Source organism: Bos javanicus, chromosome 5 (genome assembly GCF_032452875.1).
Source record: "Bos javanicus breed banteng chromosome 5, ARS-OSU_banteng_1.0, whole genome shotgun sequence".
Taxonomy (NCBI): domain Eukaryota; kingdom Metazoa; phylum Chordata; class Mammalia; order Artiodactyla; family Bovidae; genus Bos; species Bos javanicus.
Window position 1 is genome coordinate 88,606,963 of NC_083872.1, and position 72,089 is coordinate 88,679,051.

Consider the following 72,089-nt stretch of genomic DNA (forward strand, 5'->3'; position numbering starts at 1 on the left):
GCATTTTTCATGATGTACTCTGCATATAAGTTAAATAAACAGGGTGACAATATACAGCCTTTACGAACTCCTTTTCCTATTTGGAACCAGTCTGTTGTTCCATGTCCAATTCTAACTGTTGCTTCCTGACCTGCATACAAATTTCTCAAGAGGCAGATCAGGTGGTCTGGTATTCCCATCTCTTTCAGAATTTTCCACAGTTTATTGTGATCCACACAGTCAAAGGCTCTACTGTGTGCTAATATTAACCAGAAGAAGTTCAATTTTTCCAGACATTACCACAATGATATAATCCATTATAGCCACTAAAAATCTCTCCTTACTTAGGCCCAAGGATTTGATGAACCTTAGTCCCTTAATGTAATGATTACACTCTGGTGGCTTGGTAGCTGTGTATGTAAACTGTCTGAGTCAAGTTGGAGGGAATATTTTGTAACACGTGTTATCAGTAACATTCAGATAATAGCATTTTCACAGTAGACTTTGGCTCAGTTATCATTTAAAAATTACTCTTGTCAAGAATTGCAAAAGGTATATATATGATCCTCTAATTAGGATGTCAGCTCAGTGATTACATTGCCAGCGAGCTGGGATTAAAATCAAGGACCACACTTGCTCCGTGCCTTGTGTAAAGCTAGTGTTTAGTAAATACTTTTCAGTTGATTTGACGAAAGATGTCATCCAAGAGCCAGTCAAGTGTTCTTCATAAGTTCAAGGGAGTCATCTTTTCTACCATGTCTTCAGAAGAACTTCTAAATTCCCTGGATTCTTTTGAGGCAAGAGAGGATGATGTGTTCCTGGTTTCCTATCCAAAATCTGGTAAAGTTTATTTCAATGTATCTTTAAAATGTAGATATACGAGAATGATAATGCATGTAATAAGTTTTTTTAAACATTTACTTTTCAGAATTTTTCCGCTGGAAATTAAAGTATCTTAAATGCTCATTTTCATGAAAAAATTTGATATTAGAAAGTCAAAAAATGTGCTTTGAGAAAATTCGACTGGAGAAATTACAGCTTTAGTACACTTTTGTTTTGACTTTATTCACAAAGACATACAGATATTAATATATATTAAGCATAATATCTGTAACATTATAAATTTCTCTTCATACTTTAAGCCAGGCATAGTGATAAATAAATAGTTTTTGTTCAATTTGTACTTAATGATTGATCTGTAAAGAAATTATTGTTTTCTTATGGGCTGATAAGAACAAGTGGCTAATTTATACCATATACAAACAACTATATATAAGGCTTCCACTAGACATATTTTTTAAATATGTATTTGGCTGCACTGGATCTTAGTTGCTGCATGGGGGATATTTTTAGTTGTAGCATGAGGGATCTAGTTCCCAGATGCTAGATCTCCAGATGGAATTTGGGCCCCTTACATTGGGGGCCTGGAATCTTAACCACTGGACCACGAGGGAAGTCCCTGGACTTATTGTTGCCTATAAATTTTCCATTAGCTGCCAGGAGGTCCCCTTCAGCAGCACAAAACTGTGTATTCTCTCTGCTTATCAGAATAAATCAGTATATTTAATTAAAATAATGCAAATATCATTACTATACAGTTACATTTATATGACGGTTATACATATTTAAGACTATTAACATCATAATCTAAAGTAGTCTTAAATTTAAAACATAATGTTAGAGCACTGTTTAAATATTTATTCAACTATAAGTTTGTTCATCTTGTATCTAACTGGAATTATAAGATAAATGGAAACTAAGCCTCATTTAAACCAATTTGGAACATTGCTTTCAAATTAGCAAAACATCCTCCCCACCCAAACTTTTACTTCTCTGCTCCAGTTCTCTATAGTCTACACCACTGGAGCATATCCTCATTTGCTTTCAGTAAGATAAAGTGGTATCTCTTCCAGACTTCATGGTAGTAAATTTGCATCTCCTTGATGTTTGGATATAGCATTTGTTCATTGTTCAAATGCTTTGTTTGCACAACTGCTCTGTACTTGCATGCAGACAAAAACAAAATTCCATGTCTGTATTCAGCAGGGAGCTGGGGAAATAGACATGAATACAACTTCATTTTGATGTGTGCTGCTTCCGAGAGACAGAGAGGGTGAGCAATTAGAAGAAGGAACTGGGGACTCAGAAGGCAGTTTTTAGAAGAGCAAGACGCATGAACTTGCAGCACCAGCAGGAATCATGAATGAAAAGATATGTGTGTTTGTGAATTGGAGAAGATGCTAGAAGTGAATGGTAACATAGAAGAGTATTTCAGGCCGAGGAAACAGCATACACAGTTTTCATCACTCTTCACAATCTTTAAAATGTGATTCTTCCTGTAAAGGGAACTAACATCTCGAATGCTCCAACAGGTTTATCTGTGTGTCGAGGTGATAACTATTTATAATAAAACTAATGTAGTCATTGCTTTTATAACCTCATGTTCATTTTCTGTATTCATTTTGAGTATCATTTGATTAAAAATGCATTTCATTTTATTTTCTTATGAAGGCACTCACTGGATTGCAAAAGTCATTGAGAACATTCCCAATGCTAGAATTACCCTAACACCTCCTATTGAATTGGGAGACATTTCTAAATTCGAAGAACTAAAAACGTACTGTGAGAGGAGAGTTATTCCAACACATCTGAGCTACAGCATGCTACCAATAAATGTTAAACAGAAACAATGCAAGGTAAGTTCAATGGTTAAGGACAGAGGCTCAGGGGTACACAAAACTGAACTTGGATTCTTGCTGTGTTACTTTCAAGCTGTGTGACCTTTGAAAACTGCTGATGTTCTCTGAGTTTGGGTGTCCTCACTTAATGCAAGGATAATAGTATGCATCTCACGTAGTGTGATGAACATTAAACAAGAAAATGAGTGTATAGGTATTACCACAGTATCTGGCTCATAAAAATCTCAGTATGACATTAGTATGTCAACTGTAATTATGCTAGATGATGTCTTATTCTATTCTGAATCTCGTTTGAGTCATTTTCTTTAAATATTGATGTCCAGAGAGAGAAAAACTGCCTTAATAATATTATTTTAATTATTTTATCTCTCATTTTTGCAAAAGATTATATGGGAAAGAATAAAAAGTAAAATGTAATGTAAAACACTGAAGAATAGTTATTTCAAGCCATTTTTAAAGTCCTCACATTATGATTTTAAAAGTTACTTCTAATTTTAAAAGTTTTCTTTCTATTTTTATGTACTTCTTATTAAAATTTGTTTTCATGGAGAATGCAGGATAAGGAAAAAAGAGGATAAAATTGGTAAAGCGAAGGCAAGACACATGTGTCCAGTGTAAACAATATCCCAGTAATGATGCCTTTTAAACCATGTCAGTCATGTTCTTAAAAATAAATAAACCTGCCAAGTGTGCATACATCAAAGCAGGTCTTCCAAAGATTATAACTCTATGACTACAGTGTCTCCATGTATACCATCTACTCTTCAGTTCAAGTAAAAGTAACACAAGGAGAGGTAAATGCCATGGAGTTTGTGCTTATCCCAAGCAAATCTATCAGAAAATGTGAAAGTATACTAAGCTGATTACAATTTGACTCAACTGAACATTTTCATTTCAAATAGACTACCTAAGAGAGAGAGATTTGGACAGAAAAGGAGTCTGGTACACTTAACAACCCTTCAGTTCAATTCAGTTCAATCGCTCAGTCGTGTCGGACTCTTTGCGACCCCATGAATCACAGCACACCAGGCCTCCCTGTCCATCACCAACTCCCGGAGTTCACTCAAACTCATGTCCATCGAGTCGGTGATGCCATCCAGCCATCTCATCCTCTGTCGTCCCCTTCTCCTCCTGCCCCCAATCCCTCCCAGCATCAGGGTCTTTTCCAATGAGTCAACTCTTCACATGAGGTGGCCAAACTATTGGAGTTTCAGCTTCAGCATCAGTCCTTCCAATGAACACCCAGGACTGATCTCCTTTAGGATGGACTGGTTGGATCTCCTTGCAGTCCAAGGAACTCTCAAGAGTCTTCTCCAACATCACAGTTCAAAAGCATCAATTCTTTGGTGCTCACCTTTCTTCACGGTCCAACTCTCACATCCATACATGACCACTGGAAAAACCATAGCCTTGACCAGATGGACCTTTGTTGGCAAAGTAATATCTCTGCTTTTGAATATGCTATCCAGGTTGGTCATAACTTTCCTTCCAAGGAGTAAGCATCTTTTAATTTCATGGCTGCAGTCACCATCTGCAGTGATTTTAGAGCCCAAAAAAATAAAGTCTGACACTGTTTCCACTGTTTCCCCATCTATTTCCCATGAAGTGATGGGACCACATGCCATGATCTTCGTTTTCTGAATGTTGAGCTTTAAGCCAACTTTTTCACTCTCCTCTTTCACTTTCATCAAGAGGCTTTTTAGTTCCTCTTCTCTTTCTGCCATAAGGGTGGTGTTATCTGCATTTCTGAGGTTATTGATATTTCTCCCGGCAATCTTGATTCCAGCTTGTGCTTCTTTCAGCCCAGTGTTTCTCATGATGTACTCTGCATAGAAGTTAAATGAGCAGGGTGACAATATACAGCCTTGAAGTACTCCTTTTTCTATTTGGAACCAGGCTGTTCTTCCATGTCAAGTTCTAACTGTTGCTTCCTGACCCGAATATAGATTTTTTAAGAGGCAGGTCAGGTGGTCTGGTATTCCCATCTCTTGAAGAATCTGCCACAGTTTATTATGATCCACACAGTCAAAGGCTTTGGCATAGTCCATAAAGCAGAAATAGATGTTTTTCTGGAACTCTTTTGCTTTTTCCAGGATCCAGCAGATGTTGGCAATTTGATCTCTGGTTCCTCTGCCTTTTCTAAAACCAGCTTGAACATCTGGAAGTTCATGGTTCACATACTGCTGAAGCCTGGCTTGGAGAATTTTGAGCATTACTTTACTAGCGTGTGAGATGAGTGCAATTGTGTGGTAGTTTGAGCATTCTTTGGCATTGCCTTTCTTTGGGATTGGAATGAAAGCTGGCCTTTGCCAGGCCTGTGGCCACTGCTGAATTTTCCAAATTTGCTGGTATATTGAGTGCAGCACTTTCACAGCATCATCTTTCAGGATTTGAAATAGTTCAACTGGAATTCCATCACCTCCACTAGCTTTGTTTGTAGTGATGCTTCCTAAGGCCCATTTGACTTCACATTCCAGGATGTCTGGCTCTAGGTCAGTGATCACACCATCGTGATTATCTGAGTCGTGAAGATCTTCTTTTTGTGCAGTTCTTCTCTGTATTCTTGCCACCTCTTCTTAATATCTTCTGCTTCTGTTAGGTCCCTACCATTTCTGTCCTTTATTGAGCCCATCTTTGCATGAAATGTTCCCTTGGTATCTCTAATTTTCTTGAAGAGATCTCTAGTCTTTCCCATTCTGTTGTTTTCCTCTATTTCTTTGCATTGATCTCTGAGGAAGGCTTTCTTATCTCTCCTTGCTATTCTTTGGAACTCTGCATTCAGATGGGTGTATCTTTCCTTTTCTCCTTTGCTTTTTGCTTCTCTTCTTTTCACAGCTATTTGTAAGGCCTCCTCAGACAGCCATTTTGCTTTTTTGCATTTCTTTTCCATGCAATAGCATTGATAACAAATGTCACCAGAGATTAAGTTGTGCTTTATAAATGTTACAACAGTGACAAGAGTAGCTATTTTTCCTTTGTAAGCAAAGAAGCCAAAACTCAGAAAAGGGGTGTGTGTGTGTGTGTGTGTGCATGCTCAGTCGCTTAAGACGTGTCTGACTGTTTGCACCCCATGGACAGTGGCCTGCCAAGCTCCTCTGTCCATGGGATTCTCCAGGCAAGAATATTGGAGTGGGTTGCCATGCCCTTCTCCAGGATTATAGCTGAGTGTATTTAAAACCACCACAGTAACACTACAGCCTGAAGGTATGATCCTTTCTTTGCCACCCTTTAATGGGGACTGAGACTGTCCGGTTGTCCCTGGAATACCAAGCAATGACCTGTCTTCTGTTGCTGTTGACTGAGCCCCAAGAGCTTGGAGGATGGGCAAGCCTTAACTACCCCTGTAGTGCTGGACAGATAGTAAGTTCCTCCTCCCATTGTTCTCTATCAGCTCTCAACCCTACTTGGCCTCCTATATTTTCTTCCTAACATTTGACTCTCCTTTTGAATGTTTCCAAACTTTCTTACATGAAATTTGTATTTTCAGCCCATTTCATGCTGTGTATGTGCTCAGTTGTATCTGACTCTTTGCAACCCCATGGATTGTAGCCCACCAGGGCTCATCTGTCCATGGAATTCTCCAGGCAAGAATACCGGAGTGGGTTGCCATTTCCTTCTCCACAGATCTTGTCGGACCAAGGATTGAACCTGCATCTCTTGTGTCTCCTGCATTGGCAGGCAAGTTTTTTACCACTGTGTCACATGAAATTTAGTTAATATTTAATTTTTTAAATAAATTTTTAATTTTTAAGGAAATTTAATTTTAAAAATATTCAGTTAATATTTAATTTTTTCTCCAGAGTACTATTCTACCTTCAGTTCATATTTCTTCACCTCCCCCTAATAATTTTTATAATTTCTTAGGAGACATTCATAATGTGTGTGTGTGTTTATTGAGTGTAATTGACATATAACAGTATGTTAGTTTCAAATGTATGACATAGTGATTTCGTATTTGTATATGCACCACACTATCTATTTAACATTCTTCATTGTACATGAACACCTTCTTTTAACCTTTTTTGGTAAAATATGTGTTAATGGGTTGCACTGTCCCTCCCACTACATCATACTGACTTGTAACTTTAAGGAAGAGTTCTTCAAAGTCCCTAAAAAATTATTCTGTTTATCAAAACATAAAGTCTCCAACTGGATGTCTAAGGCTTAAAATTCTGCCATTTATTCCTTCTTGCTAAAGTGGTGGATTTTTAAACTGTGGTGTCTGGGCCTTGAGGTTCTATGAATCTGCCCAGGAAGCCTGTGCAGTTAGAGGAAGCCCGAGTTGTTGTGTTCTTCCATGATTATCTCTTGGGACAAAGAGAAGATAACTGTGGGGGTAAAGGTGGCTCTTCATTCCTGCGTGTCGTGGTCTTTGTGTATCTTTCAAGTAAAGAGGAGCAGGTGCTGTTAATGAGGGTCACAATATCTGGACTATGAACACAGTAGGGAAAGATAGTTATGTATAAAAAATGACTCAGTAAACACTTCCTTATCTAAGTCAAATATGTCCTTCCTGATATTCAATTAAAAAGCAAGTTAGAATATCTGGTACTCATGCAATGGTGACCTTGACTGGGACAGTCCTGTTACCGCCAGGCTTCTCACATTGGCTTCCAGAGGTTTTTATATGCTCCTATCGTTCTCTGTATTTCACTATTGTAAACCTCATAACACTGCACTGTCAAAAGTGGATTTAATTATCTGTTTCCCTCACTTGACTGGGTCAGGAAGATCCCCTAGAGGAGGAAATGGCAACCCACTCCCAGTATTCTTGCTTGGAAAATTCTGTGGACAGAAGAGCCTGGCGGGCTACAGTCCATGGGGTCACAAAGAGTCAGACATGACCTAGTGTGTGCACCACACACACATACACACACACACATCACTTGACTGCAAGTTTTGAGAGGGTGGGAATCATTTCTGTCTTGCTCATTATTCTATTCCTTGGCTCTGGAACGTTTTTGCACACTAGTTGACATACAATAGTGAAAGTTGCTCAGTCATGTCCAACTCTTTGTGACCCTATGGACTATACAGTCCATGGAATTCTCCAGGCCAGAATACTGGAGTGGGTAGCCGTTCCCTTCTCCAGGGGATCTTCCCAACCCAGGAATCAAACCCAAGTCTCCCGCATTGTAGGCGGATCCTTCACCAGCTGAGCCCAGACATACAATAGGTATTAAATAAATATTTATTGAATCAAATTAAATTGCAGTTGCAGTATTTGTATAAATTGGCAAGGTATCTCAGACTCCTTACTCTTTAGCTGATTAAATTGTAGAAAAAGAAATTCCAGAACATTATTCTTTCTATAAATATGGATAATTTGTAAGAAATCTTCTTGTACGTAAATCATATTTTGTCATACATCGACATTACAATATTAATCTTGTCCTTCATCTGAGGAGGACTTTCTCAAGTCTACCCCTGAAAAGATAGGACCAAATTTTAGCACATAAATTCAAAAAGTCTGGTCAGTGGGCAAGCAGCATCAACATCTCCTGGGAGCTTGCTACAAATGCACAATGCAGGCCTCATCCTGGAACTTCTGAGTGAGAATCTGCATTTTAACAAGATCCCCTGATGATTTTTATGCACCTTCAGTTTTGAGACACTCAGGTATCTAAGTCTGTATTTAATAATCAGCTGAAGCTACCAAAAAGTTGTGACTTGCACAGGTAAGTGTGGCTGCTACTTTCTCTTAGGAAATGTTTTGTCTTGGGGCTACTTCCATACAAAAATAAATTGATTTTTTTTAACAGATTATCTACATCATTAGGAATCCAAAAGATATAGCTGTTTCATTCTACCACTACTACAGGGATAACCCTAATCTCCCTAGCATTGAAACCTGGCATGAATTTTTTGAGCTGTTCCTAAAAGGAGATGGTAAGTATAACAGTGATTTTTATTCATAATACACAGGGAATATCTTCACTCAAGTTGAAAACATTTTCCAAAAGTTCAAGTGAACCCTAGCAGCCTACTTTCAGAAATATTTTTTAATAGATTATTCTTTTGCTTCTTCTATGCAAATTCTTTCTCACTTTGTTTCTTCATAGTTTTTCTTATCACCAAGGGGTGGAACATATTAGCGATAACTTATTAGCTGGTTTTCATGTCTTCAGAAACAGAAATTAATTCTGATCAAGCATTATTTTCATATACCCTCAGTCTGTTCCCTGAAGTAATTATTCACTGATTGAAGTACAGTGATTTACAGCTGAAACCTAGACAGGTAGCTTGAAACACGCCTTATATATACCTGCATGGAAAATAAATCATGTCACACAGTACCCACACATACTCCCAACCCCCCAGATATAACACATGTGAAAGAATTTGACGTCTTGACACTTGGAAGAAAGTAATTTATTCTGAAAACACCTCAGTGATACATTACTTGTTGAGCTGCACAGCACATGCTGGGCCTGCCACCATGCCTGACCCTTGGATTTATTCTTTTTTCCCTGACTCAGTGGTGTCTGGAGCACTTAAAAAAAAACTCTTTTAAATTCCCAAGGCTTTGATTAAACAAAAATAATATAGTAAGAAGATGAAGAATCCAGAAGAGACACAATTTAGAAATGGTATATTCCCTGAGGATCTTATCTCTCACTTGGCTTAATTACTGATTTCACTATTTTACTTGCAAATTGTCAAGCTTTTGCTTGTTAGTTTAAGAGAGGCCACAGCAAGAGTAACCTTAACATGAGGACATAGAAAACTCACCAGCAACAAGGTTTAATATTTTGTTTTGTGATAATTGCTATGGAAGAACATCTATGCTCACACTGTTTCAACTCCTCTTTATATTTTGTTCCCTATCTATTGGCACAAATTTCAGAAATGACAGGTATAGTAAAGGTCACCTGGTTTAAACACCCACCTGATGTTTGAAGCACCTTTACAACACCCCCATTTACAACACCCCCCAAAACTGTAGAGGCTAAGTTTGAATTTCTTAACCTTGACAAGTTCATACCCCTTACTAGTACTCCAAAGCAACACCTTCAATATTGGTATTGCTAAGATGTTTTTAAAAATCTTCCCATGTGATATAGATTGTGCACATACCGTGTGACACAGACACTTGGTTAGGTACTCTGCAAACACAATCTCATTTCGTCCTCACTAGAAAACATGAAAAGTGAGTGTTACCCTCACTTTACAGGTAAGGAGAATGAAGACTTTGGTAGGCCAAATACCTTTCCCATACATCCATAAATAATAAGGAGGAGAGCTGATACTTAAGTCAAGCGTCAAATCCAAAACTCTTTGCTCTGACCACTGTGTCGTAACTCATCTGGAAAAAAGAAAGAAAAAAACAAAAACTATCCCTCTGATCATTAATTCATCTTCCACCTGATAGCCCTCTAAATATTTGAAGATGGTTAGCATGCCTCATTCTGCCTCAATTCCATTTTTGGAATAAGCAGAGTTTAAATACGCAAATTATTTTTGAAAAACAGATCTTGAGTCTGCATTTCTTTAAGAAAAGAAAGCTATGTTCATCTCCAACTTTATAGACTGCGGTTCACCACGTCTGTCACCATTACATGAGTGCTCATTTGGCGACATCACTATCATTCTGCAGTGGTTATATGTATGTGACTGTGTTTCAGGGATGTTCTTCAGTCACTTTTTGAGGAGAGGGTTATTTCTCTTGCAAATGACATGATGTAGTAGAAAAAACAAGCTATGGAGACAGTAGAACTGGGATCAATCCTGACTGTATTTTATTCCATATGTAACTTTGCACAACTAGCTTAGCTGTTCTGAGGTTCAGACTCCTAACATAGAATAGGATTTTTAAAATTATCTACTTTGTAGAATTATTTAGAAGCTAAAATTTGTTGTAGACATCTATTCACTTATTCTATTAGACGTAGACATTTAAACACACGAAGATTCACATAGTTTCACATTAGGGTGGAAACGTTACAAGTAGATATTTACCTAGAAAGATTAATTTATAGCTGAGGCATCAAAATACCCTGGACCCAACTCCAAACCATAAATATAAATACACATGATATGAGCAGATAGGATAGTGGAGATATACATAACTACACATTTGTCTAATCATTAAATTTTCTCTTTCAGTTTATAAATACACTTTAGGTTTTCAAATTACATAATAACTATACATTGTGTTCTGGCAATATCCCGACAGATTAATATCTCAATGCAATATTAGTACTTTACTTTTTTCCCCTACAGTTTCCCCTTCTCCAGTTTTATATTAGAACTTTATATTTCCTATGCTACTTCATCTAGGCAAGTTTCATTTTCCACAGTTATCTGTCATCAGAGTGCTTTCTAGAAACTAGTAACCAAGAGCCTCATTATAACAAGATATAAGAGTGGGGTACAAGGTTTGCAGGAAATGTGGGAGGTTTGAAATAGCTGAGGTGAAGAATAAGAGAATGTGTTAATGCAGAACAAATAGTTTTGCTGGGCAAACTTGGGGCCTTTAAGGCTGGAAAAATGAATTTGCAATGCTATAAACAGAGTTGTGTAAATTTTCCAGCAGAACTCAACAGCAAAGAGACAAGAAAAGAAGAGGAATTGCTTCATTTAAACACTGGGTGTTTTTTGATGATTGAAATAAACAGTAAGGGGGCAAAAAAGTTGGAGGTATTGGCAAATCGATTGCTGAGGGGATAAATAAAAGCAAGAAAATGAAGGGGAAAAAAAAAAAGGTCAGAGTATGGGATTGTAAAAGCTACCCATTAAGGTTTTGCTCTAAAATCAGAATCTTCAGTAACTGTAGGAGAGAGACTGGAAGGTTGATTTCTGACTGAGACAAGGATGGAAAGAGTAGTATATTAAAAACCATGAGTTCCAAAGGAGCTTGGATTCTTTAGGAGAGAGAAGTTCTAGAAGTTGGTAGGAAGCAGTGAGGTTTATGGCTCACTCTCCAGACCCGAAGACACTTGGATTGGTTGAGAAAGAGCAACTTCTATTCGGGAGCATTTTAGAAGAGTAATTTTGGGTAGCAGAAGGGCCATCCTGGCATATATTAAGGCCAGGAAAAGATAGAATAATTCTATATTACTTGAAGAATGTGCAGAAAAACATTTCCCATTAAGGAAGATTTCAAATGTGTTTTGGAAACTGTATTTTCTTTAAAGCCAGAGGTCTACTAATGACCTAGACAATGAAGATTCTGATTAAAATATAAACTAAAACTGTAATTTCCTATACTAGTAACAATGCCACAGGCAGCCAATTTCTTTAGATTCTTTTGGCTGGCTTACATCCTTTTGGAACAAGGTAGAGAATGAATTAATTAGTCAATAGTAGAATAGCTGGCTCTCAAATTATGATCAGGCCATTATGCAAAGTTGATTCTTAAATCTATTTGGGGCATGTTGGAATATGCTTCCTACAGAAAAACCATAATGGACAAGGTCAATTACACCTAATCACTGGGTTATGATGCTGGGTCTGTGTCCCTTCTCAGCTTCTTGGTAATAGAAGTATAGGCTCTCCTGACGGTATTGGGAGCTTTCATAGCCTCAACAACTCTGTTGTTGTTTAGTCACTAAGTTGTGTCTGACTTTTGCGACCCCCTGGACTGAAGCCTGCCAGGCTCCTCTGTCCATGGCGTTCCCCAGGCAAGAATACTGGAGTGGGTTGCCATTTCCTTCTCCATGGGATCTTACTGACCCAGGGATTGAATCCATGTCTCCTGCATTGGCAGGCAGATTGTTTACCTGTGAACCACCTGGGAAGCCCTAGCAACTCTAGGAGGTGACATTAATCACCAGGGCTGCGCTGTAGCTGCTGGAGAGAGGGGGTGAGGCAGATTGAATCTGTAAGCATAATTTAAGATTCCAGGGACTTCCTAAGTTTGAGAGAAAAATCGATCTTCCTCCTACATGTGTTTTGTGCCTAGGAAAAGGTTGGCCATTCTTAGAAGATAAACTATTATCACTGATATGGTAATTTGGGTAATTCTAAGATAAAGTATTATGTAAGATAAAGTATTATGTAAGTCACTGAAATAGCAATGAGATTGCTAATAACTGAAGATTTTATCAGGGAAGCTCTTCTTAGCACCATTATTATTACACAGTCTTCAGGGTCCATGGAGTAGAAAATTGGGCTGATACTCTAATGATACCACTGTAGTCTTGGAAATTCTTGTTTTAAAAATAGATTATAGTGTATTTTTTTCCCCTTTGCTTCCTCATGAGCTGAAGCTATGAAAAATTGCAGTTAGCTTAGAGTTTGTTGTACTTCAATTTAATCAGAGATTTAATGTTCTAAATGTATATCACAATGTCTGGCAGACACTAGTAGCTTAATAAATGTTGATTAAATGAATTGCTGCTAAGTCACTTCAGTCGTGTCTGACTCTGTGTGACCCGGTAGATGGCAGCCACCAGGCTCCCCCATCCCTGGGATTCTCCAGGCAAGAACACTGGAGTGGGTTGCCATTTCCTTCTCCAATGCATGAAAGTGAAAAGTGAAAGTGAAGTCACTCAGTCATGTCTGACTCTTAGTGACCCCATGGACTGCAGCCTACCAGGCTCCTCCATCCATGGGATTTTCCAGGCAAGAGTACTGGAGTGGGGTGCCATTGCCTTCTCCGATTAAATGAATTAGCAGTCAGCAAATCTTCAGGAAATTGTTAGTAATATAGCTCTTTTAGGATTGAGGCATTGTGCGTGCTTAGTCATTCAGTCATGTCTGACTCTCTGTGACCCCATGGACTATATAGCCCACTAGGATCCTCTGTCCATGGGATTTTTCAGGGAAGAATACTGAAACGGATTGCCATTTCCTCCTCCAGGGAATCTTCCCAACCCAGGGATCAAACCCACATCTCCTGTGTATCCTGCATTGCAGGTAGATTCTTTACCTACTGAGCCATTGGGGAAGCCAAGACTGAGCTAGTATTAAATCTTTGGATGATAAGGAGATGTTGACAAAATTAATCAATACTCTACCTATGAAAAAATGAAAAATTTTACTTAAGTCAACCCAAGGATTAAAACCGAGGAGACAGACTTTCAGAAAGCTCTGAGGACTTCCTCGTTCCACTTGCTCGAGGTCAAAGCACAGTTATATACTGAGACAAGGGATCATATGTCAAATGATGTGTAATAGAAAGTTTACATGGTCCAGATGTACATGTACAAAGTGAGTCTTGAATCATTATGATTTCGTACAAGATTAAGAAGAAACATTGTCTCCTAAGGATGTCTGGTTAATACAGAGGCACAATATCCTCTAAATGGGAGAGAGAAAGCCCAAACAGGCAAACTTTGATGTTTAAAGTTTTCTTGTCTTACCATAAAACATGAGCTTTATTTCACCAATGTCCTGCTTTTGATCATTATTTTTTCATGGCTATTCTCTGAACATGTACCTTTTTCTTTTCTTTGAACTTTTAAACTTTGTATTGCTAAATTTTGTAATATAGCCAATCAATGTTATGATAGTTTGAAGTGAACCGCGAGAGGATTCAGCCATACATATACATGTATCCATTCTGCCCCAAATCCCCTCCTATCCGGGCTGCCACATAACATAGACCAGAGTTCCATGTATTATATGGTAGGTCCTTGCTGGTTATCCATTTTAAACATAGCAGTGTATACAGGACCATCTCAAGTTCCCTAACTATCCCTTCCCCTTGATAACCATAAGTTCATTCTCTGAGTCTGTGAGTCTTGACCATTAATTTTTTGATAGAAAGCATTAGGTGATCAAATATTTGGTCCCTTGATGCCAGGGTAGTTGCTTACCTAGCCTGAGTCCACTGTGTCCCTTGATATCAAATCTTAATAGCCTGATTCTGTTTTTCCTTTTAGGAGGTTGTACTTGTAAGATAAATGGCAAAGGGTAATAGTCAATTCCCAGTTGTCCATAGTACTGAATGCCAATTTTTGCCTTGCGTGTGCATCCATGTGTATGTTCATTACTTTTTAAAAAGCTGTAGATATGAAAAACAGTTACAAGTTGTTTAGATATTATTAACTTCATAGGAGTTGATGATAACTTTATAAGTTACACAAACAGTAGTCAAAATTGCCAATAGGAGTAACAATGTCATTAGTAAAGACTGAAGCCAAAACCCTCCTAGACCATACCATTTTCCTAGTATTTTCCTTAGATCAGGAAAAGGATCTTTTATACGGGAAAAGTGATTCTTCAGGTGTCATAAGACAAGTTACATTAGAAGACTCATCAGGTTATAAAAACCCAATATTCAGTATTATAGCACATTTCTCTCTGAGAAGGAGTTAGAATATCCAGGACCATTCAATCCTGTAGGGCCACTTTTCTCATCATGGAAACTTCCAAACTGAGCAAGCTAATGGCTTGATTACTATCATTCAGAGCTTGCTGAGTAAATTTCATTAAAGCCTCTATGTGATTAATGATATCTTCCCTTCCAAGTGAAAGAAAGAGTATCACAGCCAAATGGTCATACCATTGGAAAGCTGATCAATGCTTTAATGCCAGCATGCTTGCAGGTGTCAGAAATAGGATCTGCAGTTCTTTCAGGAGAGGAGGGCTGATTGGGTCCCTTCCATTATGACTATCAATGTTCCTTTACCTGACTTTTCCAGTATGCATAATGTCCCAGTTACAGGTCATGGGGCATCTGTTCTTCATCCTAAAATGGATTACTGTGATAGTAAGTTTCAGAAACAATCTTTATGGTAATATAGCAAGAAGGAGCCATCTGAGAAGTAAATCTTAGGTAGTAAATACAAAAAACCTAATGACAACAACAGTAGAAATTAATGGCCCATTAAACATGATATTTTTTCTCTCTACTAAAGTAATTACCCTCATTTCTACCAAACATAGCCAAATTAAGACTAAATTATTTGCAAAATAAGTCTATTTTAATAAACTTGGCCTGATTATTTACATAAGTGTAATTGCTCATACAAGTCCTTTTAAGGTGACTCTGCTAGAACTCTTTATAAAGAATCTCAAATTGAAGCTATTTTGGAATTGTGAATCCTTTGGGGACTTCTGCATACCAATTAAAATAGGTGCGATATTTTAGGATGGGAGCTCTCTGTGCTAAGCTGCTTCAGTCATATCTGACTTTTTGCAAGCCCATGTACTGCCAGGCTCCTCTGTCCAGGGGATTATCCTAGACTATGGGATTATCCAGGCAAGAATACAGGAGTGGATTGTCATGCTGTCCTCTAGGGGATCTTCCAAACTTTAAAGTAAGTCTTTACAATTCAAAGGACATGATAGGAGCTCTCTAAGTCTTTAAAATTCAGAGGATCCAAGAAATTAGCCCTAACTCTACATTTCCCCCTGCTAACTTAATTTTTAGAAAAGAGAAAGTAAACCTTGCAGGCAGGGATCCAGAAGACTGACTGACATGGTAAAAACTGATGTTCTACAGGCTTTTCCTAGTCGTGCCCACAAAACTCAGTTTTGGAATGACAAAAAGAGCCCCATCTTGATCATTTCAGGGCAGGTTTTCTTTTAATTCACAATTAAATGAACACTTGCAAGCATACATATATTCAGCTGGTATCCCCACAGGTGGGTGTCCATTTGGGACCTATTTGGCCTTTGAGGCACAATTTCCTGCTATCAGCTTGACACCCTAATTTATTTATGATATATGATCTGATCAATTTTCTGAGGACAGTGTGATGGATTGGATGCATGCTGCTTCTGAGTCTAGCTCTCCAAAGTGGGTCAGTTCAACTTTCATATGTGTCTCAGTTTTCTCCTCAATAGTCTAAAATCACCATCTACAAGATGACCCATCTTTTTGTCATGTGTCCCTGGAAGAGTAATATTTACTTAATGGTTGTAGTGGGGTTCCCTTGCTCTTTGGAGCTGAATAATTCTGTCTCTCATTTTACTAGCAAATGGTTTGTTTAAAACATACATCACCACCTTGTTTGTTTTTATTTTTTTCAATTTAAGTCAAATGTAACAAAAACCCAGCCACCTACATTTTCCTTTGAGCTCCCTGCTCAAAGCCCTCTGTGGTCCCTTCCCCCAAAATGCACTGGTATGCCTTAAGATTCCAAGTCTCAGTGAAGTAAAAAACAACTCCAATAACATTTTTAGGATTATCACTTAAAAGCAATGAGATCTGGATAGCAGGAGAATGCACCAGAACATCTGAGTTGTACCAAGAAGCCAGAGGGGCTCAGTGTGTCCACACTGGTATCAAGTACAGGTTCAGGTAGATTCCAGGTACTTTCTGGTGTCCTGCCAGTTACACCATGCATATTGATGAAATGTTGATCAACAGTCAATCTAAGAAGTGGAAATTTTCATTCAAGCCAGCCTGAAGATTATCACTCATGAGACAGTTATTTCAGAAAGCTCTGATGACTATTTTGCCCCTTAGAGGTCAAAGCACAGTTTTGAAACCAAGGATTATGTGTCAAATTAGGTGTTATTGACAGTTGACACGATCCAGATCTACAGGTACAAAGTGAGTGGTGGGTTATGAGCCATCATAACCCCTTACAAGATTAAGGGGGAAAATTGTTTCCTAAGGAGTTGTGACCCTTTATATGTTTAAGAAGGAATGTTACCACCTTAAGGAGGCCAGCTGAATGGAGATGCACAATATATTCTAAAGGGAAGGGAGGAGAGCCGAATGGACAGAGAAAGCAGTGTATGTTAAAATTTTTGTCTTGTCATAAAAACTGAATTTTATCTCATCAGAGGCATGGAAATATGTATATGTAGTATTTTGTCTACTTATTTATTTTAAAATATTCATTTGGTGGCGCTAGTAGTAAAGAATCTTCTTGCCAATGCAGGAGACGCAAGAGATGTGGGTTCTATCCCTGGGTCAGGAAGATCCCCTAGAGTAAGAAGTGGCAATCCACTCCAGTATTCTTGCCTGAAATAGTCCATGGACAGCAGGAGCCTGGTGGGCTACAGTCCATGGGGTTACAAAGATTCAAACATGACTGAGCACATAGTCACTTATTTTTAATATTTATTAATTTATTTGGCTGCATCAGGTTTAGCTGAGGCACATGGAATCTTTGTTGTGTCATCGTGCAGGATCTTACATTGCCCCACCCAAACTCTCTACTTGTGGAGTGTGGGTTCAGTAGGAGTGGTGTGCAGGCTTCATTGCTCCAAGGCATGTGGAATCTTCGTTCCCCAACCAGTGATCAAACGCCTGCTCCCTGCATTGCAAGGCATATTCCTAACTACTGAACCACCAGGGAAGTCCCATATGTAGTATTTTAAATGACTATATTTTATGCTTTAGATTGTCAAGCTAGTCAACTTTTCTGTGGTGAGAAGTTGCTCACTGTTTGTTTTCAGTCATCATCACTTAGAGGTTATTTTGCGTGATAATATTTTACTTTCAAGCCTTAGAGATTTTTAAGGCTGTCAATTTAACAAAACAATAAAGAGGGATATCAATTACAGACAAATCCCTAAGACTGTATTTTTCAGCCTTGAACTGTGAATAGAATTTTCGGAGGAAGTTTGTAAAGTTTTTGCATTAAGAATTTATCGTTATGAAACACATGTCACTTTACAGGAAGAAAATGATAAATTCTCATTTTTTCCCCTATTTCTCCCAAGATCCAAAGTATCAGAACACAATTCTTGGGAAAAAATGTATCTTTCTAGTTCTGCTGTCACTTCTGATGATACCTGTGGCAAATTCATTTTGATATTTGGCAAAACTAATACAATTATGTAAAGTTTAAAAATAAAATAAAATTTTAAAAAAAGAATATTTACTAGAAATAAGAAAAAAAACCACAGCCTAATTAAAAGAGGTGACCACCCAGCTTCATTTCACAATAGTGTATTTATTAATAGTTGAAATGGTGAAACTGAGCTCTCTGAAGGAAACTCTTTCACTCCAGAGTCTAGTATGTGTGTACCTTATATTGACTACTTCACCGAGGTGGGAAGAACCCAGGGATGCAAAGTTATAATGTGTAATGAAAGCTTTTTATTAAATGTGTTATTTAATATTAACACAACAACTTACTTTTCTTCTAGTTGTATATGGATCCTGGTTTGATCATGTTTCAAGCTGGGAAGAACACAAAAATGTTAAGAACATTTTAATTATATCCTATGAAGAGATGAAGAAAGTAAGCCTTTTCTGCCATTTCAACAATGAAAATTTAAGTAAAATTAAAACAGGAAATCAATCAATGAACCCCATTTTCAGATTTCAAAGAATGAATTTGATATTTTGATGAGTTATGCTTTGTGTATATTTATTTATTTGCTGTTTGCTCAGGATCCTTCTAAAAACATAAAGAAAATAGCTACTTTCCTCGGTTTAAACATGACTGACAGTGAGATTAATCAGATTGTTTGGAAAACATCATTCACTGAAATGAAAAATAACACAGCCAAAGAAAACTGTGATCCAAATCACACCATCTGCGCCCTCACTTCTAACAGGAACCTGGTATTTAGGAAAGGTAAGTCAGAGATGAGATGCTTTGCCTGGATTTATATTTGGAAGTAGTTACATTTTAATGTCTCATTTCACCTTTGTTCACCCCATACCTTGCACAGCAGATTGTGCCTTGCTATCCCTCAGTAAAGGTTTATCAAGTAAAATTCTTGAGTTACATTCTTTCCAGATGTTGAGATTCCCAGGCCCAGTTAGGAACCAACTGAGAGATAGATGGAGGTGTCAAACAGATGGAAGTGATAAAGTAACTTGAAGAATGTGCTTCAGGTCTGCCTAGTGTGACTGCTCATAATGGATCCTGAATTTTACAAACACGCTCACTTAGTCATAGCCACTCCAATGTAGTCCTGACCCCTGCTGGCACAGGACACTCAGAGTGTGGTACAGAGCAGTACCTGACACATGATTTCTCTAGGAGAGTAAAAAGAGCTGATGGATGTGACCAGGGCATTTTTCCAACCTCACCAATCAATCAACTTGCCCTGCAGAAGTAAGGAAGAGGTGGAGAGAAAAGCTGGGATCGTTATCTGGGGATATTCCTCTGCCTGGAAGCACAGAGGGCACATGTGCTCAGTCGTGTCTGATTCTTGTTGACCCCATGGACTGGAGCCCACTACGCTCCTTTGTCCATGGAATTTTGCATCAAGAATTCTGGAGTGGGTTGCCATTTTCTGCTCCAGGGGATCTTCTTGACCCAGGGGTCGAACCCTCATCTCTTATGTATCCTGCATTGGTAGGTAGATTCTTTACCACTGAGCCACCTGGGAAGCCAGAAACACAGAGAGAAGGAAATAAACCTCCACAAATTCCTAACATTTTACTTAGAAACAGTTTGGGTACACCTGGATATAGAATTATTTTGAAATCCTTGTGTATTTTAATCCAGATCTGGGAGGAAAATGTTTTAACATTTTTCATATTTTTCATAACTTACAAAAACAAAATTCTTTGCATCTATGTACTCAGATTTCTTACTAAAACACACACATTTATTTGTTCTTTGCCTCAACTGCGTATGTTGCTTAGTCACTAAAGTCGTATCTGACTCTTTGCAACCCCATGAACTGTAGCCCACCAGGCTCCTCTGTCCATGGGATTTCCCTGGCACGACTACTGAGTGGGTTGCCATTTCCTTCTCCAGGGGATTATCCTGACCCAGAGATTGAAACTGGGTCTCCTGAACTGCAGGCAAATTCTTTTACCACCAAGCCTATCAGTTCAGTTCAGTTTAGTTCAGTTCAATCCCTCAGCCGTGTCCGACTCTTTGTGACCCCATGAACTGCAGCACGCCAGGGCTCCCTGTCCATCACCAACTCCCGGAGTTCACCCAAACTCTTGTCCATCGAGTCGGTGATGCCATCCAACCATCTCATCCTCTGTCGTCCCCTTCTCCTCCTACCCTCAATCCCTCGACCATCAGAGTCTTTTCCAATGAGTCAACTCTTCTCATGAGGTGGCCAAACTATTGGAGTTTCAGTTTTAGCATCAGTCCTTCCAATGAACACCCAGGACTGATCTCCTTTAGAATGGACAGGTTGGATCTCCTTGCAGTCCAAGGGACTCTCAAGAGTCTTCTCCAACACCACAGTTCAAAAGCATCAATTCTACATTGCTCAGGCTTCTTTATAGTCCAACTCTCACATCCATACATGACCACTGGAAAAACCATATCCTTGACTAGACAGACCTTTGTTGGCAAAGTAATGTCTCTGCTTTTTAATATGCTGTCTAGGTTGGTCATAACTTTCCTTCCAAGGAGTAAGCATCTTTTAATTTCATGGTTGCAGTCACCATCTGGAGTGATTTGGGAGCCAAAAAAATAAAGTCTGACACTGTTTCCAATGTTTCCCCATCCATTTCCCATGAAGTGATGGGACCACATGCCATGATCTTAGTTTTCTGAATGTTGAGCTTTAAGCCAACTTTCTCACTCTCCTCTTTAACTGTCATCAAGAGGCTTTTTAGTTCCTCCTCACCTTCTGCCATAAGGGTGGTGTCATCTGCATATCTGAGGTTATTGATATTTCTCCCGGAAATCTTGATTCCAGCTTGTGCTTCTTCCAGCCCAGCATTTCTCATGATGTACTGTGCATATAAGTTAAATAAGCAGGGTGACAATATATAGCCTTGGTGTGTGTACTCCTTTTCCTATTTGGAACCAGTCTGTTGTTCCATGTCCAGTTCTGACTGTTGCTTCCTGACCTACATACAGGTTTCTTAAGAGGCAGGTCAGGTGGTCTGGTATTCCCATCTCTTGAAGAATTTTCCACAGTTTATTGTGATCCACACAGTCAAAGGCTTTACGTGTACCCCAATGTTCATCGCAGCACTGTTTATAATAGCCAGGACATGGAAGCAACCTAGATGTCCATCAGCAGATGAATGGATAAGAAAGCTGTGGTACATATACACAATGGAGTATTACTCAGCCATTAAAAAGAATACATTTGAATCAGTTCTAATGAGGTGGATGAAACTGGAGCCTATTATACAGAGTGAAGTAAGCCAGAAGGAAAAACACCAATATAGTATACTAACGCATATATATGGAATTTAGAAAGATGGTAACGATAACCCTGTATACGAGACAGCAAAAGAGACACTGATGTTTTATATTATAAAGAAAAATAAATTAAAAAAAAATTAATGAATAAAAATAATAGCCCAAAGCTAACATCAGTCACTGTATTGAAAAGAAGAAATGGTAAATACTATTAATATTTTAAATTACTTGTAAGAGGAGCAATATTTCAAGCAATTCCAGCTTTGTCCACTGAAATTATATAAAATCTATACTGATGGAAAAACCATATTTTTTTTGGATGAAATTTTCAGGAAAAGATTTCCTGTGGTAGATTGCACTGCTGCTATTACAAAGGCCACAATTGTGTGAAATATGGGAAGGTTGGCATTTGTTTTTATGTTTCTCAAAAAAATACTTCAACAATGACCCATCTAATTATTTAATTTTATGATGAATAAAGTCAGTCCTAATGTCTAAAAAAAAAAAAAAAAACAGAAATAGATGTTCTTCTGGAACTCTCTTGCTTTTTTCCGTGATCCAGTGGACGTTGGCAATTTGATCTCTGGTTCCTCTGCCTTTTCTAAAACCAGCTTGAACATCTGGAAGTTCACAGTTCACGTATTGCTGAAGCCTGGCTTGGAGAATTTTGAGCATTACTTTATTAGTGTGTGAGATGAATGCAATTGTGTGGTACTTTGAGCATTCTTTGGCATTGCCTTTCTTTGGGATTGGAATGAAAACTGACCTTTTCCAGTCCTGTGGCCACTGCTGAGTTTTCCAAATTTGCTGGCATATGGAGTGCAGCACTTTCACAGCATCATCTTTTAGGATTTGAAATAGTTCAACTGGAATTCTATCACCTCCACTAGCTTTGTTTGTAGTGATGCTTTCTAAGGCCCACTTGACTTCACATTCCAGGATGTTGGCCAACTCATGTGTTGATAGACCAGATATTGTTTTAACTTTACAGGTTACTTTTGTCCTCTTGGGTCATTCATTTAAAAATTTCCTTAGAGTTTCAAGAATGAGGGCTAGGAGAAAGGAATATTTATTTACCAATATTTGCTAATAAACTATTTTTGAATGTTTACCAAATATTTATTAATAAACTATTTTCTAAAATTTTTACCTAATATTTATTAATAAACTATCAGGTTTATTAATTGAATAGGTTTCAAAAATTGAATAAAATACAGACCTGTCATTCAGTAGATCATAATCTAGATAGTAATATAAGGTAATGACAACTATACTAGTAAAATATGAGCAAATGTGAATCTATATGGATAAAGGAGAGCGTGTTTGCCTAGCACGCTAGGTGAAGAGATCAGATCTGAAACTGATAGCATATGCAAGATTTTACTAGGAAAATGCCAGGAGGAAATACATTCCATCAAGAGCCAACAGCAAGAAGAAAACCTCAGAACCACGATGGAATTGGATGGTATCTCCTAGAAGGATCAGGTAGTGCCATGTGCTAAAGTGGTGGTGGTTGTTCAGTTGCTCAGTGGTGTCCCACTCTTTGTGATCCTGTGCACCCAGACTCCCTTGTCCATCTGCTCCCAGAGTTTGCTCAACTTATGTCCATTGAGTCAGTGATGCCATCCAACCATCTCTTCCTCTGTCATCCCCTCTCCTCCTGCCTCAATCTTTCCCAGCAACAGGGTCTTTTCCAATGAGTTGGCTCTTTGCATCAGGTGGCAAAAGTATTGGAGCTTCAGCTTCAGCATCAGTCCTTCCAATGAAAGTTCAGGGTAGATTTCCTTTAAGATTGACTGGTTTGACCTCCTTGCTGTCCAAAGGACTCTAAAGTGATATATGATACATAAAGCAGAATGAGAGAGAGAAATATTATGGCCAGAGAGTAAAATCTCTGATGGACACCGTGAGGTCTGTTTGCTGTTTTAAGAATGGACCTGACGTAGTCAGACCTGTTTGCTAGAAAATTAATAGAACCAGAGTTGAAATTGATTAGAATAGAGTGAAAGCAGAAGCAGAAAGTGCAATTAAGAGGTTGTTGTAATAGTGCAGGTAAGAAACATCGAGGGTCACAATTTGGATAGTGGCAGTGAGCCACTGATGGGTGCTGCTCAGCTGAGAAGTCAGTTTAGGAGCCATCACCAGACTGTGGAATTAGGTAAAATTGTTCAGGGTGAGTGGGAGGAACTAGTGAAGAAAGGGTAGATGTGGGAAATCCTAAGAACCCTGACATCAACAGCCCAAGACAAGCCAAGAAAAGAGATCTGCCAGAATTAGTAGAAAGAAAAACCAGGGTCAAACATGACCGTTTGTTTAGCATTTGTGAATTCTGAGAATGCAGTTTCTATAGCAGTGGAGATGAAAACGACATTGAGGTGGAGGTTAAAGAGATAAGAGATTAAACAAGAGGAGCAGAAGCGAAAGACCACTCTTAAGAAGCAGAAGAATGGAGGACAGTATTGGAAAGATATCAAAGCAGGGTGGGGAGAAGCGTTAGAAGGAGAGGAAGAGATGATAAAGGGAAGACAGAACATAGAAAGGGATGCATGAAGAAAAGAGTAGAGAGAAACAGGAAGGCACTCGGAGGGTCCATGGTAGAGAATGCTGAAAAATGAGGAAGTTCTGATCCTTAGTCCAGTACTTCTGTTGACGTCTTTTATCTTTGCCCTTTGAGATCTGATTAGCAATACTCAGTATAAATATTGCTAATCATAAGACATGGCTTATCCTGCAACCTTGAGAAATTTTACTCCAATGAGTTAATCTCTGACTTGCCAACTAGTGACCCTAGCAAATATCAGCAGGTGAAACCATATCAACATACCTCTAACTAGCAACAGTAATTCTAACACCTTTAAATTCTCCCTAAAAGTCGTTTCCTTATTTTATATATATATATATATATATATATATAAATAGGTAACAGTGGACACAGCCTCTCTGAGACTAGTCCTCCTCAGGGCCAATTAGTAAATTAGGATTATATGAGGAATTATACACAAGGATGGGTCAATAGAGACCACTCACTTCATTTCTTGAATGGCTGGATGGAGCGGGAGTGAGTAGGGAATCCATCCTTTAAAAATAATCATTTCAACCAAATGACTGAAGTTATTGATTCAGACTCCATGGTGAACAGAGCCATTCCTTACTTTTCAGAGGGGAATTTGTGTCTGCAGTTGTCTTTGAAGTCAGAAATGGAGCTGATATTCTAGAAAATTACTATGGTGGCCACAGCGATAAGGTGATAAGGAAGGGTACAGCATAGTTCATATAAGTGTCAGAAGTCCAAAGGCCCATACAAACTAAAACTTAGGGGGAATATCACAGGAGGATAGAAATATATATGGACAGGATGCATGTTGCAATATTGCTTATAACAATGAAAACCTTGGATGCACTTAAATGGCACTTAATATATAATTTAAATCTATTAAGTTACATTCATGTTTATGATGGAGTCACCAAAACTAGAAATGCTAGATGAAGAATAGCCACTGTTTACTGAGCACTTATTCTATGCCAGGAACGTTATTTGATTTATCTAAAACTTGGCAACAGATTTTAGGATGCTGTTCATGTGATTTTATTGAGACACCAGGCATCTGAATAACTTATCCAATATCACACCACTAGTAGTTGGCAGAGTCAAGATTGGAACCCAGATGGTATTATTCTACTCAGGATAACTTTCATTGTAGGTGTACAAATAGTAATACTGGAAGATGGTCAAAGTAGAATGAGAAAAGTAGGTTATAATTGTATGATTTTAAATGCAGTTTATACGCTTATATATGTTTGCAAAGAAAAGCATCTAGAAGAATGCATGCTAACCAATTTATCAGCCATGTGAGTTGGGTGTATTTTCTTGATTTTTATCTTCTTTTGCTTATAGGTATGTATTTTCTGAAACCTATATATTATTCTTTAAATATTTTTTATTTAAAAAAGTAGAAGAAAGAGTAAAAGAATAAATCAGAAACCAAGCACACAGAAGTCAGGTCAAATGTAAAAAGAAAGACAATAATGGTTCAGGTGAATTAATATAAGAAGCCAGAAAGGAGAGCCAAGAAGGATGAAAGAATATTACGTAAATTGATAGCATTAACACTGCTCTCCTAAGGGCCAGGCACCTTGATCTTATGAAGTTGACTTTGTGCCCCAACTGATGATGTATTTCAGAAGCAATACCATTTCCTGACTCTGGGATCTCCTATCTCTGATATGACTCTCTTTCCTTTTTCTTCTCCCTCAAACAGAAGAGTTCCACTTTACTTTTTTTTTTTTTTGCATTATTTTATTTTTCTTTTCCTTTTTTTTAAAATTTTATTTTATTTTTAAACTTTACAATATTGTATTGGTTTTGCCAAATAAACTCAATCTTCTGAACCAGGAATCAACAACACCCAAAATTTCTTAGGTTGTTACCTGTTTCTTTGCTGTAGGTGACATTGTCTGACATTCAGTCAAGCCATGGGTTTTGAACACCCACCATGTGGTCAGCACCTGACTCAGTACTAACAATGCATTACTGTCCCTAACTTGACAGAGTGTATAAACTAGTTGGAGAGAAAAGATTATAGAGAATAATATAAGACAGTCAATGTATATAAGACAGTCAATGTACATGCATGCTAAGTCGCTTCAGTTGTGTTTGACTCTGTGCGGCCTTATGGACTGTAGCCTGCCAGGCTCCTCCATCCATGGGATTCTCCAGGCAAGAATACTGGAGTAGGTTGCCATGCCCTCCTCCAGGGGATCTTCCCAACCCAGGGATCAAACCCATGTCTCTTATCTCACTGCATTGGCAGGCAGGTTCTTTACCAATAGCACCACCTGGGAAGCCCAAGACAGTCTGTAATGAAGGGATACAATGATGTATTTTGAGCTCCAGGGCACCTAGACTAGACCCCAGGGATGAAGCCTGGGGCCAAAGTGACAAAGGACCGTGATCCACCAGGTCAAGGATTGAGGTTTGGTGTAGTGTGTGTGATGGAGGTGAGAAGGGCAGTCTTATGGGGTTGATGCAGTGGCCAAGGCTTTAAGGGTGACTCCAACAATCAGGAGAGGCCGAAAGACCATGTGACCTGTATGTCTTATTTCGATTTCAGGACACCTTATATTGAAAGTAAGGGTGTCATACAAGTAACTTGGTATTTGTGTTTTTAACTCTCTGTAACCAATTTTGTAAAAGAAAATTTCCTAAAATGAGACCAGTGAACCACCCCTATAGTATGTTATCAGCCCTGTTAGGACTGCAGAGGAGGTAGAAAAATAAATGAAGCAACATTGTATCTACTTTGCTTTCTGTTTGTATTAAATTTAGGTGAAATCCTTCTTTGCCTGCTACAGTAAAACCTAGGGTATTTATATATTTTTATTTTCCTTTCCAAGAAATAACTTTTCAAGCTATACAAATTAATATGCAATTACTGAAGAAATTAGAAACAACAGATAAGCAAGTGAACAATAGTTCCCCACCATCTTAGCAGCAAGAGATAAAATTATTCACATTTTCTTATAAATCTGACAGCTTCCTTTTGTACATACTATACATTTAAATTGGTTCTTGTCTGATTTCTTTCTGATTTTTTTCAGGGGCAGTGGGTGATTGGATAAACTACTTCACTTCAAAGCAGAAGCGAGTATTTGATGAACTATTCACAGAGAAAATGAAGCATAGTGAACTAGCAAAACACTTTGGAGATTACTCTTAATATAAATGGGAAATGAAACCAATTTCCATTTTATGCAAGGCAGTGCTTGGGGAATACATAAATATTTTTCACCAGTGTGGAAAGCAGATATTTCTTGCAGTGAAAAACAGTCACCTTATGAAAAAGTGTCATGTGTGAGAGACAATTATTAGCCTATTTGGGGATAGATAATTACTAATAAAAGGAAGTATACAATTTTTGCATGGCTGAATTATATGTCTGCTTTCAGGATATTCATAAGACAAGGAAATTACTTTTATTTATAGATAGAATATTACTGTGGGTGTTCTATAAGCTGCATTAATGTACAGCAAAAGAGGTGTGGGGTTAACCAAAATAACAAATGTCTGAGAGGAAATTATTTTCTGCCTATTTAGACCATCGTGACCTCTAGACAAACATTTTTTATTTCAACATTCCCCAGTGTCTATGTAAAAATATTCTCCAGTGTCATACAATGACAGACATCATTTTATTAAGGAGAGAACTCTTAATAGATTATATTAAATGATAGTCTGGTATATTAGTGAGGATGAAGAATGAAAAAATATTCTTTAGCTTTAAATTCACACTGGCTTGACATACCAGTATTTTCTTTATCTTTAATAAAGTCAAATTACAAAATGTCTTACTTTTCAGTTTTGAATAGTATGTTTCCTTGAATTATTTATGATTTTTTACAATATTTTGAATATGTAGGCTTTCTCCCAGAAGCATTTCTAGCATTAGCACAATCTCCATAATTTTCTTCTGTAATGAATATTATTCTGTAGCTTTAGCCTAGAGGACATTGTAATGAAATTTCAGTGAACTTATTTTAGGATTATTACCTAAATGACAAAAGACAAGTTTTGAATATCTATGGTACATCGTTTACACCTTGGCCGTATTATCTAATTCAAGGCTAGATGGAAAATCAAAACTGTGTACTGTATATGACTCTCAGCTATAAATGGAAAGCCATGGATTGAGTTAGTTAATTCAGCCAAACACTTTGATTCTGTATCTCAATGTATTGTTAATCATTTTTAGTAACTTTTGGAGTCTTTTGTGGCAAGCTTATCACAATTCAGTAACCATTAGATTTTGATCAGTCTTCTCTGTAGACATACTTGTTATGAATAAAATGTTTTCTTTTGGACTTTATGCAAAAAGCATTTTTGCATAATTTTTTTTTTCAAAATTAAACACTCACAGAAATCTACTTCAACACTCCCCTTTCCTGAATAAATAAGGTTAGTGAATGAGGAAGGCCATCAGGTATGATTTTGGCCAAGTCCTTATCTTCATGTTGGAACTAAATTCATACTTCACTTTCCCTAATGTGAATATACAGAGAATGACTAAGTCATCAGAGTAAGGCAAAGAAAATCGAATGAGACTGGCAGGAGGAGAAGACAGTGGCTGTGGTCTTCAAGGCACCAAATTCCATGAGGCTGTATCATCTTCTCATGGTGAGATGATCACTGCGGGGCTTCCCTGGAGGTCCAATGAGTAAGACTTCTCCTTCCAGCGCAGAAGGTGCAGGGTCGATCCCTAGTCAGGAAGCTAAGATCCCATATGCCTTGTAGCCAAAAAAACGAAAACGTAAAACAGAAGCAGCTTTGCAACAAATTCAATAAAGACTTTAAAAAATGGTCCTTGCCAAAAAAGACCATCATTGAGATGGAAAGAACTGAAATAGGACTTTATTTGATATGTTTGGGATCATTGTAATCCACTTTTGGTAGGAAATTGTTTAAGATCAATTAGTTAAAGTTATAACCAAGAGCCTTGATTCATTCATCACTATCAGTCAGGTAAAAAATGTTTTGGGAGCATATTCTATGTTCCAGGCCTTATTGTAGACTCTAGGGACACATGGTGAACTTGAAAAAGCTCTCAAGATGCCTACATTCTAAATATATAATTAAAAAAAAAAACATTTGAGATATGCCATGTACCGATATGTTCTCTAAAGGAGATAAAATAAGGCAAGGTAGCAAAGAGTGACTGCAGAGAGGCCTTAGCTGCGTGTTGAGTTGAGACCCTGAGGAGGCAATGTAGGAGATTCAATGTGAGTGATGAGTGGGGCTCCCTGGGCTTGGAGGCATGGCAGGGAATTTGTATTTTGTGCTAGATGGGGGATTTCCCATAGAGGAGTGAAACATCCTGATGGATCCTTTCACAAGATCAATCTGATGACTAGATGGAGGATGGACCTCGGGTCAAGGTAAGAGACAGGTACAAATGCCTAGTACAGGAGTGTAGGTCAGGGAAGAGGGACTCATGGATAATGTAGCAGTGGGAATGGTGAGAAATAGTCAATTTTAAGATATAACATGGATATTGAAATAGCTCACCTGTTATAGAAATGAAAGACAGAAAAGAATAGAAGATGAAGCCTAGATTTTTAGCTAACCAGCTGAGTATCTGAGAAACTTTTTATTTAGATGAAGGTTTGGTAGCAGCATGATTTTGGTGGTGGCAATTGGGGGAGCTAAGGATCAAGACCTCTGCTTGGACCATGCTGTTGGAAATGTCTATTAGATACCAGGTAACTGGTAGGATAAGGTATGAAATTAAAAGATGCTTGCTCCTTGGAAGAAAAGCTATGACAAACCTAGACAGTTTATTAAAAAGCAGAGACATTACTTTGTTGACAAAGGTCTGTCTAGTCAAAGCGATGGTCTTTCCAGTAGTTATGTATGGATGTGAGTGTTGGACCATCAAGAAAGCTGAGCACCAAAGAATTGATGCTTTTGAACTGTGGTGTTGGAGAAGACTCCTGAGAGTCCCTTGGACTGCAAGGAGATCAAACCAGTCCATCCTAAAGGAAATTAGTCCTGAATATTCATTGGAGGGACTGATGCTGAAGCTGAAATTCCAGTCCTTTGGACACCTGATGTGAAGAACTGACTCATTAGAAAAGACCCTGATGCTGAGAAAGATTGAAGGCAGGGGGAGAAGGGGAAAACAGAAGATGAGATGGTTGGATGGCATCACCAACTTGATGGACATGAGTTTGAGCAAGCTCCGGGAGATTGTGAAGGACAGGGAAACCTGGCATGTTGCAATCCATGGGGTCTCAATGAGTTGGACATGATTGAGCAGCAACAATAAAGAAAATCTCTCTAATGATTGTGGTACTGTTCCCAGGGTCCAATAGGGTGATTTAAGAAGGTGGGGAAAAATCCCACCGTCCAGATTTGTGTGGGAGATACAAAGGAAAATGCCTATCCTGTGACCGCACTTTCAATTTCAAATATATCATTTAAGTGAATGTGAAAACAAAAAACCAAACCCAAACCCTGGTCCTGCTGAACGTGTGCTAGTGGAGCAGACAAGTGAGCTGAGCTTTTTTCCCCCTATGTCCCTCCTCCTCTTCTGCTGCTCCCTCAAAATACTTTGTGAAAGGCTATATTTGACAAAACTGTAAAATAAAAGCATTGCCCCAAAAAAAGAAGGTGCGGAGGCATGAAAGGTTGGGCCCATTTAGAAGATTTACCGAGCCTCTCGTAAATGAGCGTCTGCATGGTGATGGCTATTGCTGGAGACAGACTGTAGGCTAATGGCCACTGGTGGTTTCACCACTTCAGAGATAAGTTCTGGATCTCCCCCTGACCTCTGACCCACACCACATTGCTTCTTCACTTCCTTGAACCCGACAAAACAACTTCTATCCATTTCCTCATCCAAATTGCTCCCCACTACTCCTTTATGGATTCCCTTGTCTTTTTTTTTTTTTTTAATTTTTTGCTCTTTTTCCTCTATTTCTCTGCTCTGCCCTTTCCTCTCTGTAGTTAATACATCGCTGCCAGATCCTAATGATCTTTCTCAGGTTTCATTGGGAAAGACCCTGGGAAAGATGCTGGGATAGACTGAGAGGGCAGGAGGAGAAGGGGGAGACAGAGGATAAGATGGTTGGATGTCATCACCAACTCAAGGGACATGAGTTTGAGCAAGCTCCAGGAGATGGTGAAGGACAGGAGGCCTGGCCTGCTGCAGTCCATGGGGTCGCAAAGGGTCGGACACGACTTAGCGACTGAACAACAACAGGTTCGTTAGGAGGCACTGTCTCATTTCCATGTATTTGTGTCTTAAAGGCCTTTCACCCCATTATTGGTTTAACACCAGCTCTGAGAAACTCTTCTCTGAAATTCCCCTTTCTCTGCCCCATTGTTTTTCCTTTCTTCCTCATTGGCTCTTCAGTGACCCTTTACTTATGTATTGCTTCCCACACTTAATAATTCAGGCTTTGTATTACTAGGTAAATTATATTATAGTTTATAAGGTTCCTGCCAGTTAGAGTCCATGGCCTGTCCATTTTTGTATCCTCTACCACACCTAACCCGTGACATCACTCATCATAAAGGTGTAACTAATGGTTGTCAATTGGATTTATGGACCAGTTTAATTTTACATCTTCTGGGAAACTCAGTTACAGTACCATTATCCACTTTGGTCCTATTTTTGTATTCTCCTATTACTCCGTGCTAGCATTAGTCATGGAGAAGGCAATGGCACCCCACTCCAGTACTCTTGCCTGGAAAATCCCATGGATGGAGGAGCCTGGAAGGCTGCAGTCCATAGGGTCGCTGAGGGTCAGACATGACTGAGCGACTTCACTTTCACTTTTCACTTTCGTGCATTGGAGAAGGAAATGGCAACCCACTCCAGTGTTCTTGCCTGGAGAATCCCAGGGACGGGGGGAGCCTGGTGGGCTGCCGTCTATGGGGTCACACAGAGTTGGACACGACTGAAGTGACTTAGCAGCAGCAGCAGCATTAGTCAATTTTGTTTATACTTATTTCCTTCAATTATTACTTAAGTATTTCACATTAGGCAAGTCTTTCCTTTTCAATTTTATAGTAGACTTACAAAGAGCTTGTCAAAAGCTTCTTCAGTAACCGATGCAGTGTTGATCTCAGAAATTATTCAGTAAGGGTGGTTTGAATGAATTAATGAATGAATGCTTTAAGGAATGAAAACACATTCCTGTCTATCTACCTGCTCAGCAGTAGGCATGAATGCCTAGAGTCATATTTAATTCTTTGCTTTTCCACCACCTTCCACCTCAAACCAGTCAAAAAATACTATTGATTCTTGCTTTTCAGTCTCTCTTAATCTATTCTGCATGCAATGAAAGACTTTGTCAATCTTCCCTCAACCGTTAAATAAGTAAAGATAAGTTATAAATGATAAGAACAGCTTACCACCTATAGGGTAACTAAATCTCCTGGAGAAGTCTGTGGGGATCCATACAATGTGTGTGTGCTTTTAGCCTTTCCTTGTTTTTTTTTGTTTTTTGGGTTTGTTTTTTTTTTTGCAGTTTTTCCTTGTCATGTATAAGACCATAAAACAGAAATACTTTTGTCTTTAGCAGCTCTTTCACACATTAATAAAATATCAATTAAAGTCAAGTAATTGAAAATCAATGGCAAAGAGGAATCCTGTAACCTTTAACTATAATATTCACATTGATTTATTAAAAGAATTCTTGATCCTTTATCTAAATGCACAAAAACAGATCTCGATAGAATTTTCTAAGGGGTTAGCAGAGGAAGAAGTAGGAAATGGCTCAATGGTTACTTTGGATGAAAACCTACATAAAACATCAATAGCTAAGGAGTCTTCAGTCCACCTAATCACCCCTCCCACCACCAGTGGCCAATCTGGAAACTAATTAGAGCCTGCAGGGTTACTTGGCGGTCGTGTCCCACTTGGATAAGGACAGTTCTCTTTATTACCCATCTGAAGTGTGAAGTAATCTCACACTATAACCACTATAACAGGGTTGGGTAAATAAACTTGGGCATTTTTTTTCCAGTTTATTTACAATACAATCATTTAGTAGTTTAAAATCTTCATGACTATTGGTATATAACTGTGAGGGTTTATTAATCTTTAACTGTTGACTGGCTGTATGATCATTATCCCTGGGAAGAAAAGGAGGATCTCAAACTAATTAATAACAGGAGTAGAAATATGAGCCAGTTTATGTCTACAGTATATCATAGTGGGGTTTCCCAGGTGGCACAGAGGTAAAGAACCCACCTGCCAAAGCAGGAGATGCAGGAGACGTGGGTTTGATTCCTTGGTTGGGAAGATCCCCTAGAGAAGGAAATGGCAACTCACTCCAGTATTCTTGTCTGAGAAATTCCATAGACAGAGTAGCCTGGTGGGCTACAGTCCATGGGGTCGCAAAGAGCTGGACATGACTGAGCAACTGAGCACATACATCATAGACTTGGATATATATGTTTCTAAAAGTATGATTCTGCTCAATTCAAATTTTCTATTTATTTCAATGGCTTATATTAATTTACATTATCAAATTTAATAGAAATGAGAAAATATAGGTCTTTGAATGTTCTCAATTATTTAGACTGCACCTTCATTTTGTGGAAGTTTCATAGTCCACCAGGATCTCTGCTAAGGACCCTGATGAGAGGTTCAGGCAGGCACGCAGGGAGAGATCAGAGTGGTCATAACCAGCCTTTTTAAGAAAAGAGGGCATAATTCTAAGTAATTGGCTCAAAGGAAATTTCAGTTAAAAGAAATGTGAACAACTAAATCTAGCCAGGTAGTAGACAGCTGAGTTAAAAAAAAAAATGACACAGAGAAGTTTATTCACTCCTGACAAATATTTTAAAGCCATCTGGTAAACACACGAATTAATACTGTTGATGTTACATTTGATCCAAAAGTCAGTTCAAGCCAGTCTGATCAATGTCTTGTTTCATTCTTCTTTTTCTTAAATGGTAAAGGTCAACTGTATCCTGTTTTGTGAGATTTCAGCTTCTGTTTCATAACTAAGGTTATAAGGCTTCTGCAGACAATAATAGGTAAAGTACCATTTCCGCCCTGATGGTCACAAAGCTGATGTAGGAAATCCCTGAGCCTTCTATAGAGGGCAAATAAAATCAAGGACCAAGGGGGATGAGCTGCAGTGACAGGACTTGTCACAGTGCTCTTTCTATGACGCCAATCAAACCAAAGGGCCCAGGGTCACAGGAAGGACAGCTGACAAGCTCACTGGCCAGGCCTTGTTTGATACCTAGACTATTAAGCTCCTGGCTTCAGTCAGAAGTGCTGGCTCTCTCTTTCTCTCTCTCTCTCTCTGTCTCCCTCTCTTAAATTCCAGAATAATTGCTTTACAATATTGTGTTGATTTCTGTTGTGCACATTTAGTTGCTCAGTCTTGTCTGACTCTTTGTGACCCCACAGACTGTAGCTTGTCTGGCTCCTCTCTCCAAGGGATTCTCCAGGCAAGAATACTTGAGTGGTTTGCCAGGACCTCCTCCAGGGGATTTTCCTGATCCAGGGATCAAACCCACATCTCCTGTGTCTCCTGCATTGCAGGTGAATTCTTTACCCGCTAAGCCACCTGGGAAGCCCACCTGGGAAGTTGGTTTCTGCTGTACAACAACACAATCAGCCATAAGAATATATATATATATATATATATATATATATATATATATATATACACACACACATATACATACTGCTGCTAAGTCACTTCAGTCGTGTCCGACTCTGTGCGACCCCATAGATGGCATCCCACCAGGCTCCCCCGTCCCTGGGATTCTCCAGGCAAGAACACTGGAGTGGGTTGCCATTTCCTTCTCCAATGCCTGAAAGTGAAAAGTGAAAGTGAAGTCACTCAGTCATGTCTGACTCTTAGTGACCCCATGGACTGCAGCCTTCCAGGCTCCTCCATCCATGGGATTTTCCAGGCAAGAGTACTGGAGTGGGGTGCCATTGCCTTCTCCATATATATATATATATATATCCCCTCCCTATTGAGCCTCCCTCCCACCCCTCTATCCCACCCCTCTAGGTTGTCGCAGAGAGCTGGGTGGGGCTCCCTGTGTTATACAGCAGCTTCCCACTAGTTATCTTCTTTACAGATGATAGTGTATATATGTCAGTGCTACTCTCTCAATTCATCTCACCCTCTCCTTCCCACATTGTGTCCACCAGTCCGTTGGGTAGGAATAGAGATGCAGATGTAGAGGTGTTGGCTCTTAAAGTTTGGCCCAGGCCTGGGTCCCTGCTCTGAAATGAGAAATCTGAAATTCAAAGAAAGACAACTTGGGCAATGGTATATATTTCTATAAAATGAGGAGACAAAAAGGCCCCTCAAGTCCCATGTAACTCAGCATCTTTCTCACGCCCTAAACCATCCTCCTCAGGGTCTCTCTCTTCCCACCTACTCCCCTAAGCAGTGGCAAGGATGAGGCATGTGGGTGCCAGGTGTGGATAGAGGATGGAAAAAGCAGGACAGAACTGTGTTGTCATTTCCCCAGCCACATCCGGTCATGTCTTTACTCCTACTGCAGTCTGTGTTGCTTTCTTCCTGCCACTACTTCTGGCTCTCTTATTTTTACAGGTGATGGAAGAAGGATCGAGAATCCCTTAGAATGGATTCCAGGTGCTGTTCTAGAAAGTACTGGTGAATAAGCCAGAAGATATTGCTTCTTCAGTGCTTATGGCCAGAAATGGAGGGTGGTGATTAAAAAGCCCAGTGGCAGAGCTCTGCAGGCCTGAATCTCTGTGTGTGAGATCAGGAATGGGGTCCTTAAAGGGGCCCGGTAGACTGTCTGGGCTTCCTAGGTGGTGCAGGGGTAAAGAACCTACCTGCCAATGTAGGAGACGCAAGAGACACAGGTTCTATCCCTGGGTTCGGAAGATCCCGTAGAGAAGGGAACAGCTACCCACTCCAGTATTCTTGCCTGGAGAATTCCACGGACAGAGGAACCTGGCAGGCTACAGTCCATGCCACAGTCCATATGGTTGCAAAGAGTGGGACATGACTGAGCGATTTTCACTAAAAAAAAAAAAAAAAAGATTATAAACAACTTTGATGAAGGTGTTAAGGTACCATGACATTTTGAAAACACTGTCTAGGCCTTCATCAAAGATTTAATATGCTACCCTCGGGGATGCTCTCTGTCTTGAATTCTGGTTCCGCCAGCTCCTGTATGATCTTGGGTACTTTAACCTCTCAGTGTCTCAGCTTCTCCGTCTGTAAAATGGAGGAAATAAAAGTACTTACTTTATGGAAGTTGTGAGAATTAGACAGAGAGAGGTCATTTTTATCTTGGGAATCTCTGTAGTTGGTTCTAGGCCTTTAAAAAGGCAATAATTCAACTGTTTTTGTGTTCCCTTCAGCCTTAGCCTTCCCATTCCATTTGCCAAGTCTTCCCAAGTGGCATTAGTGATAAAGAACCCACCTGCTAATGTGGGAGACATAAGATATGTGGGTTCAATCCCCAAGTTAGGAAGATCCCCTGGTGAAGGAAATGGCAACCCCCTCTAGTATTTCTTGCCTGGAGAATCCCATGAACAGCAGAACCTCGTGGCTTAAGGTCTGTAGGGTCACAAAGAGTCAGACATGACTGAAGTGACTTAGCACAAGGTTTTCCAGTCATGATTAGAAGAAACTTCCTCTCCATATGATCTGCTATGAAGAAAAACTAAATGTCCTAAAACTGTATTTTACAAAGAATTTCCTCTAGTGGATATTAATGCTCAACATATGACATTTGAACAATGAAAATACATGATTAAATCTCTAATAAAATTAATAATCATGAGATTTAATAATCTCATTAGATTTAACATTAATTAATTTCTTATTAAGAAAGTTCCAGAAAAACATATACTTCTGCTTTATTGACTATGCCAAAGCCTTTGACCGTGTGGGCCACAACAAACTCTGGAAAATCCTGAAAAATTCTGAAAGAGATGGGAATACCAGACCACCTGACCTGCCTCTTGAGAAATCTGTTTGCAGGTCAGGAAGCAACAGTTAGAACTGGACATGGAACAACAGACTGCTTCCAAATTGGGAAAGGAGTACGTCAAGGCTGTATATTGTCACCCTGCTTATTTAACTTATATGCAGGTACATCATGAGAAACGCTGGGCTGGATGAAGCACAAGCTAGAATCAAGATTGCCAGGAGAAATATCAATAACCTCAGATACACAGATGACATCATCCTTATGGCAGAAAGCGAAGGAAAACTAAAGAGCCTCTTGATAAAAGTGAAAGAGGAGAGTGAAAAAGTTGGCTTAAAGTTCAACATTCAGAAAACTAAGATCATGGTATCTGGTCCCATCACTTCATGGCAAATAGATGGGGAACTAGTGGAAACAGTGAGAGACTTTATTTCGGGGGGCTCCAAAGTCACTGCAGCTGATGACTGCAGCCATGAAATTAAAAGACATTTGCTCCTTGGAAGAAAAGTTATGACCAACCTAGACAGCATATTAAAAAGCAGAGACATTACTTTGCCAATAAAGGTCTGTCTAGTCAAAACTATGGTTTTTCCAGTAGTCATGAATGGATGTGAGAGTTGGACTATGAAGAAAGCTGAGCACCTAAGAATTGATGCTTTTGAACTGTGGTGTTGGAGAAGACTCTTGAGAGTCCCTTGAACTGCAAGGAGATCTAAGCAGTCCATTGTAAAGGAAATCAGTCCTGAATATTCATTGGAAGGACTGATGCTGAAGCTGAAACTCCAATACTTTGGCCACCTGATGTGAAGAACTGACTCATTGGAAAAGACCCTGATGCTGGGAAAGATTGAAGGCAGGAGGAGAAGGGGACAACAGAGGATGAGATGGTTGGTTGGCATCACTGACTCAATGGACGTGAGTTTGAGCAGGCTCTGGGAGTTGGTGATGGACCAGAGAAGCCTGGTGTGCTGCAGTCCATGGGGTCTCAAAGAGTCAGACATGACTGAGCGACTGAACTGAACTGAACAAATAATTTATTAGTTACTTCCAGCCAGTTGGTTAATTCTGTCTTTTTAAAATGTAAAACTGTAATGACACCGACTTTATCTTTGAAAAGATAAACAAAATTGATAACCCTTAGCCAGACTGATCAAGAAAAAAGGAGAGAGTGCTCAAGTCAAAAAAATTAGAAATGAAAAAGGAGAAGTTACAATGGACACTACAGAAATAAAAAGGATCATAAGAGACAGTAAGTGCATGCTCAGTTGCTAAGTTATGTCTGACTCTTTGCAACCCCATGGACTGTAGTCTGCCAAGCTCCTCTGTTCATGGGATTCTCCAGGCAGGAATACTGGAGTGTGTTGCCATTTCCTCCTCCAGGAGATCTTCCTGACCCAGGATTGAACCCACATCTCCTGAATTGGCAGGCAGATTATCACTGAGGCCCCTGGGAAGCTCTCATAAGAGAATTACTACAAGCAAATATATACCAATAAAATGGACAATCTGGAAGAAATGGACAAATTCCTAGAAAAGTAAAAGAGTAGACCAGGAAAAAATAGAAAATATGAACAGCTGAAATTGAAACTTTGATTTAAAAATCCCATGCAACAAAAGTCCAGAAAGAGTTGGTTTCACAGGTGAATTCTATCAAACATTTAGAGAAGAGTTAACACCTATTCTTCTGAACCTATTCCAAAAAATTTCAGAGGAAGGAATACTCATTCTATGAAGCTACCATCACCCTGATACAAAAACCAGTCAAAGATACCACAAAAAGAAGACAATTACAGTCTAGTATAAGTGATGAACATTAGCACCCTGAATCCCAAAATACATTAGAAAGATCATACACAATGATCAAGTAGGATCTATCCCAAGGATGTAAGGATTTTTTAATATCCACAAATCAATCAGTATGATAACCACATCAACAAACTGAAGGATTAAAAACCATATGATCACTTCAATAAATGCAGAAGAAAGCTTTTGACAAAATTCAACATTCATTTAGGATTAAAAAAGAAACTCTCCAGAAAGTGAACATAAAAGAAAACTACCTTAATCTTAATAAAGGCCACATATGACAAACCTACAGCTAACATGACACTCAACAGTGAAAAGCTGAAAGCATCTCCTTTAAGATCAGGAACAAGGCAAAGATGTCACTCTCATGATTTTTATTCAACATAGTTTTGGAAGTCCTAGCCACAACAATCAGAGAAGAAAAAGAAATAAAAGGAATCCAAGTTGGGAAAAAAAGAACTATCACTATTTGCAGATGACATGATACTATACATAGAAAATCGTAAAGATGCTACCAGAAACCTACTAGAGCTTATTAATGAATCTGATAAAGTTGAAGAATATGAAATTAGCACAGAAAAATTTCTTGCATTTCTATACACTAAAAATGAACCATCATAAGCTAGAACTGTGATGACACCTAGTGGCCAAATGTTGACTAGTGAGTGAAAGTCGCTCGGTCGTGTCCAACTCTGTGACTCCGTGGACTATACAGTCCATGGAATTCTCCAGGCCAGCATACTGGAGTAGGCAGCTTTTCCCTTCTCCAGGGGATCTTCCCAACCCAGGAAGTGAACTGAGGTCTCCTGCATAACAGGCAGATTCTTTTTTTTTTAAATATAAATTTATTTACTTTAATTGGAGGCTAATTACAATATTGCCTTGGTTTTGCCATACATCAACGCAAATCTGCCACAGGTGTACACGTGTTCTGCATCCTGAACCCCCCTCCCACCTCCTTCCCCATACAATCCCTCTGGGTCATCCCAGTGCACCAGCCCCGAGCATACTGGATCATGCATCGAACCTGGACTGGCGATTCATTTCACATATTATAATATACATGTTTCAATGCCATTCTCCCAAATCATCCCACCCTCGCCCTCTCCCACAGAGTCCAAAAGACTGTGCTATACATCTGTGTCTCTTTGCTGTCTCGCATATAGGGTTATCATTACCATCTTTCTAAATTCCATAAATATGCATTTGTATACTGTATTGGTGTTTTTCTTTCTGGCTTATTTCACTCTGTAAAATAGGCTCCAGTTTCATCCATCTCATTAGAACTGATTCAAATGTATTCTTTTTAATGCTGAGTAATACTCCATTGTGTATATGTACCACAGCTTTCTTATCCATTCGTCTGCTGATGGACATCTAGGTTGCTTCCATGTCCTGGCTATTATAAACAGTGCTGTGATGAACATTGGGGTACACGTGTTTCTTTCAATTCTGATTTCCTTGGTGTGTATGCCCAGCAGTGAGATTGCTGGGTTGTATGGCAGTTCTATTTCTAGTTTTTTAAGGACTCTCCACACTGTTCTCCATAGTGGCTGAACTAGTTTGCATTCCCACCAACAGTGTAAGAGGGTTCCCATTTCTCCACACCCTCTCCAGCATTTATTGCTTGTAGACTTTTGGATAGCAGCCATTCTGACTGACATGAAATGGTACCTCATTGTGGTTTTGATTTGCATTTCTCTGATAATGAGTGATGTTGAGCATTTTTTCATGTGTTTGTTAGCCATCTGTATGTCTTCTTTGGAGAAATGTCTGTTTAGTTCTTTGGCCCATTTTTTTATTGGGTTGTTTATTTTTCTGGAATTGAGCTGCAGGAGTTGCTTGTATATTTTTGAGATTAATTCTTTGTCAGTTGCTTCATTTGCTATTATTTTCTCCCATTCTGAAGGCTGTCTTTTCACCTTGCGTATAGTTTCCTTTGTTGTGCAGAAGCTTTTAAGTTTAATTAGGTCCCATCTGTTTATTTTTGCTTTTATTTCCAATATTCTGGGAGGTGGGCCATAGATGATCCTGCTGTGATTTATGTCGGAGAGTGTTTTGCCTATGTTCTCCTCTAGGAGTTTTATAGTTTCTGGTCTTACATTTAGATCTTTAATCCCTTTTGAGTTTATTTTTGTGTATGGTGTTAGAAAGTGTTCTAGTTTCATTCGTTTACAAGTGGTTGACCAGTTTTCCCAGCACCACTTGTTAAAGAGATTGTCTTTAATCCATGGTATATTCTTGCCTCCTTTGTCAAAGATAAGGTGTCCATATGTGCATGGATTTATCTCTGGGCTTTCTATTTTGTTCCATTGATCTATATTTCTGTCTTTGTGCCAGTACCATACTGTTTTGGTGACTATGGCTTTGTCGTAGAGCCTGAAGTCAGGCAGGTTGATTCCTCCAGTTCCATTCTTCTTTCTCAAGATGGCTTTGGCTATTCGAGGTGTTTTGTATTTCCATACAAATATTTCTAGCTCTAGCTCTGTGAAAAATACTGTTGGTAGCTTGATAGGGATTGCGTTGAACCTATAGATTGCTTTGGGTAGTATACTCATTTTCACTATATTGATTCTTCTGATCCATGAACATAGTATATTTTTCCATCTGTTAGTGTCCTCTTTGATTTCTTTCACCAGTGTTTTATAGTTTTCTATATATAGGTCTTTTGTTTCTTTAGGTAGATATATTCCTAAGTATTTAATTCCTTTCGTTGCAATGGTGAATGGAATTGTTTCCTTAATTTCTCTTTCTATTTTCTCATTATTAGTGTATAGGAATGCAAGGGATTTCTGTGTGTTGATTTTATATTCTGCAACTTTACTATATTCATTGATTAGCTCTAGTAATTTTCTGGTGGAGTCTTTAGGGTTTTCTATGTAGAGGATCATGTCATCTGCAAACAGTGAGAGTTTTACTTCTTATTTTCCAATTTGGATTCCTTTTATTTCTTTTTCTGCTCTGATTGCTGTGGCCAAAACTTCCAAAACTATGTTGAATAGTAGTGGTAAGAGTGGGCACCCTTGTCTTGTTCCTGACTTTAGGGGAAATGCTTTCAATTTTTCACCATTGAGGATAATGTTTGCTGTGGGTTTGTCATATATAGCTTTTATTATGTTGAGTATGTTCCTTCTATTCCTGCTTTCTGGAGAGTTTTTATCATAAATGGATGTTGAATTTTGTCAAAGGCTTTCTCTGCATCTATTGAGATAATCATATGGCTTTTATTTTTCAATTTGTTAATGTGGTGTATTACACTGATTGATTTGCGGATATTGAAGAATCCTTGCATCCCCGGGATAAAGCCCACTTGGTCAAAATGTATGATCTTTTTAATGTGTTGTTGGATTCTGATTGCTAGAATTTTGTTAAGGATTTTTGCATCTATGTTCATCAGTGATATTAGCCTGTAGTTTTCTTTTCTTTTCTTTTTTTTTTTTTTGTGGCATCTTTGTCAGGTTTTGGGATTAGGGTGATGGTGGCCTCATAGAATGAGTTTGGAAGTTTACCTTCCTCTGAAATTTTCTGGAAGACTTTGAGTAGAATAGGTGTTAGCTCTTCTCTAAATTTTTGGTAGAATTCAGCTGTGAAGCCGTCTGGACCTGAACTTTGGTTTGCTGGAAGATTTCTGATTACAGTTTCAATTTCCGTGCTTGTGATGGGTCTGTTAAGATTTTCTACTTCTTCCTGGTTCAGTTTTGGAAAGTTGTACTTTTCTAAGAATTTGTCCATTTCTTCCAAGTTGTCCATTTTATTGGCATATAATTGCTGATAGTAATGATCCTTTGTATTTCTGTGTTGTCTGTTGTGATCTCTCCATTTTCATTTATAATTTTATTGATTTGATTTTTCTCCCTTTGTTTCTTGATCAGCCTGGCTAATGGTTTGTCAATTTTATTTATCCTTTCAAAGAACTAGCTTTTGGCTTTGTTGATTTTTGCTATGGTCTCTTTTGTTTCTTTTGCATTTATTTCTGCCCTAATTTTTAAGATTTCTTTCTTTCTACTAACCCTGGGGTTCTTCATTTCTTCCTTTTCTAGTTGCTTTAGATGTAGAGTTAGGTTATTTATTTGACTTTTTTCTTGTTTCTTGAGGTATGCCTGTATCACTGTGAACCTTCCCCTTACCACTGCTTTTACAGTGTCCCACAGGTTTGAGGTTGTTGTGTTTTCATTTTCTTTCATTTCTATGCATATTTTGATTTCTTTTTTGATTTCTTCTGTGATTTGTTGGTTATTCAGCAGTGTGTTGTTCAGCCTCCATATGTTGGAATTTTTAATAGATTTTCTCCTGTAATTGAGATCTAATCTTAATGCATTGTGGTCAGAAAAGATTCTTGGAATGATTTCAATTTTTTTGAATTTACCAAGGCTAGATTTACGGCCCAGGATGTGACCTATCCTGGAGAAGGTTCCGTGTGCGCTTGAGAAAAAAGTGAAATTCATTGTTTTGCGGTGAAGTGTCCTATAGATATCAATTAGGTCTAACTGATTTATTGTATTATTTAAAGTTTGTGTTTCCTTGTTAATTTCCTGTTTAGTTGATCTATCCATAGGTGTGAGTGGGGTATTAAAGTCTCCCACTATTATTGTGTTATTGTTAATTTCCCCTTTCATACTTGCTAGCATTTGTCTTACATATTGCGGTGCTCCCGTGTTGGGTGCATATATATTTATAATTGTTATATCTTCTTCTTGGATTGATCCTTTGATCATTATGTAGTGTCCTTCTTTGTCTCTTTTCACAGCCTTTGTTTTAAAGTTTATTTTATCTGATATGAGTATTGCTACTCCTGCTTTCTTTTGGTCTCTATTTGCGTGAAATATCTTTTTCCAGCCCTTCACTTTCAGTCTGTATGTGTCCCTTGTTTCGAGGTGGGTCTCTTGTAGACAACATATATAGGGGTCTTGTTTTTGTATCCATTCAGTCAGTCTTTATCTTTTGGTTGGGGCATTCAACCCATTTACATTTAAGGTAATTATTGATAAGTATGATCCTGTTGTCATTTACTTTATTGTTCTGGTTTTGAGTTTATACACCATTTCTGTGTTTCCTGTCTAGAGAAGATCCTTTAGCATTTGTTGGAGAGCTGGTTTGGTGGTGCTGAATTGTCTCAGCTTTTGCTTGTCTGTAAAGCTTTTGATTTCGCTTTCATATTTGAATGAGATCCTTGCTGGGTACAGTAATCTGGGCTGTAGGTTATTTTCTTTCATCACTTTAAGTATGTCCTGCCATTCCCTCCTGGCCTATCGAAAAAAGATCAGCTGTTATCCTTATGGGAATCCCCTTGTGTGCTGTTTGTTGTTTTTCCCTTGCTGCTTTTAATATTTGTTCTTTGTGTTTGATCTTTGTTAATTTGATTAATATGTGTCTTGGGGTGTTTTGCCTTGGGTTTATCCTGTTTGGGATTCTCTGGGTTTCTTGGACTTGGGTGATTATTTCCTTCCCCATTTTAGGGAAGTTTTCAACTATTATCTCCTCAAGTATTTTCTCATGGTCTTTCTTTTTGTCTTCTTCTGGGACTCCTATGATTCGAATGTTGGGGCATTTAACATTGTCCCAGAGGTCTCTGAGATTGTCCTCATTTCTTTTAATTCATTATTCTTTTTTCCTCTCTGTTTCATTTATTTCTACCATTCTATCTTCTACCTCACTTATCCTATCTTCTGCCTCCGTTATTCTACTGTTGGTTCCCTCCAGCGTGTTTTTGATCTCATTTATTGCATTATTCACTATATATTGACTCTTTTTTATTTCTTCTAGGTCCTTGTTAAACCTTTCTTGCATCTTCTCAATCCTTGTCTCCAGGCTATTTATCTGTAACTCCATTTTGTTTTCAAGATTTTGGATCATTTTCACTATCATTATTCGGTATTCTTTATCAGGTAGATTCCCTATCTCTTCCTCTTTTGTTTGGTTTGGTGGACATTTATCCTGTTCCTTTACCTTCTGGGTATTCCTCTGCCTCTTCATCTTGTTTATATTGCTGTGTTTGGGGTGGCCTTTCTGTATTCTGGCAGTTTGAGGAGTTCTCTTTATTGTGGAGTTTCCTTGCTGTGGGTGAGGTTGGATGGGTGGCTTGTCAAGGTTTCCTGATTAGGGAAGCTTGTGTCGGTGTTCTGGTGTGTGGAGCTGGATTTCTTCTCTCTGGAGTGCAATGAAGGGTCCAGTAATGAGTTATGAGATGTCAATGAGTTTGGAGTGACTTTGGGCAGCCTGTATATTGAAGCTCAGGGCTATGTTCCTGTGTTGTTGGAGAATTTGCGTGGTATGTCTTGCTCTGGAACTTGTTGGTTATTGGGTGGTGCTTGATTTCAGTGTAGGTATGGAGGCGTTTGATGAACTCCTATCGATTAATGTCCCCTGGAGTCAGGAGTTCTCTGGTGTTCTCAGGATTTGGACTTAAGCCTCCTGCCTCTGGTTTTGAGTCTTATATTTACAATAGCCTCAAGACTTCTCCATCTATACAGCACCGTTGATAAAACATCTAGGTTAAAGATGAAAAGTTTCTCCACAGTGAGGGACACCCAGAGAGGTTCACAGAGTTACATGGAGAAGAGAAGAGACAGGAGGGAGATAGAGGTGACCAGGATGAGACCAAGGGGAATCAAAAGAGGAGAGAGCAAGCTAGCCAGTAATCACTTCCTATGTGCTCTCCACAGTCTGGACCACTCAGAGATGTCCATGGAGTTATACAGAGAAGAGAAGAGGGTGGAAGGAGACAGAGGTGGACAGGAGGATAAAGGGGGGAATCAAAAGGAGAGCACAGATCCAGCCAGTACTCAGTTCCCTAAGTGTTCTCCACAGTCCAGAACACACAAAGAGATTCACAGAGTTGGGTAGAGAAGAGAAGGGGAGGGAGGAGATAGAGGCGACCTGGTGGAGAAAAAGGAGAGTCCAAAGGGGGAGAGAGTAGTCAAGCCAATAATCTCACTCCCAAGTAAAAATGGGTACTGAAGATGGGGTTCTTAAAGGTACAAAATTGATAACAAATACCACAAAGCAAAGATTAAAAATCTAGAGTAGAGGTTGGATTTTCAAAAATACAATTTTAAAGAAAAAAAAAACAAAGTCACAAAAATTAGAAAATATATATATATGAAGTTTGCTTTAAAAAATAGGGTCTTATTTTTGGCAAAGTAATAGTAGGTTTTAACAATGAAAATTAAAGGAGTAATAGAGAACTTAAATTTTTAAAAAATTTAATTTAAAAAGTGGTAATAGTAAAAATATATCTAGGACTTTCTCTGGTGTTGTTGTGGACAGTGTGGGGTCAGTTCATTTTCAGATAGTTCCTTGATCGGCTTATACTTCTCAAGATCTATAGGCCCCTTCCTATGTGGTCGGTGCTAACTACAGGGTTTTAATCTATTGCACCTGTCACTTCCAAGGCGGTTCCCTCTGTTTTAGCTTCTTCTGTTTGCTGATCTCTTCAGTGTCTAATTTCTGCCCTGACACAAGGGGGCGGTGGTGGACACTTTTTAAGGCTCATTTGTTCAGTCCTGCTGTGGGGAGGGAGGAACGCTGCAAACAAATATCACTGGCGTGTGTGGGGAGTGCTCGCAATGTTTCAGCTGCACTGGGTTTGCCCCTGCTCACGGCGTGTGTGCCCTCCCTATCTACACTGCTTAGGCTCTAGGTTGCTCTGCTGGGAACTGTCTGAGGTCGGTCCTGGGTTCTGTGCACTTCCCAGGTCTAAGCCGCTCAGGTTCAGGTACTCGGGTAGTCCTCAGAGGTGCAGGCTCGGTTGGACCTGTGTTTTGTGCCCTTCCCAGGTCCGAGCAGCTCAGGTGATCAGGTATTTGGCAAGCATGGTCACTGTGACTTATCGCCTCCCCCATCCCTGCTGCTCAGTTTTCTGGGTGTGTAACCGGCGAACCTTCTCAGGCGGATGTTGACCGTCCAGAATCCCAAGAAGTCTTGGTTAGCAACGAAGCCTGCTTGCAGTTTAGTAGATAATGCCTCTCTGGGGCTGCGATTGCCCCTTCCAGCTGGGGCTGCCCTCGCCTGCCTGTCTCCTGTGGGGGATGGGCCGGTCTGCAGCAGGCTAGCTCTGCTCAGTCCTTTGTTCTGTGAGCCGCCGGCGGTGTCTTAGATTAGGGCTTTTCGCAGGGTAGCTATCCCACAGTCTGGTTTCCTATCTCAAGTTAATTCCCTCAGATTGCCCTCAGGGTATTCAGGCCTGGTCCTTATTCTAAGCAATGCAGCCCGCACCTCCCTGCCCAGCCCCCGCTTGCTAGTGGAGGATGCAGGCGTCTGTGCTGCTTCTCCGCTGGGAGTTACTGTTGGGCACGTAATGTGTGGGTTTTAATTATTTATTTATTTTCCCTCCTGGTTATGTTGCCCTCTGTGGTTCCAAGGTTCACCACAGACTCACCAATGAGAGTGTTTCCTGGTGTTTGGAAACTTCTCTCTTTTTAAGACTCCCTTCCCAGGACAGATCTCTGTCTCTACCTCTTTTGTTTCTTTTTTCATCTTTTATATTTGTTCCTACCTCTTTTCGAAGAAAATGGGCTGCTTTTCTGGGTGCCTGATGTCCTCTGCCGGCATTCAGAAGTTGTTTTGTGGAATTTACTCAGCGTTCAAATGTTCTTTTGATGAATTTGTGGGGGAGAAAGTGGTTGCCTTGTTCTATTCCTCCGCCATCTTAGGACCGCCTACAGGCAGATTCTTTACCAACTGAGCTATCACTGAGATTTTAAAAATATGTACATTTTCCTCAGCATCAGTTCAGTTCAGTCGCTCAGTCGTGTCCGACTCTTTGAGACCCCACGCACTGCAGCACACCAGGCTTCCCTGCCCATCACCAACTCCTGGAGCTTGCTCAAACTCATGTCCATTGAATCGGTGATGCCATCCAACCATCTCATCCTCTGTTGTTCCCTTCTCCTCCCACCTTCAATCATTCCCAGCATCAGGGTCTTTTCCAATGAATCAGTTCTTCACATCAGGTGGCCAAAGTATTGGAGTTTCAGTTTCAGTACCAGTCCTTCCAATGAATATTCAGGACTGATTTCCTTTAGGATGGACTGGTTGGATCTCCTTGCAGTCCAAGGGACTCTCAAGAGTCTTCTCCAACACCACAGTTCAAAAGCATCAATTCTTAGGTGCTCAGCTTTCTTTATGGTCCAACTCTCACATCCATACATGGCCACTGGAAAAACCATAGCCTTGACTAGATGGACCTTTGTTGTCAAAGTAATGTCTCTGCTTTTTAATATGCTGTCTAGGTTGGTCACAACTTTCCTTCCAAGGAGCAAGCATCGTTTAAATTCATGGCTGCAGTCACCATCTGCAGTGTTTTGGAGCCCAAGAAAATAAAGTCTGTCACTGTTTCCATTGTTTTTCCATCTATTTGCCATGAAGTGATAGGACTGGGTTCCACGATCTTAGTTTTTTGAATGTTGAGTTTCCTCAGCATACAAATACTTAATATTGAATCTACTTAGTGTTTATATTTTGGGAGCAATTTAGTAATACAGCATGAAATAATCCTGAATTAAGTATATCATCAATAATATCACTTGTATGTGGAATCTAAAAAAAAAAATGGTACAAATAAACTTATTTATGAAACAGAAATAGAGTCACAGATACAGAAAGCAATCTTATACTTACCAGGGACAAGGGGTATGGGGAAGTATAAATTGGAAGATTGGAATTGACATATACACAGTACTATATATAAAAGAGATCACTAATAAGGACCTACTGTATAGCACAAGGAACTCTATTCAATACTCTGTAATGACCTATATGGGAAAAGAATTTTAAAAAGAGTGGATATATGTTTATGTGTGTCTTTCCCAGTGGCTCCAAAGTAAAGAATCCGTCTGCAATGCAGTAGGTGCGGATTCGATCCCTGGGTCTGTAATATCCCCTGGAGGAGGAAATGGCAACCCCCTCCAGTGTTCTTGCCTGGAAAATCCCATGGACAGAGGAGCCTGGTGGACTACAGTCCACAGGGTTGCAAAGAGTCGAATACTACTGAGTGACTGAACACACACACATACGTATATGTATAAATGATTCACTTTACTGTACACCGGAAACTAACACAACATTACCAATCAGCTATACTCCTATAGTCGCATATCAAGCACAGATGCTCACACATGGCCAAAAAGAAGACAGCAGGAACTCATGACCTTGTTTGTTGGGCACAGATTCCTAACAGAGTCCAGAGAGTCCAAGAGATAGAAACAAACTAAGGGAGTGGTGGATGGAGACAGGAAGGAGAATCTAGGGAATATGTCTTGCATTTTAATTTCCAAGAACATTTAAGGCAATGCCAAAGAATGCTCAAACTACTGCACAATTGCACTCATCTCACATGCTAGTAAAGTAATGCTCAAAATTCTCCAAGCCAGGCTTCAGCAATACGTGAACCATGAACTTCCTGATGTTCAAGCTGGTTTTAGAAAAGGCAGAGGAACCAGAGATCAAATTGCCAACATCCACTGAATCATGGAAAAAGCAAGAGAGTTCCAGAAAAACATCTCTTTCTGCTTTCTTGACTATGCCAAAGCCTTTGACTGTGTGGATCACAATAAACTGTGGAAAATTCTGAAAGAGATGGGAATACCAGACCACCTGACCTGCCTCTTGAGGAATCTGTATGCAGGTCAGGAAGCAACAGTTAGAACTGGACATGGAACAACAGACTGGTTCCAAATAGGAAAAGGAGTACGTCAAGGCTGTATATTGTCACCCTGCTTATTTAACTTATATGCACAGTACATCATGAGAAACACTGGACTGGAAGAAACACAAGCTGGAATCAAGATTTCTGGGAGAAATATCAATAACCTCAGATACGCAGATGACACCACCCTTATGGCAGAAAGTGAAGAGGAACTAAAAAGCCTCTTGATGAAAGTGAAAGAGGAGAGTGAAAAAGTTGGTTTAAAGCTCAACATTCAGAAAACGAAGATCATGGCATCCGATCCTATCACTTCATGGGAAATAGATGGGGAAACAGTGGAAACAGTGTCAGACTTTATTTTCCTGGGCTCCAAAATCACTGCAGATGCTGACTGCAGCCATGAAATTAAAAGACACTTACTCCTTGGAAGGAAAGTTATGACCAACCTAGATAGCATATTAAAAAGCAGAGACATTACTTTGCCAACAAAGGTCCATCTAGTCAAGGTTATGGTTTTTCCTGTGGTCGTGTATGGATGTAAGAGTTGGACTATGAAGAAGGCTGAGTGCCAAAGAATTGATGCTTTTGAACTGTGGTGTTGGAGAAGACTCTTGAGAGTCCCTTGGACTGTAAGGAGATCAGCCCTGGGATTTCTTTGGAAGGAATGATGCTAAAGCTGAAAGTCCAGTACTTTGGCCACCTCATGTGAAGAGTTGACTCATTGGAAAAGACTCTGATGCTGGGAGGGACTGGGGGCAGGAGGAGAAGGGGACGACAGAGGATGAGATGGCTGGATGGCATCACTGACTCGATGGACGTGAGTCTGAGTGAACTCCAGGAGTTGATGATGGACAGGAAGGCCTGGCGTGCTGCGATTCATGGGGTCGCGAAGAGTCGGACACGACTGAGCAACTGAACTGAACTGAACTGATACTCCTATTCAGGCAAACAAGAGCAGCAGGTTATCAAAGATGACATTCCTAACGAAAACTTTTCCACTTGGAGAAAGCAATTTGGGTCAGTATGTAGGAAAGAAACAGAAGACCAGACACCGGAGAGTTGTAACAGGGGTTAGTAAGACTTCACATTGTTGTGTTGCTGTTGTAGTTCAGTCGCTCAGTCGTGTCTGACTCTTTGGGACTCCATGGACTGCAGGACACCAGGCCTCCCTGTGCCTCATTATCTCCTGGAGTTTGCCCAAGTTCTTGTCCATTGAATTCACTCTAGCCCTTTAAATAATTAGGAAATATTTAACAATTCGGGTAACAGAAATCCCTCTATCTAGTTCCCCTCCCAAATTGATATAGGATTTATTCTTCTGTGTATTTATTCATTTGCTCATTCAGAAAGTATTTCCCAATGTCCCAGTTGAGAAGCAGGCTCTGAGAGGGAGAGGAGTGTCCAGGAGGCTTACAGCGAAGTGATCTTGAAAGGATTGGGCAGAGGGAGAAGATGGACTGCTATGCAGTCTCAACAAAGACTTCCGCTTTCCCCACAGGGAGCTCCGAAGCTAGCATGGCCCATTAGTGTTGTCTCTTGTTGGAGAAAGGTGGACGGGGGAGAAATTTTATCCTCTGTGTCCATCCAGTCATTGGATGTGGGCTACCCTTTAGAAGAGGTGACCTTGGGTGAAGCAACTCTTTTTTAGCTGAAGCAGCACTTAAGAGGGCTGACAGCTGAGGTTCACCTGCTGACAATACTCCCAGCAATAAGTCCTTCATTCTCAAGATGATCTGCTTGGCCCATCTCAACATCCTGTAAATTACCATGCTGATACCATACAATGCCCACAGAACAGATTGACCTTCTGACCTTAAACAAAACTGTTAGTTGCTCAGTCCTGTCTGACTCTTTGTGACCCCATGGACTGTAGCCCACTAGGCTCCTCTGTTCATGGAATTTTCCATGCAAGAATACTGGAGTGGGTAGCCATTTCCTTCTCCAGGGAATCTTTCTGATCCAGGAATCAAACCCGAGTGTCCTGCATTGTAGGCAGATTCTTTACCATCTGAGCCATCAGGGAAGCCCTGATCACCCAAATAAATACTCAGGGCTATGAAGGAAGAATGAACTTTAAGAGAATAATCGGCACAGGTGGAGTAAGGAGAAGAAGGTTAATTTTGGCTCTGCCGATTTCTGCACCAGAGTAGAAGAGCAGGAAGGATAGAGAGAACTATCACACTTGGACTGGGAAGTGTTCCTGTGGGCAGTTTTGAGTCACTGTAAGTCTTTTTATTTTTGGCTGTGCTGCATCTTCATTGTGCAGGCTTTCTCTAGTTGCTGGAAGTGGGGATACTCTGTAGTTGTGGTGCGTGGGCTTCTCATAGTGGTGGCTTCACTTGTTGCAAAGCACAGGCTCTAGGATGCATGGGCTTAGTATCTGCAGCTCATGGGCTCAGCAGCTGTGGCAAATGGGCTTAGTTGCCCCTCAGCATGTGGAATCTTCCTTGACTAGAGATAAAACCTGTGTCCCCTGCATTGGAAGGTGGATTCCTTACCACTGGACCACCAGGGAAGTCCATGGAGTCACTGTAAGTTTTTACAAAGAGAACTACAAGCGCTAAGTAGACAAACAAGTACAATAGATTGACTTGGGAAGAACTTTGGGCATTTCCAAGTCAACACAAGGCTTGACTATTTACTTTTAAAGGTCACCCCCAATTTGATCCTAGATTTCTGGTCTCGTTTCTCACCATTTCCTTCTAGATTCTCTAGGTCATATACACAGTGAGCCTCTTCTATTCTTTAAACATGTTAATCCCATTTCTCTCATGTTATCCTTTGACATCTAATAAATTTCCATAGTCTTTAAGGCCCAGGACTACCTTCACCTGAAAAGCTTTTCCTACTTCAAGATCTTTAAGGACATCTCTTTACCCTTAGTCTTAAAATAAAAATAGAAATTCCTTAATGTAACTTACAAGACCATGTATGATTTAGTTCTCTTTATTTACCACTCCAGACTCATCTTTCATCTCATTCCCCTATATCTATCAATCAGCCTAGGTGGTGAACTGGTGTCTTATTTATCTTCTTATCTTCAGGGACTATAGCCATATCTTTCATAGGATAAATGTTCCATTGTTGAATTGAAGAAAAGTACATAGTCCTAACGGATTAAGTTACTTTACTGATAGTTGCTCTCCTTCAAAGAACCACAGAATCTAATGAAGAGTATTTTTTTTCCAAGTTCGTTTTTGTAAAAGAAACTTAAAAGACTTCTGCAGTGCAATTCTGTGTCCAGTCATCCAAGAGCCCTAAATACCTACCATGTATTTGGCATCTATTTCTCCCATGTGAAACATTTCTTCTCAGTTAAACATCAGTACATTTGCAATTTGAAAAAGCAAGAGAGTTCAAGAAAAACATCTATTTCTGCTTTCTTGACTATGCCAAAGCCTTTGACTGTGTGGATCACAGTAAACTGTGGAAAATTCTGGAAGAGTTGGGAATACCAGACCACCTGACCTGACTCTTGAGAAACCTGTATGCAGGTCAGGAAGCAACAGTTAGAACTGGACATGGAACATCAGACTGGTTCCAAATAGGAAAAGGAGTACATCAAGACTGTATATTGTCACCCTGCTTATTTAACTTCTATGCAGAGTACATCATGAGAAACGCATGGCTGGATTAAGCATGAGCTGGAATCAAGATTTCTGGGAGAAATATCAATAACCTCAGATATGCAGACGACACCACCCTTATGGCAGAAAGTGAAAAAGGACTAAAGAGCCTCTTGATGAAAGTGAAAGAGGAGAGTGAAAAAGTTGGCTTAAAGCTCAACATTCAGAAAACTAAGATCATGGTATCCGGTCCCTTCACTTCAAGGCAAATAGATGGGGAAACAGCGGAAATAGTAGCTGACTTTATTTTCCTGGGCTCCAAAATCACTGCAGATGGAGATTTCAGCCATGAAATTAAAAGATGCTTACTCCTTGGAAGGAAAGTTATGACCAACCTAGACAGCATATTAGAGAGCAGAAACAGTACTTTGCCAACAAAGGTCCATCTAGTCAGGCTATGGTTTTTCCAGTAGTCATGTATGGATGTGAAAGTTGGACAATAAAGAAAGCTGAGCGCAGAAGCATTGATGCTTTTGAACTGTGGTGTTGGAGAAGACTCTTGAGAGTCCCTGGGACTGCAAGGAGATCCAACCAGTCCATCCTAAATGAGATCAGTCCTAGGTGTTCATTGGAAGGACTGATGTTACAGCTGAAGCTCCAATCTTTGGCCACCTCATGCGAAGAGGTGACTCATTGGAAAAGACCCTCATACTGGGAAAGATTGAGGGCAGGAGGAGAAGGAGACAACAGAGGATGAGATGGTTGGATGGCATCACCAACTCAATGGACATGGGTTTGGGTGGACTCTGGGAGTTGGTGATGGACAGGGAGGCCTGGCGTGCTGCAGTTTCTGGGATTGCAAAGAGTCAGACACAACTGCACTGAACTGAACATTTGCAATTATAGAATGAGAAGGGATCATAGAGGTAGTCTATTATATAAGCCCCTCAAATCATAGTCAAATTAATTTGAGAGGGTCAAATGATTTCAAAAATGCCACCTAGCTAGTTAGTAACAAAGTTGAATCTAGAATCCAGAAGTCACAATTGCTAAATCATTTCATCACTCACCATCATCATCATTATCACCATCAATGTTTAGGGGCCCTACATGAACCAGGTACTTCTGTAAAGATGCTACTAATATGCTGTCTTATTTAATCTTCACAATGTTATGAGGTGATACTATTCTAATGAGGAAGGTAGGGCACAAAGAAATTGACTTAATTGGACAAAATGATCATTTGGGTTTTTCCTAACTTTTTGACTGACCCAATAATTATAATAAAAGCCCTTAAACATATCTCTTTTTCCAGCTTCTTTAATTCCCCAAACCTGAACATATCAGCATAGATAGTGGGCTAAAATTAAAACTTCTTCCATTAGGAAACAGACTCTCTCCTCCTGACTTCTTAATCTGGACTGGGTAGTCAGCAACTTGCCTCATTTTCTCCTGTAGAACTGGGACTGAAGTGATATTGGATGACTTCTAAGGGAGCCCTTGAGAGGTGCTGTGGCTTTCAATTTCACCTTGCTGCTCTGGGATTGCCAGGTTAAGAAGCCTAGGTTAGTCTCTTTGAAGCTGAAAGATTACAAAAAGAGGAAGACCTAGGTAACAGCCATCATGTGAGTAAAACTAGCTTGGATCATTCAGTCATTCTAGCCACACAGGTGGTTGCAACCACAAGAGTGAGCCCAGGAGAGACCAGAGGCACAACCATGCCGTTCTCTGCGCTAGCTGCTGACCCAAAGAACTGTGAGAAATTAAATGGTGGCTGTTTTAAGCAAATACAGTTTGAAGTAGTTCATAATATAGCAATGGGCAAGCGGTACAGTATATGATATTATCATTTGATTAGTGTTAGTGTGGCGTTTCTTTTCCATCTCATTACTTTCAGTTTTTCTGAGTTATTATATTTTAAGTGGGGGCTTCCTTGTAGCTCAGTTGGTAAAGAATCTGCCCACGGTGCAGGAGTCCACCTACAATGCAGGAGACCCGGATACAATTCCTGGGTTGGGAAGATACCCTGGAGAAGGAAATGGCAACCCACTCCAGTATTCTTGCCTGGGAAATCCCATGGACAGAGGAGCTTGGAGGGCTATAGTCTATGGGGTCGCAAGTGTTGGACATGGCTTAGCCGCTAAAAACCACATATTTAAACTATGTTTGTGGTAGACAGCATAAAGTTAGGTCTAGTTTTCTTTAATTCAGTCTGAAAGTCTCTGTCTTTTAACTAGCATGTGCGCATGTGTGCTCAGTCATGGCCAACTCTGCAACCCCATGGACTGTAACCTGCCAGGCCCCTTTGTCCATGGGATTCCTAGGCAAGAATACTGGAGTGGGTTGCCATTTTCTCCTCCAGAACTAGTGCGTGGACCACTCATATTTAAAGTGATTATTGATATAGTTGGATTAAAATATATCATCTTTGTAACTGTTCTCTCTTCATTACATTTGTTCATTGTTATCCCACCCATCTTTTTCTGATTTTCATGAGTTTGAGAATTTTGATTGATTCTATTTTATTTCCTCTTGATCTCAGTATTTCAAAAGCACATTTTCAGTTGTTACCCTAGGAGTTATAATATATATTTTAAAATAATCTAAGTCCACCTTCAAATAATACTATACTGCTCCACTTTATGAGTATATTCTCAAGTCAGCCTTCCTATCCCTTGTGATAATGCTGTCAGTCATTTAATTTATTCATATGTCATAATCACCCCAGAGAGATTAACCAGACAGAAAATCAATAAGGAAAGAGCAGACCTGAATAATACTGTAGACTAAATGGACCTAACAAAATATAGAATATTCCACCCAAGACCACCAAAATGCACATTCTTCTCAAGCACACATGGAACATTCTCTAGCAGAGATCATATGTTGGGTCACAAAGCAAACCTTAACAAATTTAAGAATGTTGAAATCATGTCAATAATTTTTTCTGTCCACAGTGGTATAAAACTAGAAGTTAATAGCAGGAGGAAAATGGGAAAAGTCACACATATGTGGAAATTAACACACCCCTGGACATAAAAAATATGTCAAGACAAATGAAAATGGAAACACAACTTACTGAAACTTATGGAACATAGCAAAAGCAGCTCTAAGAGGTAATTTTATAGCGATAAACATATATATTAAGAGAAATATCTCAAACAACCTAATGTCAAAGAATTAGAAAAAGAACAAACTAAGTCCTAAGTTAACAGAAAGAAGGAAATAATAAAGATTAAAACAGAAATAAATGAAACAGAGACTAGAAAGACAGCAGGAAAAATATCAGTGAAACTAAGAGTTGATTTTTTCAAAAATAAGCAAAACTGGAAAACTTTTGACTAACCAGGAAAAAAAGAGAGTACTCAAATAAAATTATAAATGAAAGAGGAGGCATTACAACTGATACCACAAAAATATAAAGGACTGTAAGAGGCTGCTAAGAAAAGTCAGAGTCCAATCAATAGAATAGCCTAGATGTGGATAAATTCCTAGAAACATATATCTTACCAAGATTGGACTCTAAAGCAGCAGCTGGTAAAGAAAGTAGTTCAGCTGCTTCCAGGGAGAAACTGTGAGAAGGCTGTTTTGCCAGCTTCCTCTGCACTGAGTCCTGAGGGAATAGAGTTGGCAAGTGCTCACTTGCCCATTAACAATTTCTTCCCTGTTTGCTACAGTCTTTGGGTCTGAGGTATGCAAGCCTGATTGGCTCTCTGAGTTGGGTGTTTTGGGAGCCCATTTCTTGGATGGGACTCTTAAAAGAGGGGGTGCTAAATGTGAAGTCCAAACCTTTCACTCTTCAGGAAGAAGCTGGTATTTGGGAGTTTCCTCTTGGTCGTTCAGTACTGTGATGGAGGTGGAGTTTATAGGGAGAGTGTGTCTCAGTCTTTGTATCAGCCTCTCCTACCAGTTTCAGCATGTGTATTTTCCCACTTGTCTGATGTTTAGGAATCACTCAGCTAGTTTCTGAATTTCTTTTAAAGAAAATTGCCGTACATCTGTTGTGTCTGTGTGGAGTTCAGCAGTATCTTGTGTTACCATATTGGTTGATTCCATATCTTATGTGATGGGCTTCCCTGGTGGCTCAGTGATAAAGAATCCACCTGCAATGCAGGAGACACTGGAGATGCAGGTTTGATTACTGTGTTGGGAAGATCCCCTGGAGGAGGAAGTGACAACCCACTCCACCATTCTTGCTTGGAAAATCCCATAGACAGAAGAACCTGCTGAAGGACAGTCCATGGGGTTGCAAAAAGTTGGACAGGACTGAGCATGCACACGCATATCTATGTGATCCACTTTATAAATGTTAACTTGACAAATTCATAACTCATGTCAACAACCTGTCTGTCAATGATGAATGAAGAAAATGTTGAATATATATGTGTGTGTGTTTGTGTCACTAAGTTGTGTCTGATTCTTTTTCTACCCTATGGGCTGTCCATGGGATTTTCCAGGCAAGAATACTGGAGTGGGTTGTAATTCCTTCTCCAAGGGATCTTCCTGACCCAGGAATCAAACCCATGGCTCCTACTGTGTCTCTTACAATGCAGGCAGGTTCTTTACCGCTGAGCCACTGGGAAAGTCCTACATAGATATTTACAGTGGAATATTATTCAGCCATAAGTAGGAAGAAATCCTGCCATTTGCAGCCACATGAGTGAAACTTAAGGGCATTATGCTAAGTGAAATACACTCAAGAGAAAAAGACAAATATCACATGATTTCACTTACATGTGGAGTCTTAAATAAAATAAAACCAACAAAAAAGGATTAATATTGTATTGATGGTTGCCAGGGGCTAGGGAGTAAGGCAAATAGATGATGTTGGTCAAAGGGTCCAAACTTTCAGTTATAAGATATGTAAATTTCTGGGAACTAATATATAACATGCTGACTGTAGTTAGCAATACTGTATTGTATTGAAATTGTATTGTACTGAAACTTGAAAGTTACTAAAAGAGTAAGTCTTAAATGTTCTTACCACACACACACACACACATACACACATGGGATGGTAATGTATGAGGTAATGGATGTGTTGACTAACATTATTGTGGTAATCATACAATATATATGTATTTCAAATCATCATGTTGAGTACCTTAAACATACACTATGTTATATGTCAAGTATAGCACAGGTCAAAGCTATGGTTTTTCTGGTAGTCATGTTCAGATGTGAGAGCTGGAGCATAAAGAAGGCTGAGCACTGAAAAATTGATGCTTTTGAACTGTGGTGTTGGGGAAGACTCTTGAGAATCCCTTGGACTTCAAGGACAGCAAACCAGTCCATCCTAAAGGAAATCAGTCCTGAATATTCACTGGAAGGACTGATGCTGTAACTGAAGCTCCAATAATTTGGTCACCTGATGTGAAGGGCCGACTCATTGAAAAATACCCTGATGCTGGAAAAGATTGAGGCAGGAGAAGGGGATAACAGAGGATGAGATGGTTGGATGGCATCATTGACTCAATGGACATGAGTTTGAGCAAGCTCTGGGAGACGGTGGACAGGGAAGCCTAGTGTGCTGCAGTCCACGGGGTTGCAAAGAGTGGGACACAACTGAGTGACTGAACGTCAAGGAAATCTCAATAAAGCTGGAAAATCGTAAAACATAATAAAATAAACATGTAATTCAGGTGTATAGAGAAAAATTAAATTGGCTAACATTAGAGAGTTCACCCATTCTTTCCTGAGCTGTTTCAAGCATACTCCCCCACTCTCAAAGACATTCTTCATTTCTGTTACTATGTCTGATTGCTAGCATTTCTTTCTGATTCCCTTATCGTTTCCATTTTTCTACTGATATTATCTAGTCGTTCATGTTGTGTACATTGCCCATTGCAGCCTTTCATATTAATCATAGCTATTTAAATTGCCTGTCTGATAATACTAACATCTGTGTCACATCTGAGTCTGTATCTGATGATTGCTTTGTCTCTTCAGATTCTGCTTTTTCTCATCTTTTGGTATGCCTTGTAAAGCTAGATATGTTATTGAGTAATAGGTGCTGATACATACAGGTTTTTAGTGCGAAGATTCACGTTAATCTTGCTAGGAGTTGGGCTGTTTCTTGTAGCAAGAAGTACCAGAGACCTCAAATTTATCCAATGTCCTTGTTTTTAGTTTGGGGACTTCCTTTTTTATTGGTCCTCAGAGAACATGTGTGTCTTGTACCTTTTAAAGGTGTAATCCACTGTTATGATGCTAGCAATATGTTGGTGTGTGGCATAGGCTATGAAAGACAGAGAACATTCTAAAATCTTCAAAGTCGTGATCTTTTAGTTGGCTCTTGGGAATATTGGCTGTCTCTTGGCTTTCACAAGTGTTTGTCTCTCCTACAAGGTATATAGCTTTCTTTCTCCTGCTTTTACTTTCTTTCTGCCTGCAGCATTCACTATGTTTCCTTGATGTTATCTCCCCTGTTGACTAAGGGAGAGTTTACCCACCTTAGGTGAGACAGAAAAGTTGGAGTGGAGCAAAGTTCCCTTCTCCCTTCACAATGGCTATCAGGGCCACATGGGGATTCTTCCTGAATCCTCAGACCCGGTCTGTGATTTCCACAGGGAAAGTGTGCCCTACACCCTTCCACCCATCATGACTACAATCTCCATGACTACTCCCTCACACTGGTTCACACAACCTCCAACAGCTTTCGAAATTAGTAGTTAATTGTTCATTTATGGCATCCAGCAGCTTTTGCTCCAGGCAAACCACTATCAGGTGTGTATCTCTTCCGATTCTGGATGTTTGTCCTATCTCAGTTCTCTTGAGAGGCCTAAGAAAAGGCATTGATTTTGTTTGGCCAGTTTGTCTTATAAGGAAAGTGAAAGTGTTAGTGGCTCAGTCGTGTCTGACTGAGACCCCATGGGCTATAGCCCCCCAGGCTTCTCTGTCCATGGAATTCTCCAGGCAAGAATACTGGAGTGGATAGCCATTTCCTTCTCCAGGGCATCTTCCTGACCCAAGGATGGAACCCAGGTCACCCGCATTATAGGCAGATTCTTTACCGTCTGAGCCACCAGGGAAGTCCATCTTATAAGGAAGGGGTTGGCAACTTCTAAGTCTTTTAACATGTCAGTGCTGAACATATATTTTCTTGACTAAGATTCCCCACTACCAGGCACATGGAAAGTAGGAGTCACGATGAGGACTGAAGGTCTCCTGGTATTTGGCTTTGGGAAATGGAAATGACAGAGAAGGCAATGGCACCCCACTCCAGTACTCTTGCCTGGAAAATCCCATGGACGGAGGAGCCTGGTGGGCTGCAGTCCATGGGTCGCCAGGAGTCGGACACGACTGAGCGACTTCACTTTCACTTTTCACTTTCATGCATTGGAGAAGGAAATGGCAACCCACTCCAGTGTTCTTGCCTGGAGAATCCCAGGAACGGGGGAGCCTGGTGGGCTGCTGTCTATGGGGTCGCACAGAGTCAGACACGACTGAAGCGACTTAGCAGTAATGGAAATGAAGCGAGGACTCCAGTATAATCTATACTCACACATGGTATTTATGGGAGATATTTTGGCAGGAGTTTTTGTAGGAACAAGTAACTCATTTGGTGAATAGAAAGTAGGGTTTGGGAATAGGCTAATAGAGGCTTGTTGGAGAATTATGTAGAATAGCTTGATTGGGGTGGAGGGAATAGGAACCAAAGCTGGAAATATTACGTGTCCAGAGTACATTTTGACCAGGACATGTGTGATCACATTCTGTGGTATCCATTTTGTAAAGGGTAACAGCAAATATATAATCAATCTAGCAATAGTATTAGCTAATCTGAAAGGACACTGGGCTATAGGGTCAAGCTCAAGATTTAGTGTCTGACTAGAAATGGAGAAACTGAAGAAGGCTGTGATGTCCCTGATAAAATGAGGCCTTTGGGAGATGAGGTACAGGTGTCTGGCCTGTAATATGAAGAATTTGAAATGCAACCAGAACTCACAATGGACATTAGACTTTAGAGTCATTAGATTTTGGAGTCATCTGCATGGAGTCTATAGCTGAAATTTTGAATAGAGATGTGGTCTTTGGGAAGAACAAGAATAGGGGTAAGAACCTTTGGGAATGTGCAAATTTAAGGGGACTGGAGAAAAGAAGTTGCTGTGGGAAAGCAAGAAAGATGGGAGTAAAGCCAGGACAAAATGTAATGGAAATTAACGTAGAAGAGGATCCTTTTTTATTCTAACTTATGTCTGGCGTATAGGGGCAGTCTTTGAACTGAAGATTCACTCAGCCCTGACAGAAAAACAACTTCCTATATAGCACAGTATGAGTGGCCTGCTTCTTGCTAGAGTTTTACATGAACTCTCTTTACAGTGGAAATAGATGAAAATGTTCCACAGGAAATGGTTAGTGTTTATTAGGTAAGGGTCCACATTTATGAGCTAATGCCCCATTCTTGGAATCTAACCAGGAAGGAGAGTGATTTGTGGTGGTTGTAAAATTGTAATAACAGCCAAATATAGTATACAAAATCACCATGACCTCAGAGGTAATTGCAAATGATTTACTAGAAATCAATATTTAACCTTGACAATATACAAATTTATGCAGACATCTCTATCTGTATGTATATGCTATATGTATCCATATATGAAGTACAACAGGATGCTCTACAGCTGGTATTTGGTGGCTTGTTTCTTATGCCAATTGCACTGTCAGTGTTTAAAGGAAACAGGGCAATGTTTGGTAAATCTCTTCTAAAACAAGGCAGTTTTCATCAAGTTTGTGAAATGTAATTTTATTAATAGAAGGGCATGTCTTACCAGACAAACTATCCCCAAATAAATAAAGTTTCAGCATCATTAAAAGCACACAAACACACAACTTTACAGAGTACAATACAAAGTCAATTTTGATGATGTTCTTACTTGCATTGACTAAAAATCTGAGAAAGACTGTAATCAACCAACCTCTAAATAATGATTCTGCATAAAGAGGAAAAGTAGAGCACAGTTATTTCATAGAAGGTTTCAGAGTGAGAGTCTGAGTGCTTTAAAAGGTATCAGATAGATCACAAATTAAATCACACTGTTAACATTACAGCATGGAATTGTAGTTAATCAAAAATAAAAGTTAAAATGGCTGATGAAGGCTGCAAATGTTCTTTTCCAACATAACACTACTTTCTATTTTTGGCATGAATTGATAACCTTTTCCATGAGTAGGAAAATGTGCTCTGCAAACTCTCGGAGGGCACCTCGGCCTCCACTGCTTTTGCAAATATATCCAACAGCCTTCTGGGCAGCGGCACAGGCGTCAGCAGGCACGCCGCTGAGGCCCACTTTCTTCAAGCACTCCTCATCAGACACTTCATTTCCTATCAAGTTGAAGAAACACTGGTTGAATATTTAAAGAGATAAGGAATATTCTTTCTAAATAATGCAAAGAGCAGTCAATAAACAGTTCTGGCAACTTCAGACACTGCATATAAGAATGCTACAGATTGGATGGAACAAAATGAGTTCAAGTATTTCTATGAAGAGTAAATACTTAAGGTCTAGTGTTTTTTCTTAAGCAATTCAACATAAATGCTTATCAATTAGAGGAGAGTGGAGTATCCTCTCTGTGTGCCATGCCTATTACAGGGACTAGAAATTCTACATATAAATTATAATTAGTTAAACTTTTTTATGAAGGAAAATTTCCAATAAGCAAGAACCCCAAATTTATGTGGAATAATTATTAATGTTTTGCCTTATGTATCAATATTTTTATCCATTCCCTGCCAAGTTTTTTGAAGGAAAGGGAGAAGGAATTCCCAGACAACATACTTAAGCCATAAACACTTCACCATTTCCCTATAATAAATACATTTTTAAGAAGTGACACAATGCCATCCAACTAACAAAATCAACAGTAATTCCTTACTATCATCTAATAACCTAGTACATGCTCAAATATCCTCAGCTGTCTCAAAATTGTCTTTTTATAGTTGATTTATTTGAATCAGAAATCAAAAAAGGTCCACATATTACATTTTGTTGATTTACATCTTAAGTCTCCCTTTAACAGTTCTGATTTGTATGCTGCTTGATAAATAATTTCATCACACTGACCTAACTATATTCCTCTCCCTGCCTTGCTTTTACTCTATCTCCCTCTCTTATCTTTCCTTTGATTGGATAAATTTCAGAAACTCTCAGGACCTAAAATTCACCATTCTGAATACAACTATTACTATAATATAGACCAAATATTACTAATAAAATGTTGGTTAAGAGTGTTTATTTTTAAATTTGTTCTACCTGTACCTACTGAAAATTTTAATTATTAAATGTATGGAAATTTGAATTGTTTTCAGTGAAAGATAATAAATATTAAAGTATCTCTTTGCATAATTATGGCTTTCCATTATTATGGCTGAAAAGAAGGATACCAACCAAGATATGCTACTTCTTTCCAGCACAGGCCCATTTCTTTTCTCCATTCATCTACAACTGCAAGTTTATCTGGCACATTGACTTCCATTTTGCAATCCAGTTTTAAGGACGAGAGGGTCTGCTTTGAACAGGCCCTTTCTGAGATTAACCTCACCTAAAAAATAAAAGGGCAAAGTGAGAAAACAGACATCACTCACAATAAAATAATACCTTTTAAATAATACAAATCACAAGTGAGTAGTCCTTTGAAGGACTAATTAAGAAAAATCAACTAACTTATTTTAAAATGATGAAGCTTTAGCAGATTTTATTTCTAGTAGTCCAATAAAGGTGAAAGACTTCTCCACAGTGAAAAGTAATCTATCTACAGGTAAAAAATAAAACATATATTGTCCGTTAGCAATCTAAGATTCCCCTATAATTCATTTTATTCAGAAGAAAGTCTATAACTTGTCTTTCGACCTGCTCAGGAACACGTATTTAAGATCTCTAATGAACTATAAAAAATCATCTTAAACTTCATTTTTGAAAAAAAAAATGAAAATACAAATAAGTATTGTTACTTTGAATTAAAATATTCAATTGTAAGAATCAGTTCAGTTCAGTTCACTCAGTCGTGTCTGACTCTTTACGACCCCATGGACTGCAGCACCTCAGGCCTCCCTGTCCATCACCAAATCCTGGAATTTATTCAAGCTCATGTCCATTGAGTTGGTGATGCCATCCAACCATCTCATCCTCTGTCATCCCCTTCTCCGGCCTTCAATCCCTCCCAGCATCAGGGTCTTTTCCAATGAGTCAGCTCTTCACATGAGGTAGCCAAAGTATTGAAGTTTCAGCTTCAGCATCAGTCCTTCCAATGAATATTCAGGACTGATTTCCTTTAGGATGGACTGGTTGGATCTCCTTGCAGTCCAAGGGATCGCAATAAGAAGCTACATTTTTTTAAAAAAAAGATCCATCTGACATTTGCTTTCTTCTAAATGCTGACACCTATTTTCTATGAAATCTTTCTGGTTGCAAGATCCTATGGGAAATATTAGGTAGCAACTATTTAAAACAGTATGTTCACATTCATTAAATAAACAAGAAATCTATTTGTTGATAGTTTCCTAATTCTACTCACCTAAAAGTAAAAACAGCATAATTTTCTAGGCATGTCAAAGCTAAATTTGAGACACTTTAACTGATAATACTAAAAATGTAAATCTCTTATTTCAGTCACATGTACCTTGACCCTATATCACAATCATGAAAGACATTGCTATGTTCAGGGGGCACATACCTCAATACCACTTTTCTTTAATAAACTTATCCCAATAGCATCTTTTACATCATAAGATATTATTTCTTTTTGGTCTCCTGATACATAAATGTGGCCATTGGTGAGACATCCATCAATATTGCAAACAAAAAGTTTTATCTCCTTCAGTTTCTCTTTGCCAAAATAACCGTATCTAAAAGAAACCAAAACAGACCTTTGAATCCAAGTGTGAAACTAATCACTCCCTCTCATCTGGCCAACACCAATAAACTGGATAGTTCATTCCCATCCAATTATTCAAACATTACCTTTTCAAGGTACGTCACACACTTCAGGTTATAGTGCAAGAACTTTAAGTGTGGTCCAACCAAACTATGTGGTTCTGAAGTTACTGAGTAAGCCATCTATAGGCATATTTTATGTATATGTCTTTCTCATGTAAGCAAGATATTACAAAAGATTTTAAGATGTTTGGAGGATCAGAAATCTGTGTCTAAAAGTGAATTTAAATGGATCTACAAAAATAATTTGTTATGGTCTAGTGCAAAGGCTATGAGGTCTTGTTTTCACCTTAATACTCTTTGTTCGGCAATAGGCCAATCAATGTCCACATCGATGTCCACACTGTGCTCGGCTCTCATCTCGTAGTACGCCATCTTCCCACCCTAAACATATTACGAGTGCCATGAGGACTGTTGTCAACACGCATTCACGCTTACCAACAAATTTATTAAAATACAGAACGATGAATTCACTGCTACAGTACTAAGAAAAATGAACAACCCAGGAGTATCAGACATACAACAAGTAATTTCTTTTGGAGGGGAGAGCTTCATATATTCCAACCGTGTAAAACAAGTAAATTTAACTCTTTTCAAATTCTACCTACATAGCGCAAGTTCCCATTTTTCAGAATTCTATTTTAACATTGAACAAGGGTAGAAATAATACATATCCTCCAGGGTTCTGACCACAAGGAATTTTCTGAGAATCCCTAGTTGTATTCCCTTTGTTCTGGTAGTCTCTCCCATCAACATCCAAAAGCAGTAGTATAAATATTTTTGGAACTTCTGTCCCTATTTGCAATAGGGGTCAGAGTGGGGAGGAAAAGGAACTGTAGTATCTATTGCACAGAACTGATCCCTGAGGTACAGACAGGAGTCAACAACAACTGAATGGATCACATGTGGGCAAAAGTAAGAACAATGAGCGTCATGATCCTGGGGTATGCACAGGGCAAGAGGGTTGAGGCACTTCTTATGATTGTAATTATTGTAAGGTCAAGATCAATTACTAGAAATTTACATTTTTCACAGTTGTCAGTCTCTTTACAAATCTTGTTATAATGAGGAACTTCTATTTTTCCCCACACTTAGGAAAGGGTCAAATTACAGTCTCCCTTAGCAAAGAGCACAGGGAGAGTTGTACCTATAGATGTCAAATCTAATTTTCCTGAATGCTCAAACTTAACTGAACAGTTAGCCTATGGTATACCTACTGACCAGAAGACTGGAAAATTTATTCCCCTTAGAGAATGAGTCACATTAGAATTTTTACTATAAACAGTAGAGTTTTGGGGTTTTAAAATGCTATTTTTTGAGTAACACAAGGATCTGAATTAAAATCCTAACAATGCCATTTACAACTTGTTTTTGCTTTGAGCCAATGACTTCATTTTTCAGAGCTGCCATTTCCTCCTCTGAAACAAAACTAGGAACATGCACTTTATTTCATTATGAGATAACCTATGTAGTATTTCATATAATCAACAGTAGGTGTTGAATCAACAATACAATAACTAAAATGAATAAATAGTATATAATCATGTAAGCTCTAAAGCTGAGAGAGGCATCCAACCCACTTATTGTAAAGTGAGAGCACTTATTGTAAAAGGAGAGCACTAAGATTCAGACCAGATAAAATGATATATTCAAGGTTAAATAGTTACAGATAGAGATATTACTATAATCTGGTTTTCCTGATGCCTAGGTGGTACTCTTTTACCTCTACTATACTGCTGCTTTTTTTTTTTTTTTTTTGTCTCTTTTAAAAGCAGTAAAGATTATTCAACTGTACAACCACAACTTGACAATAATACAACCATGGATTAAAAACAGAGTTTTGAATGAAATAATATGAATACCACAACATACGTAGAATACTCAATAGTTGATTTCTTATCTGAATGTTAGAATTGTAGCAGAATCCCTTGCATATTTACTGAATGTATCCCAGATCGGTTTGGGGTAAGTGTGCCAAATAAATACCTCGGATGATAAATCTTGTCAGTTACTCCTTTTCCTCTAGGGGTTGATACTTTCCTTTATGAACTGTGCCATACTTTTTTCTTAGAACTCAAAGTACATACACAAAAGGGTTTAAAAGATTTTTTGCAAAACAAGAACACAAACCTGTAAGTAACCCATCTCTATCAAATGTCTTTTAGCAAAATAAAATGAGCCATTTTCATATAATTCTCCATCCCAGTCTTGCCGGCGAGGTCGTTTAGCTGGATTCAAATTCAGAGGCTCAGTCATTTCACGAACTAAAGGCAAAAAAAGCTACAATAAATCCCAGGTACTCTGAACACTGAAATAGTTCATTCAGTAATTTTTTTTAAAAAGCAAACAAAAATAAACTCAGAACGTAGAATATTTCTGTTTCTAAATAAACAATTTAGAAGATTTTTTTAAAGGAACAAAACCTCTGATAACAACTCTCAGATGACGTATCTGATAATAATTCTGATAAATAATTCTGATGATTTATCTTAGCTCTTCAATAATAATAATAATAAGAGGAAAATAAAGTATCTTATGGAGAAATCCTGAATAATTAAGGTTTTAAGGGATTCATACATATATAACACTTTGGGAGGACATAAAAGCAACCTTAGTTGCCAAAGAACTGAACTTGTCATAAAATACTATATTCAATATATGAGCCCTTTAAATCTATTGCACACTATGTGCTTCTATAGAAATACAATGTGTGTGTTATTTATCTAATGTGGTTGAGAAACTACATTTATGGAATTACTGAAAAATGACTATTTCCTCATTAAATTATTGAACCTTACATATTGATGGGAAATGCTTATATAATGTATGATACATTCTTACCAGTAATTTAAAAAATACTAATATAAAATATATATAACAATAAATTATGTTTATTATCATTAGTAATAATGAAGGCCAAACAACACCAACATTAATTACACCATGATATAATAAATGAAGCCTTTCTATTAAAGGTCCTATAGTGTTTTTCTCCACTGAATCTTCACATGGGATTCAAAGGCTGTTCCTAAAGTCCCCGGATCACACGCTCCCATAGTATCCTTATATTTTTCTCTTTAGGCCCGAATTGTCCTAGTAAATTTGTATCTCGTACACAGTTTATAGTTATTATGTATTTAATAACATTTCATTACTGATACTTAAAATGCTGACATCATTAGACCATACACTCTGTAAGCAATAAGTCCCAGCAGTCAGATCCAAGCATGCACAGAGGAGACACCTGACAAATACATTAATACTTGCTTAATTCTAAAGTGAAAAACTTGTGACATCTGACTATGTCAGAGAGTATATATTATAGTACTGTTCTTAATGGTTGTAAAGTATTTGATTTTATAGATAATCAAGTTTTGCAGGGTATTTAAGTGGATTTTTTCTCTCCATTACTGGCATATTTCTCTACAATTTCTTTCCTAGAAATGCAACCTGGGTGGGGGGGGCGGTGACAGGGTCAAACCTATGTACATTTTATTAATAGCATAGTATAGTACATATTGGAATTCCCTTGCCTTTTCACTAAACTTCGCAAATTTGTGTTTGTCGATATGTATAGATATTTTCTAACCCTTTTTAACTTTAATAATATAAAACTTAATCATATAAAGCTCAACATTCAGTTTAACACTGGGTTTCCTTAACTTATTCAAAAGTGTGCTTTTCAAGCTTTAATTCTTCCTATATTTTATTTTTGATATTTAGTGGTGGTGGTTTAGTCACTAAGTCGTGTATGACTCTTGCGACCCCATGGACTGCAGCCTGCCAGGCTCCTCTGTCCGTGGTATTCTCCAAGCAAGAATACTGGAGTGGGTTGCCATTTCCTTCTCTAGGGGATCTTCCTAACCCAGGAATTGAACCTGGGTCTCCTGCATTGCTGGCAGATTCTTTACTGACTGAGCTACAAGGGAAGCCCCTTGATATTTAGTGAATAAGTTCAAAATATTATATATATAAAACAATGAATCTGCTACAGAGAAGATACTCAATAATTGTTTATTGAATGAAATCAATAAACTAGTCACTGATATATTTTGTTAGTTTTGATGACATTCATATTTAGAGACTGAAAATCATTTTCTGCCTGTAACTTTATCTTCTTATCTTAATCGCTCTTCTGTGGACCATCTCCATTTTTTACTGCATCTTCCTTACTATCTCCTTTAAATCAAACATAGGTTAGACACAACTGGCCCAGTTTTCCTACACTCAACAAACGTCAGGACTGAACAGAAACCATACTGCCTTTCTTCATGTATGTTTCATTTACCTATTTGTTGGTAATTCTATTCTTTTGTGACATATTTTGCTAGTTTGTCTGGAGAGAAATAAGGCTCTAACTAAATGTTACGGTAGTCTTTTGCTGTAAGAAGTTGTGAACTTTGCAAAGCAATTCTAGATTCATTCTTGAGGTTCTCCAGAACTTTTTGGTGGAAGACTTCTATTCCCACCATTCTATATGATTCATAGGTAGAACAACACAAAAGTATCTGCTCTAGAAAAATGGCATATTTGCCTCAAAATACAAATAGAGGGTTAAAATAATCCTTTGTAAAAAGAAAGATAGAGAATTAATTTGGTTTCCATTGTTTTGTCTCAACAATCCCAAGATTTAGAACTGATTATAAATGTTATTATCAACTACAGTGATAAAAGTCCCACGTTCTATTTTACTGCTCCCTTTTTAACTCTCCCACTCCTAAAGACTTTTTACATAAGAAAAATTAATTCTCCATAAGATGAGCTAAAATAAAAATCAATACAACAGATTACCTCCTTTCTGAATTTCACCCCATCGAAACTGATGCCGTCTCACAACAGAGAAAACAGAATCGTATCCTTCTTCTCGAATCATTTCTGCAACTTTTTGAAGATCAGTAGGATGTAAACACGGAGAAGTAGCTTGAATATTTCCTACAATGTCAACCTCTTAAAAAGACAAGACAAATGAAAAGATCATCAAAATGAAGTTCTTTGCAAGCAAGTAATACTAAGATCTAAATTCAAATGTTAAACAAGTCTTGTGAAATGAGTAACAAGTTGGAAATTACATAAAATTTTGAATAAACTATTAGTCAAATTCATACCATTGTGATAATTAAGAAATTCTATGATGGCATCTAGTGAGGTAGAACTGTCTTTTGAAGCTTCAGAACTTCTTCGATGAACTTGTGCACCAAACTGTTTGGCCACATTCTCAATTTCATCATGGTCTGTTGAAACCCATATACTGTAGAGATATTAAAAAAAAAAAAATTAAAGATAAAAAGGAGCTCTGCAACCCCCAAAATACAGCTTACATGTTAGAATAGTTTTTGTACCATCAAAATAATGTTACAGATTCAAAGCAATATAAAATTTAAAGAAAAATAAAGAATTTTCTATGGAAACCACATTTTTAACTGCTTCAATTATAAATGTGGTCCCAGATGTAATATTTATATTTATATTATATACATTTTTATACATATTATTTACACAGCCCTAGATATCATTTATAAAATTAGAAAAAATTGATATTTTTAAGGCTAATGGTTTATTAAAAATACTAGTAACACTGGAAGTTCAAATCTAAAGGAAATAAAGAAGATACTATTTCTTTTTTCCCATCAAAATCCAAAACATTGTATAGTTAATATGTCTGCTGAGAAAAAAAAATGGGCGTGGCATAGCCAAATCACAAGGCTGAGTTTCAAGCTTAGTAAAGACTTATATGCCCAAAACAGTCAGACAAGCCAACTCTTTTTTGGCCGGGACGGGGGCAACTAACAATGGGTACATAAATATATGAACACAGAATCAACTGGGTGAAGCCACCAATAACAATCAAAGTCATGGAGAACATGACTTGACTGGCTCAGTGTAGAGCTTAGTGTAACAGCTCTATTAACCACACCTTACATAGCTGACCTTTTGCACTTTATAAGATGATGACTCACAGTAAAATATAAAAGATTATTTAGGGGATGCATACTAGTCTCTACTGAAGTTTTCTTAACCTTTATAAATTTCCATTGCTAGAAACAGAATGTTTTACTCTAGCCACAATACTTTTAGACTGACATTCCACAAAGACATCTGAATGACTTCTTCGGTATATGCACAGGCAGTTGATCCTTAACCAACACAGGTTTGAACCACGTTAATTTTTTTCAATAAATGTATGGGAAAAATTTAAGGAGATTTGCCAACAGTGTGAACAAAATTACAAACTGTGCAGCCTAGTACTATCAGAAAAAATAAAGTTAGGTGTGCCATGAATACATAAAACATATGTAGATAATTGGTTTCCCTGGTGGCTCAGATAGTAAAGAATGTGCTCACAACGCAGGAGACCTGGGTTTGATCCCTGGGTCAGGAAGATCCTCTGAAGTAGGAAATGGCAACCCACTCTAGTATGCTTGACTGGAGAATTCTGTGGACAGAGAAGCCTGGCAGGCTACAGTCCATGGGGTCGCAAAGAGTAGACAACGACTGTTTTTCACTTTACTTTACTTTCATGTAGATAATACATGACAATACAACACTTTCACTTTACTTTCATGTAGATAAATAATAGTCTACCCTCACATAGGTATAAGATGACTGATACTTAATATAAAGTTAATAATGTTGTACTTTCGGCTTTTAAAAAATGGAACAATGTTTCTGACACTGCATTATGAATATGACTGTAAAACTGTATACCATAAAATTTTTATAATGATTCATTCATCAGTGTGTGTGGGCTAGGCTACCATGAAGCAATCATAGTGATTAAAATAGACCACCATTATTGTGTTTACTTGCTAAGTCCTGTCCAACTCTTTGTGACCCCATGGACTGTCGCCTGCCAGACAATTCTGTCCACAGGATTTCCCAGGCAAGAATATTGGAGCAGGTTGCCATTTCCTTCTCCAAGGATCTTTCTGACCCAGGGACTGAACCCTAGTCTCCAGCATTAGCAGCTGGGTTCTTTACCACTGAGCCACCAGGGAAGCCCTAGACTACCACAAAGCAATCAGATAGCTGCTTCTTTGTTATCAATGCCTGAACCATTATACCTGTAGATAAATATGAATTT

At 38.8% G+C, this 72,089-nt stretch overlaps 2 protein-coding genes across 2 annotated transcripts in view; one reads left to right on the forward strand and one right to left on the reverse strand.

The window, feature by feature from the left end:
- The first annotated feature begins 592 nt into the window (after positions 1-592).
- LOC133248018 (sulfotransferase 6B1-like) lies at positions 593-27,948 on the forward strand. Its single transcript, XM_061417658.1, has 6 exons — positions 593-819; positions 2,491-2,675; positions 8,441-8,567; positions 18,678-18,772; positions 18,925-19,111; positions 27,209-27,948. The coding sequence occupies exons 1-6, from the start codon at positions 675-677 to the stop codon at positions 27,325-27,327; spliced, it is 858 nt and encodes a 285-aa protein (XP_061273642.1). The 5' UTR covers positions 593-674; the 3' UTR covers positions 27,328-27,948.
- A 33,625-nt stretch (positions 27,949-61,573) lies between these two features.
- Positions 61,574-72,089, reverse strand: part of CMAS (cytidine monophosphate N-acetylneuraminic acid synthetase) — a 16,040-nt gene continuing 5,524 nt past the window's right edge. Inside the window, exons 2-8 of the mRNA XM_061417659.1 lie at positions 70,114-70,256; positions 69,800-69,955; positions 67,139-67,272; positions 65,298-65,392; positions 64,749-64,920; positions 63,464-63,617; positions 61,574-62,400 (exon numbers count right to left, since the gene is read on the reverse strand). Of these exons, the coding sequence (XP_061273643.1) occupies positions 62,210-62,400; positions 63,464-63,617; positions 64,749-64,920; positions 65,298-65,392; positions 67,139-67,272; positions 69,800-69,955; positions 70,114-70,256 (1,045 nt within the window). The 3' untranslated portion in view covers positions 61,574-62,209. The remainder of the gene's footprint in view (positions 62,401-63,463; positions 63,618-64,748; positions 64,921-65,297; positions 65,393-67,138; positions 67,273-69,799; positions 69,956-70,113; positions 70,257-72,089) is intronic.

Bases quoted from the DNA above. Each gene is read 5' to 3' on its own strand.
- LOC133248018 (XM_061417658.1), top strand. From the start codon at position 675: ATGTCATCCAAGAGCCAGTCAAGTGTTCTTCATAAGTTCAAGGGAGTC. The intron at 2,676-8,440 runs GTAAGTTCAATG...TTTTTTTAACAG, and splicing joins TTAAACAGAAACAATGCAAG to ATTATCTACATCATTAGGAA. The intron at 18,773-18,924 runs GTAAGCCTTTTC...CTGTTTGCTCAG, and splicing joins CCTATGAAGAGATGAAGAAA to GATCCTTCTAAAAACATAAA.